General features: G+C 34.9%; 1 protein-coding gene across 1 annotated transcript; it reads right to left on the bottom strand.

The window, feature by feature from the left end:
• Nucleotides 1-20301: 20301 nt before the first annotated feature.
• Nucleotides 20302-52417, bottom strand: LOC129217622 (syntaxin-1A-like). The gene is made up of 9 exons (XM_054851950.1): nt 52394-52417; nt 49026-49125; nt 43451-43525; nt 40727-40794; nt 37401-37509; nt 35759-35829; nt 32047-32184; nt 29814-29924; nt 20302-20436 (listed from the first exon to the last, which is right to left on the bottom strand). Exons 1-9 carry the CDS (start codon nt 52415-52417, stop codon nt 20362-20364), a joined length of 771 nt encoding a protein of 256 aa, XP_054707925.1. The 3' UTR covers nt 20302-20361.
• Between the last annotated feature and the right edge of the window lie 19672 nt (nt 52418-72089).

Raw genomic sequence — 72089 nt, 5'->3', positions numbered from 1 at the left:
AATTTGATGCAGATTATCCTCAGATCCGGAGAACACTGAAAATTCACTTTTTGGAAAATAATCAGTTAGGTACTGTTTAAATCATTTCAGTTTCAGTATGTAAGCTTTTTTTCTGTTTTGGTTGAAAATAGCTATCGTAGAAAGAAAATCTTTTTTAAACGGCTATTAAAGCATTTACAAAAGGGAAAAATCTTTAAAAACAAGGAAAGTTTCTAGAAAATTAATTCAAATTGTGCAATTTGAATTCATACTAGAAACAGTTCGTCAAAATATTATTGTTACGTGACTGTTCACGGCTTATTTCTTTTCTTAGATTTGATTTGATCAAAGATGTCTACTATTATTTATCCGGTCGAAAATCAGGCCATAAAGGCTACGTCTATTTTATATAAGGATTATCTGAAAATATCCTGCAGACACGTGACAAGACCCTTTGATGACATAGCTATTGGCTTTAAACCAGTCATGAATAAAACTAATAGGCCCGAAAAAACTGGAGATGGAATGCCCAGCTTGAACTGTGATGTGCAAAATTTGGACTCTGTGTTTGAAATACTGATTGTCATGGTGAACAACGAATTTGAAATTTACAGCGATGCACTGCTTATGGAGAGGATGGATACAGACATGCTGAACGAAACACCATCAGGTATGAAAAACATGACGTATGCCTTTTAATAAATCTTTATTTTATGTTATAATTGGCCTTCATCGTCCTCACCATTTGCTTCATGAACCTCAATAATGATTCTGGATATCATCATTGGCCTTTATGATTCCGGATGTACAGGGTTACTTCAAATGACATATACATTTTAGAAATGCTATTACAGTCGGACCCCGATTTAACGAACCTCTATTTAACGAATTTCGCGTTTTAGCGAATTTTTCTTTTTCCCCACTAAAATGAAGGCAGAAACCCCTATTTACCGAATAATAAACTTTGAATTAACAAATTATGTTTACTGCTGAAAAAACAATTTTCTTTTCTAAATTTGAGTTAGGGTTTTTTGTTTTCCAAATATTATCCATATTGTCCGAAGCAGAAGTTCCTTAGAGTCTGCAATTTTTAACAGCCGAGGGGGCAACCGATGAATGATGGATTCTGATGCAGAAAAGCGATAATACTCTCATTAAAACTTACTTTTCAAATACTTTACAGGGCAAACATCTAGTGTTATCAGAGTGAATTTTATGAGCCAGTTGGTATTTACAAGGTAGTGGGGGAAGACACCACGAGTTCTACTGGTTTCATGTTCATTTAAATTTAATAAAGTTTTAGATTTAAAAATAACAAATTTTTGCACATTTTGAAAAGAAAAGGGGAATTCTGTTCATTACCCATCCTTTCTGTTATTGGATATCATAAGCAGCCAAACGTTAGATGAGATGTAGTTGCATGTGAGAAAAATAGTTTTAAAAGTCCAAATACATTAAAAGGCACAGAAAATGGAGTTGGCCTGAGAACAATATCTTAAGCATGTCTGTTACTGGTGCCGTTACCCTAGTGTGTAATAAGTCGCGGAATGTTGAATAAAATGTGATCACTTTCTAATTATGGATATGTTTGCGTAGCTGCTCTTTAGGGCTTTTGGATAAGGTAAGTTAGTTTTTCTTTTTTTAATTTTTTTCACACCCCGATATTACGAATAACCTCGATTTAATGTATACAAGTTTCGGTCTCAATGAATTTGTTAAATCGGGGTCCAACTGTATATATTCAAAAGTATTTCACGTGCAACAATGAGGAATATATGAAAATAGCCACATACGTATAAAGATTTGGAATTGTGTCATTCGGGCCATTGCATAGAGGGCCGAATGACACATAGCAGTCCATAGCAGTCCTTGACAGGTATCGTCAAGGAATGCTATGGACTGCTATGTCCAGCAAATATCCCAATAGTTTGGCTTACTGCAGAAATCCGAATACGCCGGAAGTGCTGGGGAAGTTGGAACAACGGAAGCACTGCAAAAAATATGGAACTCTGTCTAAAACCGATGCCCTGCAAAAGCTAAAGACCTCTGGCTGAGACATGCTAAAAAGAAGAAAAGGCTGCTGGGGAGACGAATCCCATTCCATCCTATCCCATGTTTACCAACGTTGCTTTGAATATTTTTCAGCCTTGCGAAGATACCTGACTGCTCGCTAAAATAACCCCCCGGGCTACTTTGTCCAGCAAGTATCCAAGTAGTTTGGTTTATTGAAGAAATTCGAAAAGACCGGAATTGCCGGGGAAGTTGGAACAACATAAGCTCTGCAAAAGATACGGAACTTTGTCCAATGCCCTGCAAAAGATAAAAACACCTGCCTGAGGTATGTCCCCCCCCCCCCCAAAAAAACAAAGAAAAAAAGGCCACTGGGATGGCGAATGTGTCGTTTTTATCTTATCACATGTTGCCCAGCTTTGCTTTGAATGCTTTTCAGCAGTTTGATAATACCTGGCTACTCTCTAAGATAACCCCAGGACCAGGACAACTATGTTCAGAACTATGTTCAAGAATAGTTTGGCTTATTGAAAAAATATGAAAAGACCGTAAGTAATGGGGACGTTGGAACCCCAGAAGCCATGCAAAACATAAAGACATAATGCGTCAGTCAATACATACTTGAGCAAACAGAAATCTCGGAAGTGCCAAGAATGATCCCATCCAGTAATTAAGTCATCTGAGAGTAACTTGCAAAAGTGTAGAAAATATTAATCTTAATTTATTTTGTGCCATGGACCAAATTGTTGACTTTTGATTTTTGTAATATTTGTTGTTAATATTACATACCAAAATAAAACTTCATTTTATACTAAAACTAACAGCGTTGTCCGGCTTTGCCCAGTCTACCTTGGGAAAAAAAGCAAAAAAAAAAAAAAAAAAAAAGCAAAAAAAAAAAACCATTGCGTCAAGTAAAGTATCTTCAATAACGAGAATTAAATGAAATAAAAAAAACCATCATGCAAAATTTTCTCGCCAAACAATGACGATATGTGCTAAAATACGTTTAAGAAATTAAAATAAAATGAGAAAGATGAATTTAGAAGGCATAACCATGGAAACGCAAAATAAAATAAGTTTAAGATTTGAAAATGAGAAAGATGGAAATAAACAATGGATTCAAAAAGCGTTACCGTGGAAGTGCAACACATAATGGTTTAAAACTTGAATAGAGAACAGATTTTTGAACTTCATTTAATTCGCTTGTAACTTTTTTTCTAATGGAGATAGAGGGTTAAACTTTCGACCTTTGGTCGAGTTAGATCTGGAGTAAAAAAAGCAGCTCTTTCCAATGCTGTCGGAAAGAAAACTGTTGGACAATTCCTTCACTTTTTATTGATGGATTTAATGAAGAAAGTAGCGCCTAAATTTAAGCCAAAAAAAAATCGAGCTAGAAACGTAAAAAACTCCCGCCGCAATGAAGTTACAGCATTGGAACGAATTGCGTAGAACGCGGAATACTTTTCCTTTTCCAACGAAATATAATATTATTATTTGCGAGTAATTTTTCACCCCCATATTCGGGAATTTATGTGTAAATTGGGCCTAAATTGGAATAAAAAAAAAGAACTATTCATCGAATTGTTTTCGAACTGATCTGCAAACCTTCTCAGGACTTAAAGGAACAAACTGTGAAAATTTCAGCAAAATCGGCCGAGTAGTTCTCGAGTTTTGTGAATTCAAACACACAAACGCTTTTTGAAGACTTCATTTTATACTATGTAGAGATTATTTCCCTGTTAAATAATGATTTCAATACCTTTGCATACATTTTTTTTCCATATGAAAAAAACCTTAAATATTGTTTTCGAAGTGTACCAACTACACCAGCGGTTCCCAACCTTTTTCTCTTTGCGAACCCCTTGGAACAGGCAAAAAAGTTCGCGAACCCCCTGATGTTGAAATTAGTAACATGTAAGAAACAATAAAAAAACAGCATGTTTGCTTTCCATTTTTTGCAGCATTTGATTGCAATAAACAAAAATGTAATTGTAAAATATCATTAAGTGCAAACATTAATAAAAAGTTAAAACTACATCTACAAGAAAAATTATAAACAAGAAGTTTTATAAAGCAACTATTTTTTTTAAGCATACTTTAAATTGGAGAAAAAATCCTTAATGCGATATTTGTGGCTGTTTGACGGAACAAAGAAACTGAAAGTTTGGTTCAATGTCTGACAGTTTGAGTCTTAAATCAGGCTCTGCATTCAATCTGCTTTGGTATTTATCTTTGAGATAAGTATAGGAGGAAAATCCTTTCTCGCACAGATATGTTGTACAAAATGGTAATAAAATTCGGGTAATAATTTTGGTAATAATTTTTTGGACAAAACGGTATAGTCATTTCTTACACTGAGCCAGAAGTCAATTAACGAGAGCTCTTTAAAGGTAGTTTTCAATGAATTATCACAGGATAACTCGATGAGCATTTCCTTTTCAGGTAATGTCAGGGTATTCTCTAAGCATGGATTTCCTTCAAAAGGATAGCGTTTGAGAGAGGGACGTTACGCCTATTAGGAAAATACTCGTCAAAAGCTAGTTCAAGATGTTGCAGATGTTCACATACATTTCTTTTAACGCTTTCATCAAGTTTCATTGAGTTTTCTGATAAAAAACTACTAAGAGAAGTGAAACAAGAAAACTCACCCATTTCCAGGCATTGGATCCAGAAATTCAATTTTTTTTACCATAGCTTCAATTTTATCATATACAACGAAAATATTAACAACTGCACCTTGCAAGGATAGATTTAATTCATTTAATTTTGAAAAGATGTCAGCTAAATATGCAAGCCTTTGCATCCAAAGAGGATCGAATATGCAAGTGGACAAGTGAAATGGATGATCAACAAAAAATGCTTGGACTTCTGACTTCAATTCAAATAAGCGTGTTAAAATTTTGCCACGGGAAAGCCATCTAACTTCTGTGTGAAGAAGTAAAGTAACATGAAGGCTTCCCAATTCCTCACAAAGCGCGTGAAATAGACGGCAGTTTGTGGCACGTGATTTTATGCAATTTACAATTTTTACCGCATCATTCAAAGTAGCGGATAATTCTGCGGGAATACGCTTACATGCTAATGCTTGTCTATGAATGCAGCAATGAGTCCATTCAATTTTCTCGTTGATTTGGGGGCACGGCAGTGCCCCCGCCAAGTCGAGCGCGAAGCAAACACTGCCGTACCATCTTTACTGGAACCATTTCGTCGCATTTTCAGGCCCCTATTTGAAAACCTTCTGATGAGACCAGAACGCAGAAATTTTCGTCATCCAGTAAGCTATAATCACATACTTAAAATCCGAAATTTCAAGTCTGTAGGTCATTTAGTTCCGAAGTTAAGCGAAAGCAAAGTTTCGCATTTATGACACTCACTCACTCATGATCATCAAAATAGAACTAGTACTTCCCATAAACTTAGAGAGGTGAAATTTGGTACAGAGTTAGGGTTTAATGGGCACATAAAGGAAAAACTATAAAAACTAGGATAATCGAAGATCTGTCTATTAGACCAAACTATTAGAGATCGACATACCGCCTTTACAAAAAATATTCAACTTGGTTGGCCGCTTCATTTGATGTCAAAAATCGAAAGTCTGAAGTATCTAATGAAGAACCCTTAGCTGGTCTCAGCTGTATTAGAGATATGGTAATGCCCCCTTCTACTATTGGTGCATAAAAAATCGACTGTCATTGCAAAAGTCCAGCGTAGTGGGACACATCTTCTAATTTAATTTAGCCTAACTTTAGTCTACTCGAATATTACACAAATTAAATGTTTCTACAAAAAGAAGTGAAATCCCACCAAAAACATTCTGTAAAACACTAGCCAAGTCTCGATGGAGCTGTTTGTTTATCTCTAAAAAGTAATGAAATCTAGACAAAGTTATGACAAGTCGAAGGTTCCTTACTGCGATTTCTTTATTGTCATAGTTAATGTAGTGTGACTTGGCCGTTAAACATTCTTTATACGTTAGTGGGTACAGGTCGATTTTGTTTACACGTTTTCCAAGTGGCAATTTTTCATCGTCAATGGGTAGCGGTTCTGGCGACAGATTGGTGTAATCGTGTCATGGAGCACCTGGTTTTGTACCCTTGTGTACCCTTTAACGGCCAAGTCACACAACATTAACTATGACAATAAAGAAATCGCAGTAAGGAACCTTCGACTTGTCATAACTTTGTCTAGATTTCATTACTTTTTAGAGATAAACAAACAGCTCCATCGAGACTTGGCTAGTGTTTTACAGAATGTTTTTGGTGGGATCTTCTTTACTCGCACCACAAAGCCAACAAATTTTCCTGTCATTGATTTTGCACCATCCGTGCACACACCCACACACAAAGACCAATCTATTCCATTTTCTTCAAAGTAACTGTTGACCAGTTCGAAAATTGCTTCTCCAGTTGTGTTGGTTTTCAAAGGTTTGCAAATAGTACATCTTCTTTAATTGTATCATTAAAAATATACCTAACATAGACAAGTAATATTGCAGCGTTTGCTACATCAGTCGACTCATCAAGCTGGATCGCAAAATTATTCTCTTTTATTCTATTCACAAGTTCTTTCTCCACATTACTTGCCAAATCAATAATTCTGTGTGATGCTTTGTTGTTTGATAGCGGAACCAGGTCAATTTTTTTTGCTGACTTTTCTCCCAGCATACACTTAGCAATATCTTTAGCACACGGTCCAATTAAATTTTCTGCAATTGTATGTGGCTGTCCAGATCTTGCAATTCTATAACTGACTCGATATGAAGCTTCAAGGGCCATTTTACTATCTTCGTTGGATTCTAACAGGAACATAGAGACGCTACACTTTTTATTATATTCCAATTTTCTTTTAAAATATTCGATAGGTTTGTCCTTGTGTGTCGGATTCTTTGTTTCGAGGTGTCTTCTCAGAAGTGACGGTTTCAAACTGCTGTTCGCTAGAACTTCGTTGCAGAGAAGATAAAGCGGTCTAGGTTCAGACTCTTCTCCAAGAAAATAAAAGCCCATTTGTAAATAGTCACTGTCATATTTTCGCCTTTTTCCTTTTTTCTCCCCTAGTTCACTTTTCTGTTTAGTCGGGGGAGGCGGCAGTTCATTACAGCTATCTATTTCAATATCCTGTGTTGATTCGAAAGTTACTGCGCTGATGTTGAGGGTTGATCGATTGACTGCTTGTCCATTTGTCGCTCAACCAAACTACCAGTTTTCAACCATCGATCCATAACAGCAGAAAGTTATTAAATCATAAAAATTACCAACACGATTATAACTTCACAAACAGAGTAGCAAGTTCACGTAGCAAAACCAATTGCAAACAAAATCACTTGTTTTCAAGCATCTCTAAAGTATCTCTAAATACGTCTGTTAACAACTATTTCCCCAGAACTATGAGCATGCTGATGTTATATATTTTTGAAAACGAACAGATGGGTAAAATCCAGTAATAAATTTTAAGTTTGGAGCCTTTTGCTGTCATGTCTACTATTCGATGACTGAATTCGACGGAAATTCCCGAGTTATATTTCAACCAGATTAGAAATAATACCCCTATGATGCATTGTTTGAGAATTCTTTATTTTTTTCGACATATGTATATTATGTATATTGTTTGATTGACTCCACGCGATGGCGCCTTTTTAAGGTCATCGTGATCCCCGCCACAGCTTAATACAACGTTTCTGCATGGCGCCTCGCAATAAAGAAGGAAGGATATCTCTTTTTGTTGTCTATCGAAAAAAAAAATGAGAAAATTTCTTTTTAACCAAGATTATAAAACCGCTGAAAGATTTTTTTTTTGAGTTTAATACAAGAGTCTGGCGCGTTTTCAAATTAAAAAAAAAAATTTAGTAACTATGTGTGCAAATTGAATATTTTATAATTTTTTACCAAACTGGGAAAAATCCGCCATTGCACCGAAATTTTCGCGAACCCCCTCTTGCACCTCGCGAACCCCTGGGGGTTCGCGAACCACCGGTTGGGAACCTCTGCAATAAACCTTTCTCCTGCATCACGTAAGGGTTTTGGTGAAAGCTGTTGCAATAATTTCCAACACTTACTCTAAGAGACTACTAACAAGAGACGCGACAGATGTTAGGAAAGCAAATATTGTGCGAAAATTTCAAATTCCAAAGAAAACGCTATTGCAGTTCCGGGGCCAAACCAGCCAAGTTAGACCCTTCTTACTAAGGGTCTAACTTTGAACCCTTTTTCGAACTAAAGCCTATGTACTCAAACTTATACCTGGGCTCATATCTAGCACGAATCGATCTAAATCCAGAAATTTACCCAAATTCATGACTCTCGTTTTTGTCGTCTGAACTACACTGATTTGCAGAACTCCAGAATTGCAATTGCGTCTTTATTGGAATTTGAAACTTTGGGACAATATCTACCCTCTGAAGACATTCGACGTCTCATGTCAGTGCAACGAGGGGGAGGGGGGGGAGTATTGTGAATGCATTTAATTGACACATACGGCAACGCAAATCAAGAAAAAAGATAAAGAAAAATTATAAAAACCATTGCTTTTCTGGACTCAAACAGCAACTTTGGACCCCCGTTGCTGCCGAAATAGGGCTTATGCAGTCAAACCGCTTCACCTGGGTTCATATCTAATGCGAACTGCGAATTGACCTAAATCCAGAATTTCATCCAGATCTGTGACTATCGAGGTTCAGCCGTTTGGTATTAGGCTTTGATTATGAAAAATTCCATAATGTAAGAAACCATTATATGGATCATATAGTATGAAGTATCGACTTTCTAATGTTTCGATCTATTTAAAGCTCAATTCATTTTCACAAATGAAGCATTTTACGCGTATATTTTCACTTTATTTCTGAAACTTTTAACTTTTTTTTTTTCAATTATGATATACAGTAACCCCGATTTAACGATTGTCAAGGGACTGGAATAATTTATTGTTAAATGAAGGATATCGTTAAATCGAGGTGCATAGACATTCAATGCAGTCGAATCCGGACCAGTGAAATGCGGTATTAAATTGAGGAACTCGTTAAATCGGGTATCGTTAATTCGAAGTTATACTGCATTCGAATGTAAGAAACCATTAGGGGAAACTAGGGAGACTTGACAATTTTTTTTTTTTTTTTCATTTTCCTTTTTTTTTTTGTAGAATAGGTAGAATGAAATAAAAAGTATACATAAATAGTTTGCCATTTTGCGCATTATTATGTGGCTAAAAATAATAGCATAATTCTAAGTAGAAATGGTACAAAAAAGTTATATTCATCACGTCTGCAAATGGGTCAAGTGTCCCTACATCTAGGGAGACTCTTGACCCAAGACTTAGGGTGACATGACCCCCCTCATGAATGTAAGAAGACTCATAGATATTGAAACCAAAAACGCAAGTTTTATAGTGTCTTTTGCTTTAATAAGTGATACTTGAAGTGAGTGAACAAATGTTCACTCTTTAGGTGAAGTGTTACAATTTTTTTTTTAAATTAAACTTATTGCACATCAGCAGAAAAGCGAAGTCTAATTCAAAACTGTATCAGCTAAGACCTAACAATATTTCAGTTATTTTATTAAAAAACAAATCATTGAGCTTAAAGATCATTGGTATTTTAGTTATTAGTCAAATAAAAACAATTTTTTAGACCAAAATATTTCAGTTATTCTTAAAAAAAAAAACCCTTCATATTCACAATATTAAAGTTATTGCTTAAATAAAAGCAAATCATTAAGGTCAAAATCACAATATTTTAGCTATTCATAAACAAAAATTCATTTAAAAAAGATCAAATTATTCTTTGGGTCAAGGTCTCCTTAGTTGGCTTGGGTCAAAGCTACCTAATAGTTTGCCGTTGTTTACCTTAAATTTTTAGCACCTGAGATCAATAAAATCAAATCATTAGGCCTAAATCACAATATGTTATCTATTCAAAAAAAAAAAAAAAAAAAACATTGAAAAAACATCAAATTAAAGAAAAACATCAAACTAGTCTTTGGGTTAAAGCTCCCTAGTTAGCTTTCTTTTGTTTACCTTAAATTTTTAGCAACTTAGATTAAAGTTACATAAAGATATTGTACATCAATAGGTTGCTAAAAAGTTACTAAAACAAGTATACTTTTAAAATAAATTTCCCTCAAAACTGAAGGATAAAATCTAAAAAACTCCAAAATTTTCAAAATTTACTTGTTAGGTGCAGTATCATTTAACACCGATTTTTTTTGAAAACCACTGATAATTCTGAAATGGCTTATCCCTGCAAAATACCGTTGTGTGACTGGTCAACCAATAATATGACTAAAATTTTCCGTAAATATTCTTTTCATGGAAAAAATCCTCATGGGTCAAACCTTCCTAGTTTCCGCTATACCTCATAATATGAAGTATCGACCTTCAAAAAAGTTTAAATCCATTTCAAGTTCAATCCTTTTGCACAAATCAGATATTTTTACACATAATTATATTTGCAACTTATTCCGAATAAACTCTGGTTTTTAATTTTGATGCATTCGATTGCAAAAAACCATTATGTATCACACTATAAAGTATCAACTTTCTAAAAAGTTTCAATCCATTTGCACAAATGAGATATTTTTACCAGGGGTGCCCACCTTAGCGGGGGGGGGGGGGATTGTCATTGCTCTTAGGGGGTGGGGCACATCTGTTTTAACTTTACTCTGGAATTTTAAACTTGAGTTTTTAATTATGACACATTCGAATGTAAAAAACCAATAAATATCATAGTACAAAAGTGATTTTCTAAAAAGTTTCAATCCACTTGAAGCTCAATCCATTTGCACAAAATGAGATATTTTTACCAGGGGGGGGGGAGTCATGACGCAGACTGCGCTATTAAAATTTTTAGGGGAGGGGTATTTTTCACTATTCTGAGGGGGGCCTCTTGCTTTTGGGGAGAGGGTCTTTGGGATATTTAGGGGGTGCGCCATAGCTCTTAGGGGGGCGCCCTGTTTTTACGCATATATTTGCACTTCCCTCTGGAACTTTAAAACTTTAGTTTTTAATTATGATATATTCGAATGTAAAAAAGCAATAAGTATCATAGTATAAAGTGATTTTCTAAAAAGTTTTCGAATATTTAGAAAATAATAATTTGTACGTGTTACACGAGCAAACCATTATTTTTTTTAACACAAGAAAACCTTTTAAAAAGTTGACTACTACTTCATACTGTGACACTTAATGGATCTTTACATGCGAATATATCACAATTCTAATCCTAAGTTTGAAATTTTGGGAATCAAGTGTAAATATCTGCATGAAAATGTCACACCGTGCAAATGGTTTGAGCACTACATACATAACTAAATGCAACGGAATCGGATGTATTTCAAACACACAAATTGACACATTCGTGCTGTACGATCATAGAATGTCATGTTATAGGAATATGCAATAAATATCTCAGTCGGGAATTAATAATATCGCATAAGCATACTACAATTGTTAAGTGCTTTTAAAGAGTATTATCATCTTTGCAATTTCGACGCATTCCTTTTCAAAATATGCTCGATTATATGAGGAAAACGGATTGCTTATGAACTTGGGAAATTTAGGCAATGTTTGGCATTCTTTAAAGACTCGTGTCTATCTGTGTTTATTAAATTTTCGCATATTTCCTTGCGCTTTGGTTCGAAATTGACTTTAGCTTACTGCGAAGCAATCTCGCGCAAGTGAGCTGCAGAAGCGTTGTTTGTTTGAATTTAATATCATTCAACATGGCGGCTCTGTTCAAGTTTTCTTCTCAGCAAACTAATGAGGTAACTTTACATTTAGTAATTTGTTGTTAAATGATATCCAACTTATGTCTGATGGCTAGAATTGTCTTTGTTGACGTTATAGGTCTAATGATTATATTTTTTAATGTTGTACCCTCTTAAAAGAAAACAAAATATTTTAAAATAAAATAAATCATTCAACATGGCGCCCGTTAAAGCTTTTTCCTCAGTAAACAAAAGAGGTATAGCATAGTGTAACTTGACCACGAAAAGAAGGCGGATGACCTTGAAGCAAAAACATCATTTGTATCATTTCTAATAGGTTTTTTGGTATTATTTTGGAATAGATAGGATTAGCGAGACCGCGTACCTCTTACCATTCGGTACTTTCTGGCAGTACAAATGATGTTTTGCTTCAAGGTCAACCGCTATCTATACATGGTCAAGCTTTAATTTGTTGTTGTATGATTTTCAACTTATGTCTGATGCCTAGAAGTGTCTTTGTTGACGTAGATGTTCAATAGTTATACAAAGTTGTACTTTCTTGAAAGAAAACAAAATAGTGCAAAATATCCTAAAATAAAAATTTGCAATCATTTGAGTTTAATGTCATTCAACATGACGTCTGCTGAAGTTGGCTTCTCGACGAGCAAAAGAGGTATCGTACGTTTGGTAATTTATTGTTAAATGATTTTCATCTTATACTTGTTTAATGGATAGAATTATCTTTGTTACTGCAGATGGGGTTCAATGGTGGTAGGTTTTACTGCTGTACTTTCTCGAATGAAAACAAAAAGGTGCAGTTTTCTAAAATAAGAATTTCATTATCTACTGTTGAAAAGTCAAAAGGTGATTCATTATGATAGGAACATAATAATTAAACTCATATAGATATTCTAATTGCCGATCTTTTTGCTGTTAAAGTTCTCTTCTCAGAGAGCAAATGGGGTAACGTACGTTTGGAAGTTGGTTGTTTAATGATTTTCAACTTATGTTTGATGGATCGAATTATCATTGTTACTGCAGATGGGGTTCAATGGTGGTAGGTTTTACTGCTGTACTTTCTTGAAAGAAAACAAAAAGGTGCATATTTTTCTAAATTAAGAATTTCGCTAAGGATATGAAAACTTAAACATACGAACAAAATAAACTTATGCTTGATGGATCGAATTATTATTGCTACTGCAGATGGTGTTCCATGGTGGTGGATTTTACTGTCGCACTTTCCTGAATGAAAACAAAAAGGTGCAAATTTTCCTGAAATAAGAATTCGCAATCTACTGTTGAAGAGCCAAAAGGTATTTCATTATAATAGAATAATAATAATTAAACCCATACAGAGTTTTTATTATTGCCAATCTTTTTGCTGTTTAAGTTTTCATCTCGGAGAGGAAATGGGGTAACGTACATTTGGGGAGTTTGTTGCTTAATGATTTTCAACTTGATGGATCGAATTATCTTTATTGCTATAGAGGTTCAACGGTGATGGTTTTTACTGTTGTACTTTTCTGAAGGGGGAAAAAATGCAGCAGAATGTTCTGAAATAAAATTTTGCAAATAAGAAATCAAAAGGTGCTTTATTATGATGAAATTATATTAGTGTTACTATTGCTATTTTTTTCATTTAATATCACTAGTTCTTAACTGGTGTGGTGGGGTACCTTATCACCCTGAAAAAAAAGGGGGGGGGGGCTTTTGCATTTAAACGTTTTGTAATGTTTACCCCATACATGGCTTTTCAGGCATATAATATGTCGCTAATGGTACTGTTTCAGTTGTATTTAAAAATAAATAATGCAAAGATCGTTGGAAAATTTTCTACCTTAATTTGCAATTGTTTCAGGAGTAAACAAAAAATATAATGTGGAGGTAGCATACACTCCACCTCGTATTTTACGTTACAAGAAAACCAGTCGTTTAGTTAAATGTCAACGGGGTGCCTACCTATGGAAGGAGGGGGGGGGGGAATTTTAAGGGTGGGGGTGTTTTGAGGGGTAATTTTCTCATAGGGGGCTGACTCTTGCTTTTGGGGGGTCTTTGCGATCATTGGGGGACGGGTGCGCCCTTGCTCATAGTGGGGTGGGCAAAACCCTGTATTTAACATTAGCATTATAATTTCTTTATTGAACAATGTAATCTGTACCAAATGTTCTAAAGCTAAACATTGCTCAATCGATAATGAAATTTACGAAAGTACTTTTCTTTGAGTGATGAAAATAAACTAGCCTCTGCTACGCTCTTTCCTATGCTTACCTTGTTACTGTTCATTATCGTATCATTTTTAATATGGAAATGAAGTTAAAGTTGATTTATTTAGAAAAATTTCTGAGACTGTCTTTAACAGTGATTATAAGTCGAAACGTGATTTTATCTTGATGAACATAGTTGTTGAAACTGTCACCATTGACATATTTCTGCTAATAATTGACAATTGATAGAATAAGATTACATAGGCTTAATCAATGGTTAGCAATGTTTTGCAAATAGAAAAAAGTTAGATTGTGACAACCTTGAAAAACCTCGTTTGAGTAAATTTCGGTGAGATGCATTTTTGAGCCTGTTTCTGTTTTAATATCAAAAATGAGTTCAATCTTTATCTTTACTAATAATAAAGCTGAAAGTCTGTCCGGAGGATGTCTGGATGTTTGTGATGCGCATAGCGCCTAGACCGTTCGGTCGATTTTCATGAAATTTGGCACAAAGTTAGTTTGTAGCATAGGGGTGTGCAACTCGAAGCAATTTTTCAAAAATTCGATGTGGTTCTTTTTCTATTCCAATTTTAAGAACAAAACTATCATAAGATGGACGAGTAAGTTACGAAATTATCATAACGTGGAACCGTAACATGGGCACAAGCCAATTGGCGAGATACGAAATTATCATAACGTGGAACCGTAACATGGGTACAAGCCAATGGCGAGAAAATTCACCATACATTATTTGTAAATATACAGGCGAACCAAAAGACCTTTTAATTTTTCTATTACGGGCAATGCCGTGCTGGTACCACTGGTTTAATGTAAAAGCAAAGTGAAATTTTATAATAAGCAACCAAGTTTCATTAAATTTTTTTTTTATTTTTTTAAACTTTGCCAGTCAGTGACATTTTATTTTAAAAAATATAATTCGTTTTGAATAAAGTGAAAAGCCAACGTAAATAAAGCACAAAATCTTAAGAAAGTACAGCAAACTTGTTTCATTTTTTTGAGATATTGTACTTTTTTAACCATGGTAATCACCAAGTTACATTGGTTTTTCACTTTATTAATTTTGTAGCACAAAGCTATTTGATTATTTTTCATTTATTAAGTCGCTTTATTTTTTCCGATAATTTTTTTTATGTGTAACTATAAAATAGATTTCCCCTTAACACCTTTTGAGAGGGTCATCTAATATAGAAATTTGAAGTTTGTGAAATTTTCAGAATGAAAAAAAAGAAAAAAAATATTTTAAATATTCACTTTTGTTTGTACTAAAATTCCGATTATGAAATACATGAAAAAGATAAGTTTTAAAAATTAATATTCGACAATAATTCTTCACTTGAACTTACAGTGGCTCCCAAAAGTCTTCGTACACCTACGACTTTCAACGAAATAGGCCCCAATCCATTGGTTAGAATTAATATTTCGGAATAGGTATTTAATTATAAAACCTATGATCAATTTTTAACAAAACTATATGAAAAGTTTTTAAAAAATATTAAAACTTAATTTTTTTAAAATCAAAAACCAAAAAGTGCCGGAAATTTTATCTCACAAAAGTCTTCGTACACTTTATAAAATGTCTATATATTATTGAATAATCTAACTTTTGATTAAGTTATTAATTAGTAGAATATCATGCAGAATTCATAACACCTTTTAAACGTCTGGAAATAAATTTCATTCTTTTTCTTTCTCTTTTTTTGCGTAATTTCTGAGTAAGTGTTCAACCACACTTCGAGTCTCACTGTTTCTAACTCTATTTTTGTCGTAAAGCCCTATTTTCGTAATCTAGCCTCCAGATATCTCTAAATATGTTACATTAAGTTAAAATCTGGAGATTAAGAGAGTATTTTCTAAACTTAAGGACAATTTTCGAGGCACTAGACGCAAACGTTGAAAACCGTGTGCTTCTTATCGTTATCTTGATAAAAAAACGAAGTTGTTTCCAATAACCAAATTTTTGGCTAAGAGTTCAAAATTGGTTTTTAAAATATTTAAAGGAACAGCATGATTCATTATTTCATCAAAAAATTACAAACTACCAAGTCCTGATGCTGATATGCACCCTCACGCTAGAACACCTCCACCGTCCTGATAAACTGATCCAAATAAGTTCTTGAGATTAAGTTCCAAATTTTTTCTTCTACTTACAATTATACAACAATTTAACCAAAAATGTTAAATTAATGTTTATCTGTAAGTAAGACATGATTCTAAAATGATTTTAGCTTATTTATCATTGATTTTGCGACGAAAGCCGTAAGCTTTCTGTTTTACGCACGACCAAGAAAATTTCTGCGGGAAGAGGTCCCATTTATTCCAGCTAATCAGAGAACTTGGCGAACAATTTTAGGTGAAAATTAAATGTAAAATGTTTCATTTAGCTCTGCAGAAACTTTTACAACACTCAAATGTGTATTTTTCATAATTTTTTTAACTTTAAATCTCCGACCACGTTTTGTCAGCTTTGCCGGTTGACCTTTTCTTACCTTGTTTTCGGTCCGATTCCTTTCTTTAAAGCATTTTATCGAGCACTTTACTATACAACCAAATAAATTAACTAATTTAGAGACATTTCAAACCAATTTACCACTACTATGGGAAAAAAAATTCAAACTTTGAATGGTGTTTGCTGTTTTTTACGAATACCAGCCTTTTTACAGTAGTAAGCACAATATTATGGAATAAATAAACAAAAAATTAAAGCCAAATGACCTATAAGGGTCAACACAATGCAAAAATATTAATAAAACGACATATGATAATTTTAATCATGAATTTATTCGAAAATATTTGAGTGTACGATGACTTTTGTGGCGTGTTATTTCTCTGTCTCTTCGTTTTCTGACCCATTTCGAAAAAAAGATCCGTCAATATTTTGAAAAAACCAATGGGTTGTAATTAGAATGACATAGGAATGATGTGAAAAAATATTGAACTTCATATTCGAATTCAGTTTTGAGTTATTTTGGTTTTACTAAAAAATTTCAAAGTATACGAACACTTTTGGGAGCCACTGTATATGTAAATCGTTCCCGCAGAGAAACAGTAGGATATCTTAACACATTGACTGCGTTGTCGACAGCCCATATATGGACTCTGCGCTAAGCTAATTATTTGAAACAATTTGAAGGAAAACAGTTTTATTGGACTTTTTCATCAATAATACAGCATATAATGAAGGTCTAAAATAGCAGGTTCAGGGTTGGTGAAATTAGTATCTTCGTTGTCGTTCTACCTGTCGCTCAAGTTGCAACTGTCCCTCTCATCATCGTCAACTAGTTCATCAAGCGATAAAGTAACATATTTCTTCGAGCGATATATACTTACGTTTACTCATTTTACGTTTTTATTTACTCAGACTACAGTACAAAAAACTCCCGCGCTAACTCGTTTGATCGCGAGCACGCATGCTTGCATCAGAAAATGCTTTCACAGCAAACGCAGTAGTGGCACCGTCTTGTGTTCTCTTTTTGAATCTTGTCTAAATGTTCGTCTATGCGCGGCAGAACAGCCAGGAAAGCCAATGGAACCCGCTGAAAAAAATATAGCAACGTGTTGGCTGGAGGACGAGTTATCTCGTCCCTAGTAGGCAATGTGTTAATATTGCTTTTGGTCTCAGATACCTTACTGTTGCTCTGAACCGAAGATATACGGACAACTCTCGGTAACTCAAAACCTCGAATATTCTTTTATCCCTAACTTCTCATTGGTTCCCAGACTCTTGAAAAGTTTGTGGGAACTTCCAATAACTCGAACTACCAATAATTCGGAGGTTTAACTGGTCCCTTGAGAATTCGACCTATCGAGAGTCGACTGTATGCTTAATGATGACCCTTTAGTAGGTGAAAAATCGCTTCAACTCCATTATGTTCAGTATTTGTCGTAACCATTTGTATTTAGTTTCATAAAGCAATCTTCGACTTTTAAAACTTATATCATTGTTTAAAACCACTATCCTTGGAACTTAACAGTGGTTTTGTACTTTAACTGGACAAGTCACAGAAACAAATTTGAGGGGGGGGGGATCCAAACTGAAGTTTAGGTAATCCAACGGAGAGTAAATGAAAATACTTCAGTGGATGAATAGTTCATTTATTTTTTAATGAGTTTTAAAAAAATTTTTGTATCAGATGGAGTTATAAACATTGACTTCCTTCTACAATATTCTTAAAAGGAAACGTCTAGGCTTGTTGTATTTGTTCTCTAGTTGGAGTTGTGTTCGTCCGCAGGACAGTTTCATACTTATTTCTTAGAATTTCAAATCAGTTTTGGCTCTGATCCTGTGTTAATCTGTGTCAGATTTATAAACTACTGCTTTTCCTCAGTGTATATGAGTATGGATCTGTGCAGTAGTGTCTCTGGACATATTTTCCGATTCTTTCGTCACGAACAACATTCTCTAGAAGCATCTTTTGATGGTCACCGTTTACAGTGGAATGTTGAAAATCCGTCCTATGAGCTTTGCCACGGTTTTATCAACAACGATTTTGGAGCTACAATCAAGTTCTAAAATAGTTAGGAGGGCGTGTTTTTTTTTTTTTTTTTCTCTCTCTTAGGTGTGACAGAGCTTTGATTCTGTGACATTAGCAAACTCTTAAGCTTTTCAAAAACGGAAAAATTATATTTAAACGAAAGCAAGAAAAGGAAGAAACTAAAAAAAAAAGTGAAAATAAATTAGTTTTTGCGGAAGCAATAAATTTTCTTTTTTTTTTTTTTCAAAATTAAGACGACATCCAATGTGCATGTATTGCACCACAACAAGTTCAAAATGAATTTCACTTACACTTCATTTATTTTCGCCACCAAAGTTTTGCCGATAAAACTACAGAAATGTCAACCCCTGCGGAATTGCGATCGTTCTTCATCCGAAAGGAGAAAAGATCGCAATTCATGCTTGGCGATAGTTTTTCTCTTTTGCCAACCCTCTTTTAGGGTTACTTGGTGCGCACTAGCCCACTATTTCATATAGCGTTTTGTTCACACAGTAATGATTTTGTTGAAACTTTTGCATTACAAACTAATGCAACACTGCTTTAGAAATGCTACTTTGAGCACTAGATTTGCTACTAGTATCCTTTAGCTCTAACAAACTTTGCTACTGACTTTTTAAAGTGAGCCCTGGATCACTGGTAATTGGTGAAATGTAACGCTGGGATTTCTTCAATGGGGGGGGGGGGGAGCGCAAATCGGGCTGCCCCGCAATTCATGCTTGGCGATAACTTTTCTCTTTTACCAATCCTCTTTTAGGGTTACTTGGTGCGCACTTCGAGTTTGCACAACTTGCATTTAAGCATGAACCGTTGTTCAGTAACTATTTCATATTGCATTTTGTCACACAGTAATGATTTTGTTGAAGTTTTTGCATTACAAACTAATGCAACACTGCTTATGAAATGCTGCTTTGAACTCTAGGTTTGCTACTTGTATTCTTTAGTGGTAGCAAACTTTGCTACTGACTTTTTAAAGTGAGCCCTAGGTCACTGGTAATTGGTGAAATGTAACGCTGGAATTTTCCAAGATTCTACTAAGTAAAAAAAAAATAATAATGCGTAAAGAGTAAATGTTCGAAGAGTTTGAAAGAATGAATTTCATATTGTTTTTATATAAACTAACAGTTCCTGGTCGCTGGTAGCAGGTGAAATATAACGCTAAAATTAGCTAAGCTTCTATTAAGTAAAAAAAATGGGATTTCTTTTACTTCCTTTTACAAAAAAGGAAGTATTGTATTCGCAAAAAAATTTTCACTCAAAAAATCGGCCTTAATTTCCATTCTGCTCACCTCCGAATGAATGTTGAGTTTTTTTTTTTTTTTTTTTCAAATCGGCCACACGTGGATAAGTGCCTAAGAAAGTATAGACACGCGAAATATCCATTTTGAATATTCCCGAGTTCATTATAACGAGTTTTCTCGTGACGTCTGTATGTACGTATGTATGTCGCATAACTCAAGAACGGTATGTCCTAGAAAGTTGAAATTAGGCACCTAGGCTCTTTGTGGGATCTAGTTGTGCACCTCACTTTTTGGTTGCATTCGGATGTTCCAAAGGGGGTCTTTTACACCTTTTTTGGGTGAAAATCATTGTTAATTTTAATGCAAACTCAAGTGGTGTTATAGTTTGGCAATATATCGCCAAGCTTTTGGTCGCCAAGTTTTATCGCCAACTTAGCGACAAATTTGGCGTTTTTTTTTTTAAAATCTGGTTTCAATTTTTTCACTATTGGCGATATTTGGAGAGTTAACCATTAAATCACATTAAATTGCCAATGTTGGGAAAATTAATCTGAATGAACCCCCCCCCCCCCTTTTTTTTTGCTTCGGTTCGCAATAAACTTGGGGTGAAAATATGTAAAGTGTTTCTTTGCTTACTCCAAGTCCAAGGCACATTATAGTGATTTAATATTTATTTTCCAATACAAAAATATGAATTTTTACATAGGTAATACTATTACAACAGTTAGCTGACAAGTATGATGATTCCTGTTAACAAACACACTAGGAAGATAACAGCAACGATGACTAGGATTCTCACCTAAAAAGAAAATAAAACATGGTTTATCAATTTTAGAAAACATAAATTATTTTAGTGGACTTTAAAATAATATTGAGCAGAAAAGTTCAAAATCAAATCATAACATTGGAAAAACATAAGTATGAATATTTGTTTGATTTGTGCCTATCTTGTCGTACGATTATTATTTCATACTTTTTTTGTTCGAACTGATTTGTGTTTTTTAGAAATGGTTTTAAAAGATGCTTGTTAGTTTTAATTTCAAACTGATTTTTACCCTACTTTGGTGTGCAACGTTTAGCCACTAAAAATCTCCATAAGAGTAAGAACAAGTCTAAAAGTCCACGTTGAAACAAAGATAAAATTTTCTAAACAACATAAACTGCAATAAGGTCTGAAAACCCGCATTAGAATAAGAACAGAAGTCCCTAACATTTGGAATAATGCTAAGGATAACAGTATTAATCCCTATATCAATCAAGACTTTTCCCGAAAAACCGCGTTATAATAAATACAACAATCCCTAAAAATCCTCATGAGAAGGAAAACAGCATTCCCTAAATATGTCCTCAGAATACGAAAAAGTCCCTAGAAACTAACATTAGAAAAAGGTCAATAGTTTTTAAAAATCTAAGATTTAGCAGTAAGGTTGCATTATGCGTTACAATTAAGACATCTACTTTAGGGTAACGGCACCAGTAACAGACAAGGGTCAGTAACAAACAGTCGTAAGTTTGAATTTAAATAATAAGAATAATAAGGTAGGAAAAAGTGATGTTTCTGCGATCCATGAATATAGTGCAACCATCTAGTGTTTTCAGAGTGAATTTTATGTGCCCGTTGGTATTTACAAGGCAGTAGTGGAAGGTTATGAACAGCTATCACAAGGTGTGTCGGTGTTTCATGTTCATTTGAATTTAATAATGTTTTAGATCTAAAAATAATGAACTTTTGCACATTTTGAAGAGAAAGGGGGAATTCTGTCCATCACTTATCCTTTCCTCATCCTATCTGTTACAAGGCATCGTCATAATTGTTGGTGTTTGTTACTGGGGGTCGGACTTTTTTTCGAAATTGAGCATATAAAAATAGAACTAACTAATCCAGAGGATGCAGAAGCAGCCAAACGTTAGATGATATGTAGTTGCATGAGAGAAAAATAGTGTTATTAAAACCTTTAGAAAAAAATAAAAAAATAGAACCGACTTCAAAAGTGCTCTAAAAAGTGAAAAATAATTTTAATCTTTAAACACCATCGATAATACTTTTAAACACAATTTTTGAAGTTGGCGCTAAAACAAGAAGTAAAATCCAGTGTAACCATGCTCCGTTCTTATTTTTTTTTAAATCAAAAGTTAGAATCGAAACATTTATATCGTTACTCAAATATGTTGTCATCAATGCATAATGTATGTGGTAGTGAAGAAACTGGGTCTGGTTAATTTTATAGTTGTAGTTGTGTTATGGCTGTGAATGATTTTATCTATCGTTTTTGCGCCAACTTCAAAAAATATTTTAAAAAGTATTATCGATGGTGTTTATAGAATAAAATTATTTTTTCACTTTTTAGAGCACTTTTGAAGTAGGTTCTATTTTTTTTTTTTTTTCAAAATGTTTTTATTTTATTCTTCTTAGTGTAAATGTATTTTAGAAATAGTAAGAAGTTACCATCACGAAACTTCACCTTATTTTTTTCATAAAATGTTCCATAAAAAAAATAATAAATAAATAAAAAAAAACCACACGCCTTCAACTTTAAGCGATTGGCATTAAAAACTTTTCTTTGTTCCTCCCTGGAATTTATTTGTGTGTTCATTTAATTATAAGCATTTAAATATTACGTTTTCCCAAACTAATTTACATTTCACAGCATACAAGATGCTTGTGATGCAATTCTGTATCTCCTTACTTAGCCCCGATCATCTGTTATTGGCATAGATGATAACGATAAAAATACTACGACACACACATAAGATAAATAAATACCTTTGAGCTGAACAGTAATGTAAGACAAACAACTCTAACGTTGTTTGTCTTACATTACACATACACATAGTTGAAGCAAACGTAACCTGATAGCATTGTGAAGGTTAAGCAGATCCTCATCATTGCATTACTGTTTGACCACGGATTGTATGTAATTTGGCAATCTGCCAAGTAAAGACGATTCCATGTGAATGAATCTAGCAGGGGAGAAGGGAAAATAACGATGGGATTAGGATGCTCGCGTTTTATAATGTCGCTAGTGCCTTATTCATTTATTGCATTTTCAAAAATAAAATAAGGGGAAACAAAAATCGCTACCATGAAAACAATAAAAAGAAAATAAAATGTTTTCATTTCGTTCAACGACGTAAAAGCAAAATTGTAAGCTCAAAACTGTGTTGTGAATAAATAAATAAATAAATTTTTGCCGTGAGAATATAGATCGAATGCACTTTAGATTTAAAAAATGTTGCTGTGAGCAAATTTTCATTTCTACGAAACTAAGGCTAAATAATAGAGAGGCAAAAGTGCACATCTGAAACAAATCAACTAACATCCCTATAAACTAATATATACGACCATTTCCGCCAATAAACCGAATATTAACCTTTCCATGTAATCGATGGTCAGACAGTACCTCGCTTCCCGGTTAGGTTTACCCCCACTACAGATCAATGACACTGAAAAAACATGATGCTTGCTTCAGAGAAGCCTTCATTCAAAATTATCATTACAATTACTATTAATATCACTGTTGTATGGCACCAAACTTTTGTAACAATTGGCTTTATATTTAATCACTAGTCGACCCGTGCGGAACTCCGCACTGTACTTCGAACCGTTTCATAAGGCATTTCGCTCTTTAAAAATTTCAAAGAAAGAATATTATGAAGAAAAACCGAAAAAAGTAAACGGAAAAAAGTAAGCGCACAAAAGAAGGCATGTAATTTGAAGAGCCTTCTTTGTATTTAACGAGGTTTTTCAGTAACAAAACCTCGTTAAATACAACGTTGTGATAATTTGATCATCGCTCCCCTTTTGGTTGTACGTATTTTCAATGCAAATATAAATATCATTAAAAGTGTGGCTGAGTGACACGTGAAAAATCAGTAATTTTGCATGTGAAAAAAGAGGTTGTGGCAAATACAGTCATTCTCATGTGAGCATCTGAAGGAAAAAAAAAGAAACATTAAAGAGATGTTTAGTGGCACGGATTTGAACTGGTGCCATTCTGATTAACAGTACGACGCTCCAACAAACCTAGCAACTAAGCCTTCCTTTTCGAATGCTATTCATTGAAGGAATGCGTAATAAAACACAGTAAAAAAGTTTTCGCCCAAAAAAATATACAGTGGCTCCCAAAAGTGTTCGTACACTTTGAAATTTTGTAGTAAAACCAAAATAACGCAAAACTGAATTCGAATATGAAGTCCAATTTTTTTTCACACCATTCCTATGCCATTCTGAATAAAACCCAGTAGTTTTTTTTTAAAATATTGCCAGATTTTATTTTTGAAATTTGTCAAAAACGATGAGACATAGAAAAAATACGCCACAAAAGTCATCGTACACTGAAATATTTTCGAATAAATTCATGATTAAAGTTATCACATGTCGTTTTTTTATTATTTTTGCATTGTGTTGACTCTTAAAGGTCATTTGGCTTTAATTTTTTGTGTATTTATTCCTTAATATTTTGCTTATTACTTTAAAATGGCTGGTATTCGAAAAAAAACCACAAACACCATTCGAAAGTTGAATTTTTTCGCCACAATAGCGGTAAATTGGTTTGAAATGTCTCTAAATTAGTTAATTTATTCCATTCTATAGTAAAGTGCTTGATAAAATGCTTTAAAGAAAGGAATCGGATCGAAAACAAGGTAAGAAAAGGTCAACTGGCAAAGTTAACAATGCGTCATCGGAGGTTTACAGTTAAAAAAATTAAGAAAAATTCACATTTGAGTGCTGAAAAAGTTTCTGCAGAATTGAATGAAACATTTTACGTTTAATTTTCACCTAAAATTGTTCGCCAAGTTCTCTGATTAGCTGGATTAAATAGGACCTCATCGCACAGAAATTTTCTTGTTCGTACGAAAAACAGTAAGCTTACGCTTTTCGTCGTAATATCAATGATAAATAAGCTCAAAACGTTTTGGAACAACGTCTTACTTATAGATGAAAATAAATTCAACACTTTGGGTTAAATTGTTGTATAATTGTAAATAGAAGAAAAAATGAGGAATTTAAACTTAGGAACTTAGTTGGATCAGTTAATCAGGACGGTGAAGGTGTTCTAGTGTAAGGGTGCATTACAGCATTCGGACTTGGAAATTTGGAATTTTTTGATGAAATAATGAATCATTCTGTTTATTTAAATATTTTAAAAACAATTTTAAACTATTAGCCCAAAATTTGGTAATCGGAAACAACTTTGTTTTTTATCAAGATAACGACAAGAAGCACGCGTTTGCGTTTGGTGCCTCAAAAATTGTCCTAAACTTCGAAATATCTCCTCGATCGCCAAATTTGAACTTAACGGAACATATTTGGAGATATCTGGTAGCTGGATTACGAAAATACACCATTGAAACGAAAAGCGAACTAGAAACAGTAAGACTCGAAGTACGTCTGAACACTTACTCAGAAATTACACAAAAAAAGAAAGAAAAAAACAATGAAATCTATTCCCATACGTTTAAAAGCTGTTTTTGATACTGTATGATATTCTACTAAATAATAACTTTGTAAAAAGTTAGATTATTTACTAATTTTTTAACATTTTTCCAAAGTGTACGAAGACTTTTGTGAGATAAAATTTCCGGCAATTTTTGGTTTTTGATTTTTTAAAAATTATGTTTTAATGTTTTATTGAAAATTTTCATGTAGTTTTGTTAAGAATAGATCATAGATCTTATAATAAAATACCTATTCCGAAATATTAATTCTAACCAATGGATAATGGCCTATTTCATTGAAAGTCGTAGGTGTACGAACACTTTTGGGAGCCACTGTAATAATATCATGCGTCTATGTTTTGTCATTAGCCAGCATGATACGATTTAGAATTATTCGTAAAACATGGAATTTGATTAAAGAATGAGGAAGATCTCACGTAGCGATTGAAACAAACATTCTAGAGAAGTAATAAATTCGGTTGAAAAAATAAGTGTTTTTATTTTTGAATATTCGACGATTTCCCATAGCAGGCTTCTTTAACCTGTACGGCTTAAAAGCCCACACTTGTTTTTCTTTTAATCGAACACTTAAAATTCAAAACCAAAACCAGTTGAACTGAGTCCGTTTTTTAAGTGTAATTTTTCGAACGTAAACAAAATGTTTTTGTTTTTTTTCAGCCGAAAGCAGAGGAGAAGAAAATGATTTCTTACAAATGAATTTGATAATAATTTTAATGTTTTATATCGTATTCGAATAAATAAAGATTTACTGGATGAAACTCGTAGTTTTAATTTGGCGTAGTATTTTTTCATTTGTACAAAAGTTCGAACACTGCTATTAGAAGAATCTACATTTCAGCATACAATGAAAATGTTTTTCTGCACAAAAAGGATTCCATTGAGGTATATCTAATACTTTTTTTTATGCTTACGTTATGCTCAGTGGTCTGGACGGAGTCAAAGCTTAAAAAAAAAAAAAAGGGAAGAACACCTTTCGATTAGCAGTCAACTTATCTGAATGATAACTGCAGCCTGCATAAAGGAGTCGAAACACTAAATAGCACTCCCACTGCATTTATTTTATTACGTGTGTTATATGTTGTATGTTATGAGTACATGTAATAGGTAATATTACTGCAAATTTGCTATTATGTCGGACAGCCCGAACTGGCCCGAAGTTCAAACAGTTTATAGCCGAACGCTCTACCGATAAAAAAAAACACACACACACACACATACACACACACACACACACACACACACAGGTAATTTTAAACTTTTTTTCTTGCCGAGAAGTGTTTCTATTTTTGAAAATTTTTACAATTTGTTATCGTAGGCTGTTTGAACCGTTATGACTTAGATGGCAGCACGTGTTAATCATTTAACAGCACGGTTAAAATACAAAATAATTTGAACTAAGTTCTTTTTTAAGCGTAGCTTTTCAAATGTAGTAAAAATGTGATACGCTATTTGTTTTTTTTTTTGCAAAAAGAAGAAAAATATATATATTACCCTTTAAATTGAGGTAGTTTTTTTTTATTTGTACAAAGAGTAAAAAACTCAGAAGAATCTATGTTTCAACATACGATTTATTATATTTTACTGAACAAAAAACAATTCCAATGTAGTCTGAAATCTTAAACATGATACTTATATTTTCGCTTACATTATGCTTTAATTTTCTTCCTGGAGCCAAAGCTTAAAAAAAAAAAAAAAACCTTACAATTGAGTATCAATTTAGCTCCGTGTTGCATCAAGTTTTCATAACAGCTAGGAGCGTTTCTACCTCATGTATTCTCTCATATTTGTTATTCATTGTTCATGTAATGCGCGATATTTTTCTAATTTTTTGATGCAGATTGTCCGGACGTGGGTCCGAACACGCATTCTCCTGGTTACCAGTCAAACGCTCTGCCGATCAAGCTATTCAGCTCTGTCGGTAACAGTGCAAGTTAAAGTTATAAATTTAACCGAACACCTCATTCTGATTTTTTAAAACAGGTTTTTTTGCTCGAAAAAACAATTTTTCGACCGTGGGTCTATTTTTCGTCAGTAGCCTGCACGATAAGCTTTAAAATAAGGTGTAAATCAAAGAAATTGATCAAGAATTGAGGAAAATCTCGCGTAGAAACCAAAAACAGGCTACAGAAGTAATATATAAGGATTTAATAGGGAAATTGGGTGAAGGTTTACTTTTTTTTTCCCCATAAGTTTTTTTCTTAAGAACAAATATGGTCAAACAAAATAATGGGACCTAAGTTGAGCCATCCCCTATCCATTAAAAAAAGAATAATCAAAATCGGTTCACTAGGTGAGACACTGTGAGTGTACAAAAAAAAAAAAAAAAAAAAAAAACCATACATACGGTATGAACTGATAACCGCCTCCTTTTTGAAGTCGGTTAAAAAGTCTAAATACATTAAAAGGCTCAGAAAATTGAGTTAATTTGAGAACGATTTCTTCAGCATGTCTGTTACCGGTGCTGTTACCCTATGTGTCACATGTTTCTGTTTTTAAATGGTAACAATTTGAACGATCGTAACCGATGCCGTCGCAACACATCGTAACCGATACCGTCTGTTGCGACGGTAACGTCGTAACGCGAGTGGCTTAAGGTAAGACTCAACTTTAAGGCGCTCGAAGAAAAAAAGAGGCTGATTTTCAAGATTTTTTTAACGAGATTTTGAGTAAAGATAATGATGTAGGAATTAGACTTAATAAATACTCGATTGAAATACTGCACTGAAACATTTTTTAATGTTTATTTTATGCACTTTTAGCCGTTTTTGTATACAATGACATGATTTGGATACCATGCTTCGATGAATAGTTGGGACTGCTCTGGTGTTGAGATTTGAAAAATGGGAGATTTAAAATTGGAAATTTTTGAATTTTAATGTTCGACGTATCAATAGTAACTGAGCTAAAAAGCAGACACGAAGTAACGAAATGGCGGAGGGGAAAAAAAGAAGTGGAAAAATTTGCAAATTTTTCAGTGCTTTTCTCCAACAAAAACAGAAAAAAAGTAAAAATCAACATTTAAAAACAGTTCTACCCACTAATCGAGCCATTGTATTTACATGAGTTTTCGGTAAATTAAAAGTGCATAAAATATGCCATAAAACTTCGAGCATTCAAAGTGCTTTTAAATAAACGTTTCGAAAACGTCATCGATCGACTGTTTACATTATTGAAATAACACGTAGTTTTTCAACGGTCAAAATTTCCCGGGAAAAGTCTGGTAATTATTAGGGTTTAAATGTAAAGAGTACGAAACGTCACCTTCCTCAGAGCATTGATAATTAATATAGCCCAAAAGTCGATATGCAATTTACATACTTTTTTTTTTTTTTTTGACGTTAGTACATATAAACGGCAAAGTTTCAAATCTAAATGCATATTGCTGAGTTTTCTATTGCTTTATTTATTTAGATAGTTACTTTTCTTTAAAGAGACTCTGTAGAAGTTGAAAAGATACTTTCATTTTCATACAGGATGTTCCGTTTTAACCTGCAAGACCTCTATTTTCGCAACCGTTAGTCCTAGATGTGTACTTCCAGCTGCAAAAATGTTCAAAACCAGATGCTGAGTTAACATATTGAAAGTTTGAAGTAAAAATAAAAAAGAGTCAAAAAATACAAAATTTAACTTTTTACACGGGCCCCAGATCTTCTAACTTATGTTTAGGGAAATAATCTCCATTGGAATACAATTCCAATACAAAAAGTTTCAAATTAGTACGACCGATATTCACCAAGATATGAAACGCAGCGTTTAGTGACTTACACCACTTCACACTCACCGTCATAAATCCCTTTTGGGGTAAAATATAGCAGTTAACAAGTGTTTAAAATCATATGTGTGCATAGAGTGTGGTTTTCAAATTGTTCGAGGTTTTGCAGTGAGTTTTTTCGCATCACGGCATAACATTTGCATGAATTTTTGAATAGCAATGAAAAATATAAATACCTTGTTTTTTTTATTATTTTTTATTTATTTATTTTTTATTTTGACAACCTGTCATTTTTCTGAAAGAGCGATAAGTTCCAATCTTATCTTCTGTATGGTCCCTTAAAACTTTGAACTGGAATATCTCCTTGCGTTTTGGTGGCACTGATGTCAACTTCTTTGTGTCTTTAATCGTTTTCAATGGAGATTATTTCTCTAAATATAAGTTAGCGGACCTAGGGCCCGTATAAAAAGTTAAATTTTGTATTTTTGACTCATTTTTATTTTCGCTTCAAACTTTCAATATCTTACTCCGCATCTGATTTTGAACATTTTTGTAACTGGAAGTATGCATCTAGGACTAACGGTTGCGAAAATAGAGGTCTTGCAGGTTAAAACGGAACACCCTGTATATGAAATGATGAGACGTTCTCTAACAAAAGCGAACCTATAAGATCATATTGCAATAAAAGTGATTAATGAGCATATCACTTTCTGTGTATATAATTGCTTTAAAATGTATTCATCGCCTTAGTAACAAAATGAAAAAATGAAGCTTTTTTTCTCTTTTAATAATGTCAACTTTCTTAGCCTGTTTGAAAAATATTAAAGTGCAATTTTTAGTTTTTAGTGTAGTATTTTAATGCATATGTGTATGCATATTTTCGTGGTTTTTTAGTGCATATAGTCCGTACGCGAAATCAATAACAATATCACTGATCAATTAAATTTCTGTTGTTTCCTGTAGAGGTTAAGATATGACTTGTAAGATTAATCCTAATCGCTTACTTTCCGAAGTTTTCTCTTGCTCTTGACAGCCTTTGCAATTTCTTCAGTCCCTTCTCGAACATCCTCAGACGCCCTTGCTATATGGTGTTCGACTGAATCGATGATCTCACCCTAGAAAAGAGTTTTCACAAAAAATAATCGAAATCGTATATCGAACAAATACAGTTGAACTCTCTTTTTCTGACCATGCTCAATACAAAATCACGTTCAGAGCCCGATTTACAAGTTTCGGGAGGGTATGCCTGGCTCATCTGTAGGGATCCCCTTGAATTGTGCAATCGAATATCCCCCTCAAGTGCAATGTAGTATCCCCCCTCCCCCCCAAAAGAAATAAACCTCCTGAAATTTCAATGATGAAATCTGCAACATGATCCCTCGTCCCCCCCCCCTTTTTTTTGATAATATCGCTAAGTCAATTATTTGAAACTAGCAAAAATATCCGGCATTGCCCGGGTAGTAATAATTGTGAGAAACAATCGTTACTTTCTTTCATTTCCTGTTTTAACTGAAAGAACTCCAAACACCACTCTTTGTCGCGATTAAAACTCGAGTTCCTTCCTTACCCATAAAAGTAAAATAGCAATAAGTATAAAGGACGAACGAGCATTCATTTAGAAACGAAAGCACGAATTGAAGTATATAAAAATTTGAAGAATTTCTAAAATATGAACAAACAAAACAAAGACCACTAAAAAAACCGTGCGCTTGATTTAATTAAATAGTATACACACACAAAAAGAAAAGAAAGCCCTTTACTATGTTTCCCTAATTGTGCAAAAAGTAGAGTTTCCAAATGTTTAAATGACTTTAAACTCATGTTTGACTTCGGAGAAGTCTTGATTCAGTATTTTCATTATTATTACTTTTAATATTGCTGTTAGGCAACCAATTTTTGTAACAATGGGTTTTATATATAATCATTTAATGGGGAAATTACATGACATTTACTGTTTTCCATCATAACGTTTTTAAACTAAGTTTTTTAGGAATAAATTACAGCCTAAGTTTCTCCCTGATAACGTAGCTATCTGTGGTGAAAAAATTGTTAAAATCGGTACAGTAGTTTTGAAGATTACCCCGGACATACATACACACAGAAGTAGCCATTTAAGTATAAAGATTAAAAAAAATAAAAATAAAAAAAGCAAAATATTCAACTATCATGATATATTGCAAATTAATATAAGCAAAATAAGTGCCACGTGGAGTGATAACCCATGATGTGAATTTTGTTCAATACTTAACCGGCGCACAGTTGAGCGGTATTAATTCTATGCTAGATGTCACTCTTAATGATTGTCTTATTCTGTGGTAAAGAGTTGGTTTTCTACTGTCAGGTGCTGTTAGTTTCTAACCAAATACAGTATAACCTCGATTTAACGATTGCCAAGGGACTGGGAAAAGTTAGCGTTAAATCAAGGATATCGTTAAATCGAGGAGCACAGACATTTAATACAGTCAAATCCGGACCGTAGAATATATCATCAACTGAGGAAATCGTAAAATCAGGTACAATGAAACCTGTGTATAACAATACTGTCCAACCACGGATTGCATGGAATTTTCAAACGCCCAGATAAAACGGATTGCATGGAATTTTCAAACGCCCAGATAAGACGAATCTATGTGAATAAGGGGAAAAAGTAAAAATTTGATGCGCGTATTCCACTCACTTGAATGAGACTCTGCTTCTGTAAAAGCTGACATCGGTAAAAAAATCATAGATTCGTCCATTTGCGGCTGTAAAATGGATGTTTGTCTTTCCATACAATCCGTGGTCAGAGTAAACCCGTCTAAAACGATATTTTCATTGGTCCCAGCAAAATGTCGGCATAAATAATCTAACTGTCTATAACGATAACCTGTCTATAACAATATTTTTTTAGGTCCCAACAGTATCGTTGTATGAACGTTTCACTGTATTGTTAAATCAAAGTTATACTGTAATTCATAAACCTTCTCAAGAAGGAAGACAGACACAGCAATAACAAAGGGGGTAACAACAGCTGAACGGGTAACATTTAAAATTGACAACATATTCGACGTTGACGGAAAGTTGTCGGTAATTTTTCAATTTAGCAAAGTTTTACCTCAGGTATTGACAACTTCCTCGTTCAAATTGGACCCCTCCCCTCCCCCCCCCCCCCCCCCAAAAAAAATAATCTGCTGAAAAACCACTTGATTCTCTGTCGCCCCTTAAATAATACAGAGAAAAATACTGAACTTTTCATACTTGGCTGCTTATAAGAATTGAAAGACTTAGAAGCATGTCGTCAAGCTCTCGAAGGCTGTTTTCTATTCTCAATATCTCTGTGTATCTCTCCTTGACGTCGGTTAAATCTTCTCTTGCTCGCTCCACTTCGACGATGTACTAGAACGAAAGAACCAGTTTTAGCAACGTAAAACACAGTGCTGGTAAAAAAAATTACATCACCCTCGCATTTTCACAACAATGGGATTATGTGAAAAGATTTGGTCGACCGATTAACGATGAATGTATGTGAAATTCTGCAAAACTTATGAAATAAACATTTAACAGCAGGAATCCGATAATTGTTTACGTAGATCGGGGCTGTTTCCGGACCAAGGCAAGCTGCTGACCCCATGCTCATTTTTACATTTCTGAACCTGCGTGTGAGTTTAGAGAAAAAAAATTATTTAACCCCATGTCAATTTAAGTCTAATGGCAGGATAAAGGTTTTAAATTGTTACTTGCCAGTTTTTCCATATGGCACGGAGCATAATCATCTGGAAAATGACGTCAGCAACTGTAGTAAAATGATGCCGGGTAGTAGGAAGCAGTTTCTCCTCCAAAATGCCAATATACACCTGAGCGTTTACTGTTCCTTGCACAAAGTGAAGCCCACCAACTCCTTGATCAGAAATACATCCCCAAATCATCTGGGATACGGAATGCTTGACTGTGTGTTGAATGCAGTCGAGATGATATTCATCTCCTTTGCGGTGCGGGTGATTCAATTTTTTTTACCACCATTGTAAATTCACTAAACAGTGAGATAGTATTGAACCCCCGTAGATTTTGGTTAAATCTAAATAAAATAAGCGAAAGTTAAATTTATTATTTTGCCTGGTAGGTATAGTGGGGCCCTGATAACTTGAGTCAAGATTTTGACATTTTTTGCCTTATTTTGGGATACTAGGGAAGGGTAATTGGTTCTGAGTTGAATAGGATTACTTCCGTTGTAGTTTTGAAAAAGTATTTCAACTCGAATCCGTGCCATTAATCTATCCTTTTTTTATCGAATTCAAAAAAAAAAAAAAAGAGAGAGAAGGGGGGATGTAAACATTGTCGAGGTCACGCAACTTATCAGAGCAATACCATAAAGGGCATTACGTTACAAAAATAAAAGTTTCTATGAGTTGCGTTTAAAGTCCTGTTACCGCTAAACCAGCAAGTGCTTTTTTCCATTGTCTATCTTGTTTACTGTTAGTAATATTGGATTTCCTGTTTTATCCGAATCGAGTGCAGAAAGTTAAATAATATAGTGCTTACTTAGATCCCGATTAAAAAAAAAAAAAAAAAAGCAGAGTGCTTTTTATTACCCGACTGCGCGTGCGCGACGCAAAGGAGGGTAATGTGTTTATCAGTCTATGTATGTATGTATGTCCGTTTCTATGTGGCGTTCTACAGACTGAACGCCTTGGCCAATTTTGGTAATTCTTACGTCAATCGATTTGTCTTAACCTTGGGAGTGTCACTAAACACATGACAGAAATCAAAAGTACCATTTCAAAAACCAGTTGCCATTTTTGTCAGTTTGGGATCGGCGCACGCTAGGTGTCGCATACTGTGTCGCACGCTACTTGCGTACAACAAATGCAGGTAGTTTTCACTGCCTGAATTTTTTGTTTACTAGGTCTACTAATTGGGGTGTCAGTGGCGAGTGGTCTAAGCAATTGCTTCTCCCACTAGAGGTGGTGGGTCAAGACACCCTCGCTCCGGATGTACTTTTCCCTCTTTCTGATGTAAATTCTTTCATGTGTTCTTTATATGTATTCTGTACTATAATAAAAAATATATCATGCGTTACGAAGGCAAGACACTCATATTGTAATCCTCATCAAAATAAACCCGTGCAATAAGCACCAAAAGAAAGAAAGTCTACTAATTCAATTTTCATCTCTAACATGCTGCGTTTGTTTTTTGCCTTGATTCAAGGGACTGAGTTTCGCGACGTATATTTTCTTGAGAGGCTTTTTTAGTTTTGCGAGAAAAATATGACTGACGTCGATTCCAATTTCGCGTTATCATGAGTTATACAGGCTGTTTATATAGCTGGGCTGTGGTTTACTTAAGTTCGCGCATTTTTGTCGAAGGTCAAGCACATGCAGTTTTAAGCCGAGTTAGGTCCCTAGAGGGACTAATTATCAGTAGTTTAGACCATCGCAAGTTACTTAATAAACTTCACGATACAAACAAACTCTCTCAATGAAATGACAAGGTTGCGAAATTTACCGTTTTATAATCATAATAACTAAGTCAATGAAAATTAACTAAAAAGTGTAAAATAAAAAATTATTAAATAAAAACAAAAAGCCCGACTGTTTAAAAACCAAAAAAACTAAAAAGAAAAATGTATAAGCCCAGTAATTTAGAATGTATTAAGTACTACTAAATAACTACACCGTTGAAATAGTTTTATATAACCGTACACACATAAGACAAAGCAAAAATTCAAAAGCAAAATAGAAGGATCAACAGTCGGGCCCATTTAAATTTTACGGGGTTCTTGCATCAGAAAGGAATGGGCCCCGACTGTTGATCCTTCTATTCTGCTTTTGAATTTTTGCTTTGTCTTATGGTGTGTACGGTTACATAAAACTATTTCAACGGTGTAGTTATTTAGTAGTACTTAATACATTCTAAACTGCTGGGCTTATACATTTTTCTTTTTAGTTTTTTTGGTTTTTACGCAGTCGGGTTTTTTGTTTTTATTTAATAATTTTTTTTATTCCTTTACCTCCCAGGTTCATGTTTGAATTTTAATACAATTTGAAGAGTGTAAAGGAACTCGAAATATTTTGAATATATCGTCGCTGAGTTAAGTTAATAAAAAGAGTCCTTTTCAAGCCAAACTTATCTGCAATTGCTTTAAAAAAGGAAAAACTTATTTTGGGGTGTACCTACGCAGCAATAAATTTACATGAAGACTCATGCAGTTTTGCGACTGCCTTTTACCAGGCCACTAGTAAAAGCTGGGCAGGAAACAGGTTGAATAAGTTTTGAATGTGATTGCCAGCGTTTGAAATTCTTTAACTAATCATACAGAATAACATAATAATGCCTCGGATTGTTTTTTAAAAAACAATTTTGTAGTCCAAAAGGTCGCCATAGCATAGCTCTTGATTGCAACTGAAATTTTAATGTTCAGAAGGATACCAGAGTTCGGTAAAGTGCAGCAAATTCATCTTCTGAAGCCCAACCAATGTCCCCGATGTTAATGAACAAAATCTTTTAGCAATTAAAGAAGCTACTTTTCATTATTTTTTGAATTAGAGTATAACTTACCAAGAAGTTCAGCAAACACATGCTATTTACAGATGATTTTTAATTGTCATTTTTATCTTTTAGTCAACCCGTGGCCGTTGGTAACTGCTCATTTTGTCATTTAAATTTCCTAGCTTCATACTTGATCGTATTGATATAAAGCTTTCGAATGAAATAATTATAGATGGAAGCCTAAACAAAATCTTTCATAAATCGTGGGACGTTTAATTACTCAATTTCTTTCTTTAGATTAAAATTGGCAGTACGAGAGAGTAAAAAATATAGTAATGAAATTCATGTTCAGTTTTTTTTTTTTTTTTTGTAATGAATATTTTAGAAAACTAATTTAGGTTGAACAAGTGAAAATTGTGTTTAATTACATTCACTTGTCACACTCAAGTTATATAAAACTATTAAATCAGAATGTTTTTCTTACGTCTTGTGTAAACACCGCCGTATTTTCATCCAGCATTTTCTCCAGCTCATTGTCATCCACTTGTTTTCCAGCTGAAGAGATAAAAACATGCTTTAGCAATTTACTACCTTGATGTATTTTTCTTTGTAAACTCAGAAAAGTTCTTCTAAGTACGAAATTAAATTGAGCTTAATGGACTTTAATGGTTAGAATAATCCTTACTGGTCGATTTCTTTGAGCATTGCAGAAAAAAAAGTGCACTTAAAAGCCTTAAAGGATTTTTTTTTTTTTTTACAAAGCATTTTCAATAAAAGATTGAGAGAAAGCTTCTTGTTCAAAGTCTAAAGTCTTGTTACGTTAACAAATTAACGTGGAAAAAAGTGAATCTTAAATGCTGCAAAAATTGCAAGACTTTGAACTGTATTTGGTCCAAATTTTGTAATTGTCATAGTCTTCATTACGTCTAAATGGGTTGTAAAAATTTAGCAAGTGCTACTAGCAAAAAAAAAAAAAAAAAAAATGATTTAGTGAGGTAACTTTTGTGTTCATTGCAGGCATTATTGTTTGGAAATTATTATACGAAGGGAAAAAGAACAAATGTAAGCTTTTGTTTCTTACATTCTTTTCTACACTTTAGCAATATAGATTACAACTGATAAAAAATTTAAAAAAATGTTCTTGTTTGTTATTTTCTAGTAACATACAAACATTTCTTTTCTGGAAGTTAATTTCATGCAACATAAATAAGTCATTGTAGAATTCGGATTTTCTATTTTGGAATGGTCCAAAAAAAATTTCCGTCAAAAATTTTTCGATCAAAGGTTGGTTTTGAACTGAGACTCAAACCAGGCGCCGAAAATTAGGAATTTTTCGGTTTCCTGTTCGAGCCCCATTCGGAAATCTGATCGCCAATTTTTATTTTCGTGTGACTTTAATTAGCGGAGATATTACTAAAAACGTTAATTCTCAGCGATTCCGAAACTTCGGATCTGTTATTGGCCGATTTCTTATCATTCTTTTCTCACTGAATCAGTAGACGTTGTGAAAAAGTCTACCTTGGAATGGTTCGAGTGAAAGTGGATTAGGTTAGACGCGTGCAGTCGTTCTCACTGTATTTGGTAGACACGAAGAAAAAGTAGACCTTGAAGGGTCTTGAGCGAACGCGGATTAAATTAGACACGCGCCGCGGTGAAAATTAATGTACTGTTCTTTAATTACTGTTCCGCTGAAAAGGCTGGAAGCAGCACAAAGAGGCTGAAGCACACTACCGAAAGCAGTGTACACCAACTCGCCAATGGTTGGTTGGAAAGGTAGTTGTCAGTGGCAAGATGGGGAGGAAGCTACCGAAGTACAAAGCCAAAGGCGGCGCACATTAACCTGCCACAGGTGGGTTGAAAGAGACGCCTTGGGTGGCTATTCTAGCCTTTCTGGCGACTAGAGTTTATATTATTTCAAACTCGTTTTTTGCAAAGAAGACTATTTTCTAACATAGATAATTATGAAATCAAGCATCTTTTTTCATAAAAACTGAAGACTTAAACTAAATTAAAAAATATAAGTAAATAAATGAATAAATAAATAAAAATTGTTTCTAAACAAATACGAAGCAGATAGAAGAAACGGTACTTATTGCAAAGATGAAGAGGAAGAAAATATAAATTACTTATTTCTAATTGTCTTTTCAAAAGTTTCTTCTTCTTTTCTCTGTATTCACTTTGTGCAGCCGAATAAGAAGCCAAAACATCCAAAAACTGCTGAGAAAGTGTGCTTATCTGTAAAATAAGGGAAAAATTATGTTGAAGCGAAAACATTCTAGTGACAAAATTTTCAAACATAAAGCTACACTTCTGAAATTAAGCGGTTATAACCATGTTCTCAAATGAACAGCTAAATTTCATCTCTCCTCTCATTTTTAGAAGTACACAATTACTCATAGGCTCTTTTAAGTCGTCGTCTCATTTTTAACCGACTTCAAAAAGGAGGCGGTTATCAGTTCATACCGTATGTATGTTTTTTTTTGTTGTTGTTTGTCCACTCATAGCGTCTCACCTAGTGAACCGATTTTGATGATTCTTTTTTTAATGGATAGGGGATGGCTCAACTTAGGTCCCATTACTTTGTTTGACCATATTTGTTCTTTAAAAAAAAGCTATGGGCAAAAAACAGTACATTTTATACAATTTCCCTATTAAATGATTAAAATGATATTATAGCGAAGTACGCACTTTTCATCCGCGGATAACGGTGGCTCAGTGGTAGAATTCTCGCCTCCCACACGAGCGACCCGGGTTCAAATCCCGACTAGGACAAAGTGAATTTTACTAAAATTTCGTTTCTACTGTTTCCCGTACTGTTTTCTCGAATGTTCTATTAATTTCTGTACCTTTCCAAGTCTGGAAAGTTCCAGCATTTTCTCAAGTTGTATATAAGGAGATGTAACGTTCATTCGTGGTTCTGAATAAAGATCTCGAGTTGAGACTAACGAGTATTCGCTTCATTTGGCTTTCACATTGTCTTCGCTATCTTCATCTACGCGACAATATGAAACTCATTGTTATAAAAGTTTGGTGCCATATTACATTAATAGTAATTGTAATGATAATTTTGAATAAAGGCTTTTCTAAAGCAATACAGTGATATAGAGTCGAACTTCTTACTAGGTAACTTCTTACTTTTACTGAAATATCTACATTTACACTAAAAAGAATGAAATAAAAAAATTTTGAAAAAAAAAAAAAAAAATAGAACCGACTTCAAAATTGCTCTAAAAAGTGAAAAATAATTTTATTCTTTAAACACTATCGATAATGCTTTTAAACATAATTTTTGAAGTTGGCGCAAAAACGATAGATAAAATCATTCACAGTCATAACTCAACTACAACTATAAATTTAACCAGGCCCAGTTTCTTCACTATCACATAAATTATGCATTGATGACAACATATTTGAATAACGATATAAATGTTTCGTTCGTAACTTTGGATGCTTTTCTGAAAAAAATATGAACAAAGCATGGTTACACTGGATTTTACGTTTTGTTTTTGCGCCAACTTCAAAAATTATGTTTAAAAGCATTATCGATGGTGTTTAAAGAATAAAATTATTTTTCACTTTTTAGAGCAATTTTGAAGTCGGTTCTATTTTTTTTTCAAAAATTTTTTTTAACAATAATATTTGTTTCATTCTGGTCACGACGGCTAAAAATACGTTGCCGTAGACATCGTTACAAGCAAGTTCGACTGTAATTATCTGATTTTTAATCTTTACTAATATTAAAGCTCGAAATTTGTCTGGATCTCTGTTGGGATGTCTCTCTGTGACTCGCATAGAGCTTAAACCGTTCAGCCAATTTTCATGAAATTTGGCACAGAATTAGTTTGTAGCATGGGGGTGTGCATCTAGAAGCGATTTTTCGAAAATTCGATTTTGTTCTTTTTCTATTCCAATTTTAAGAGCATTTTGCCGAGCAAATTATCATAAGTGGACAAGTAAGTTACCAAATTATCATGACGTGAAACCGTAACATGAGCCAGCAAATGAACATAGCAAATTGGCGAGAAATTCATCATCCATTATTTGTAAATGTGCAGGCGAACCAAATGACCTTTTTAATTTTCTATTTCGGGCAAAGCCGTGCGGGTACCGCTAGTTAAATTATAAAGCTACAGAGTTTAACTGTAATCCCTATTCTTGTCCCCTCCCCCCTCTGGGTACGAGCTGGCCGAGCCAGTCGATGAATATGAAATTACATTTCCTTAAAATGAATCATATCGACCATCCTTGAACATGAGATTACATTTATGCATGAGGAATCGTATTTTTCCGTATCTAATTCATGCGGACGAAGTGTTACATATTCATTTCGTGTACAAGTCTTATTTCCTGTTTGCCGTTTTCTTCTTTTCGTTGCTTTGTCATACATGTTACATTACCTGAGAAACGATTAGTTAAAAACTTGCTGAAATATTGTAAATTTAAGCAGTTTCATAATGTGTTGGACACTCAGATGAGGGGGGGGGGGGAGCCACAGATTATTTTCGAAAGATTTAACCTCAAAATAAGCAGGACAAAAAAAAAAAAAAAAACAATTCAAGAGTCTTGGAAATAAACTGAAAAAAGTGCAATTTTTACATTCTGTGAAGATTATGGTTTATCTCAAGGATTCCCAAAGTGGTGCTGTGGCACCCAGAGGTGCTGTTATAGGAAGTGGCGAGGGTTGTCACAAGTGCCCACGGCATCAAATTTTTGGAGCCATTAAACAAGAAAGTGTTATGTTAACTCGTAAAAATTTTACTAAGTGTCAGAAATTTTACTCAATGAAAAAATAACAAATGGTAGTAGTGCCGTTTGTCTGTCAAGTATCTTTAAAACGCCTTTTTTCACTAGGCAAATAATGAATGGGAAACCTGTACCTATAGCTTCTGATTTTTCTCACAACCTCATTCAAATGCGTAAACATGATGATTATTTATCTCTTATGACATACCTATCTATCTACATACATATCTGTTTTTCTGTCTATCCATATATCATAGATAAATTGCTAGAGTGCCGTGAGAAAATTCTAGTTCTTCAAAGGGTGCGACGGCTGGAAAAACTTTAGAAACCCCTTGGTTTATCTTAAATATTTAGTGTTTTTTTGAATCAGATCTCTGTCATCATGCAAAATTTTTTTTTTTAAAAAAGCAACAATCTTTGTCACCAAGACTTTTATTTGTCAGTAATAAAAAGTAAAATATTCTAAACGTGGCTTCATGTGCTCAATTACTTCGTGAATCATTGATATTCAAAACAAGTTCTAGTTTTCATCTACGTAGTTCTTGGTAAATTACAAAACAAATTGCAAGGCTTTAAAAAGTTTCATCGGATTCTTATTCCAAGCACTAAAAAAAAAAAAAAAAGGTTTTTATCTTGTTCTTCGATAGTATGTAAAGGGTTGAGGCATAAAAGAATCATCAATTCATTTTAATAATTGTACGAAATTTACCTGAACGTCTTCCATTCGAATGCTACATCGTTTCGAAAAATCTTCTTTTCGCCGGTTTTCTTTGGCAGCTGAAAAATGACAACAGTGAAAAATTTAGATGCATACCATAAGTTTAAAGAATTCGTAGTATTAACTATTAGGCAACAGCGCAGCCACATTGTATGACTCTTTGCCTATAATTAAACGGCAAAACTAAGTTCTAATAGATCTCAGATTTTATTCTCTTTATTAGGGCATTTTTCACTGACATCCCAGCGTTAGGAAGACCCTTTTCTTTTAATTCATTTTCATTTCAAAGATAGCAGGGGAACATGGGGCAAAGTGATATAGCGGGGCAAAGTGAAATGGTGAAATATTTACTCTCTTTTAGCTTAACCAATCTGGTATTATTTTAAATATATAGTACCAAAAATATATTTGCGCCAAAACCTTTATTGTTCGCAAACTATTGGATGTTATTAATAGTTTTTACCTTATTCGAAGTGTAAACTGGTATGAAATGCATTAAAACCTAATATAATTGTCATTCAGTGGTCGATTGATCGTAAGACACATCACAAAGTATTCGTGTCTTTAGAAATAGCTGGGTGATTTCTTCTATGAAACTATGAAAGGATCAAAACTTTGTGACCTAAGTGAACTTAGAGCAATGGAATCAGCGTCCTGATAGTCCGAAAACCGAGAAAAGCGTCTTGAAATAGCTGTAGAGATTAAAAGGACTGACTAAACAGTTGTCTTTAGAAACAGCTTGGTAATTGCTTCAATGAAACGATGATTTGGCACCAAACCTTCGGAAGTCTTCTTGAAAGTATTATGAACATTCAAATTGCTAAGATAGTTCTACAAAGAAGGAGTTGAAATAAGGTTTCTGTACGAGTCTGCGAAAGAATGCACTTATGCTTGAAGTCGTACCTTCAAGAAAATACAAAACGTATTTTAAGAAGTTAGAAGATCTTCGAAAAGTGAACTTAGAGGAATGGAATAAACATTCTGATAGTAAGAGAATCTAGAGAAGTGTCTAAAAATAGCTATAGAGATCTATAGGATTTAATAGTTGTCCTTAGGTGCAGCTTGGTTATTGCTTCTATAAAAAGGTGATTTGGCATAAAACTTCGGTTAAATAACGGAAAGTCTTCCATAAACGGAAGTCTTCTTGAAAATACTGCAACATTCAAATTGCTACGGCACGGCAGCTCTACCAATGAAGAGTTAAAATAAGATTTGTGTACGAAAAGAATGCATCATGCTTGGAAGTAAAAATACCTTCAAAAAAGTGTGAAATATTTATAGCGATTCAAACTATTGGAAAGTTGTACTAAGAAGCACGTTTTCAGTGCTAGCTTTTAGAAAAAGAGAAAATGCCTTCAGTGAAGCATATTGAAGATTTGTAAGAAATCCGTGCTGTTTCACCAGTTGTACCCGAATGATACTCTGGTGAAACTTTCTGTTGTTAATTTCTTGAAAAGATGATTCTGTGCTAAACTCTTTCCTATAGCATCCCGAATTTATTACGGTAACCTCAACTGGCATGCAAGTGTCTTTGAGAAGAACTGTGAATGAAATTTTCTTTGTTCAACAAAAAATAGAATGCCAAAATACATTACTGAAATAGACTATTCCGTAGCCTATACTCATGTGAACAATTTTCAAAAAAGTCACGTGGTGCAAACTAAAGTGATTTGGCTTCTGTGAAAAAATAGATGAAGAAATATTTTTATAGGAATATACCCTAAAGATCTACCACAATCCAAAGTATTTCGACAGTTTTTGTGAAAATCACATCGGGTGAAGCGTTTTGTTGCATATTTAATTGAAGCAAGATTCGCTAAAATGCTATCAAAGACGTCACCTTGAAACTTTGACGATGTTGTGTTCTGAAGCACTGCGGATAAAGTTTAAAGCTTCTTCAAATTAATAGTGTGTCGAAATATGTTAAGGGTAGCATCTTAAACCTTTTATGGAAGTCTAAATTATTGTGAAAATTGCATTATAAAGAAAACCGGATGATGCTTTTCTGGTTGCTTCGAATAGAAGATAGTTTGATATCAATATCTTGAAATGAAACGTCCTGAAAATATTGCAGCAACCCAAATGACTGTGGCAACTGTGATGAGAAATATTACGGATGAAACTTCATGCTGCAGTAAAATAATAAACTGTTGAAATAATTTCAAGAAAGTGTTTTTAGACGCACAGTGATCTGGGTTATTGACACAGTTCTACTGATAAATATGCTGAAATGAAAAAATCAATTATTGAAAAAAATTCAAGGAAGCATGGACTACTATGAAAGTTTTACTTCAAATCACTACAGATTTTGCTTTGGTTCCTTGAAATAATGGGTTATTGAAACATATTTAGAGAAATATCCCTAGATTTTGTATGAATCAATCTGCTGTGACAGTCGTGTTTTAGATTTTAGATGACTTCAGTGAAATCATGGATTGTTTTTACTGAGGCCCATATTGCAGTAGAACAAACTATTGTTTTGTGGAGAAAAACTATCGAAAAACATTGTTGCAATTTTTGCGATTTCTAAAAGGGACTTACTGACAATTCCCCAACTACAATTTTCTAGTATTTGTGTAAGAATGAAATACCATTCGTTACGAATTTGAATGAATTGCATTTAAAAATTCAGAATGCTAAAGCTACAAAAAAGAAGCAAGTAAAAACAAAACAAAAATTTTAAATTTATGTCTGAAATCTTGCATTCTTACTTACTTTTTAAAAGACCCCAAGTTTGTGCTGATAATCTCTGGACCCTGTTCATCAACTTGTCTAATTCTCGATAAATGTCTGTAAAGAAAATTATTCTTTGTTTCAGTGTGCGCATTTGAGATAATTCAGTAGAGTATATGATCAAAAGAAAAGAAATTTCCCCCCTAACTTCAACTAACTTCATTTCACTTTGCTCTGCTCTCACATAGTTGAACAATTTAGTTAATTGCGAGGAGTAATAATAATAATAATGACCTACTTTTCGGGCCGCACTGTGACAATGTAGACTATATTCTGATGTATGTTACACTTTTGTGTGTATGTTACAAATTTAGCATGTAATTTAATATTTTGTAATTTTTTTCTTTAATTGATTTCAGGTTGCATTTGCAGATTGCGCACTGCCTGTGAGCAGCAGGACAAATATCGTTTTTCTAGAGCTTCCTCAGCTTCTAACGAAATGTCACCAATTTCTACTTACATCAACCTCCATAGACAAGGTAATTACTGTTTCCATGTATGATCTAATCTGCTCTGATTATGTAAGCGCCCACACATATCAATATGAAATGTTCAGATATAGAGAGACATACAGTAGAATCTCTTTAATCCGGCCCTCGTTTATCTGGATCTCCGGATTATCCGGATCACATTTTCAGCTTTAAAAGATACAGAAAAGTTATGGATCACATAGATTATTTTAAATTATGACAGTAAGAGCGTAACTATAAGTACGCCAAACATTCGCTTTTTATTTTGATTAAATGTACGTACAACTCCCCCCTGCATAGTTTGTACAATTAATTATTGTAATCTAACAAACACCAGTGCAGTTGAACTAGAATGATAAAGCGGTTAGATAGACCGTGGTTTAATCAAACCACACACGTGTTTGAACTAGAAGACCAATTCTTTGTCAAGAAATGATTCCGAGCTTTGCTGACACACAGGGGCGTGCACAAAGTTTTGGGACCCATCACAAATGACTTTTACGCCCCCCCCGTATTGTTTACCCCTATATTTTAGCCCTCATTTTAAAAATAATGGGCCCCCTTCAGGCTCGGGCAAGGGGCCAACAGGTGTCCTCCCCCCCCCCGCCCTCTGACCCCAGATTTTTATATAACAATTTTCTTTCCCATTTATTTCGTACTTTGTATCTATGCACATCATTACATCATACATTTTACAACGTGCTCCTTAAATTATTGATTCAACAAAACAGTAATCATTATTGAGTATCATTTGGTCAAAAAATATATAAATATATACATACTTTACTATTATTATTATTTTACAAACTGATGACTGAAGTAAGGTCATTTTTTAATTTATTTTTTCTATTTCGACTAAATGTACACATGTATGCAATGTTGCAATATTTTTCACGCGTCGGTACTTTCCCCATTAGCATAAAACTTCTAGATAACCTTATAGTTTAAAATTCTTGGATTGAATGGCTACTAATAATTAAAGAAATAAATTGAAAGTGCTCCTAAGTTAACCTACTAAACTCAATCTTCCCCCTATTTAAATTTTTTTTTCTTGTTTTGTTAACATAATGTAACTATATTTACAATAATATGGAAATTGGATCAAAGAAATTGGATGAAATTTCGAAATTATTTTTGGAAAAATATATAAAACGGAGAAAAATAAATCTTCTCTCTTTGAAATAAACTATGAACTATTTCTAAAGTCGAAACTGTAAAAGAGAAAAATCATGGAAAAAGTGATAATATTAAAAATTATCATCATTATCATTAAGGCCGATTATCAATAGCCGATAAATCGGTAATCGGCCAATTTGCTTATTGGCACATCCCTAACCCATACTACCCGGATTATCCGGGTTTTCGATGATCCGGATTGTCTTTGATCCCAATTATTACGGATAAACGAGATTGTACTGTACTTAAAAATATTCTGCATTTTTTAAAATAATGTTTATCAACACTAACCGCTTTCTAGCATTGATCATAATATGCATACATTAAAAAGGTGAGTACAAATGCTGCACCTGAATTCAAACGAGCTGATGTGTGCATCACATGACTTCCTTTTACTCCAATTTAATGTCATTTCCCCATTATTCGCTATTTTAATGTGATTCAATATTTATTCTCTAAATATCACCAACAATGGCCAAATTGAAACCAAAAAAAAAAAAAAAACTCCGCCAAATTTGTCGCCAAGTTGGCGACAAAACTTGGCGACCAAAAGACTGGCGATATATCGCCAAGTGTCCGACAAATTATAACGCCACTTGAGTTTACATCGAAATTAACAATGATTTCCCCCCAAAAAGGTGCAAAAGACCCCCTTAGGAACATCCGAAAGCAACCAAAAGGGGAGGTGCACAACTAGACCCCACTACAAGTCTATGTACCAAATTTCAACTTTCTAGGACATACAATTTTTGAGTTATGCGAGATACATACGCACATACGCACATACACACATACGCACATACATACAGACGTCACGAGAAAAGTCGTTGTAATTACCTCGGTGATGGTCAAAATGGATATTTCGCGTGTCTATACATTCTTAGGCACTTTTCCGCATGTGGTCGAATCGAAAAAAAAACTCAACATTCATTTGGGGGTGAGCAAAATGGAAATTAAGGGCGATTTTTGAGTGAAATTTTTTTTCGCGAATACAATACTTCCTTTTTTGTAAAAGGAAGTAAACGAGCTGATGTGTGCATCACATGACTTCCTTTTACTCCAATTTAATGTCATTTCCCCATTATTCGCTATTTTAATGTGATTCAATATTTATTCTCTAAATATCACCAACAATGGCCAAACTGAAACCAAAAAAAAAAAAAAAAAAAACTCCGCCAAATTTGTCGCCAAGTTGGCGACAAAACTTGGCGACCAAAAGACTGGCGATATATCGCCAAGTGTCCGACAAATTATAACGCCACTTGAGTTTACATCGAAATTAACAATGATTTCCCCCCAAAAAGGTGCAAAAGACCCCCTTAGGAACATCCGAAAGCAACCAAAAGGGGAGGTGCACAACTAGACCCCACTACGAGTCTATGTACCAAATTTCAACTTTCTAGGACATACCATTTTTGAGTTATGCGAGATACATACGCACATACGCACATACGCACATACACACATACGCACATACATACAGACGTCACGAGAAAAGTCGTTGTAATTACCTCGGTGATGGTCAAAATGAATATTTCGCGTGTCTATACATTCTTAGGCACTTTTCCGCATGTGGTCGAATCGAAAAAAAAAACTCAACATTCATTTGGGGGTGAGCAAAATGGAAATTAAGGGCGATTTTTGAGTGAAAATTTTTTCGCGAATACAATACTTCCTTTTTTGTAAAAGGAAGCAAAAAGGAAGTATTGTATTCGCGAAAAAACTTTCACTCAAAAATCGGCCTTAATTTCCATTTTTCTCACCCCCGAATGAATGCTGAGTTTTTTTTTTTTTTTGACCCGACCACACGTGGATATATGCCTAGGAACCTACAGACACCCGAAGTATCCATTTTGACGACCCCCTAGTTAATTACAACGAATTTTCTCGTGACGTCTGTATGTACGTATGTATGTGTGTATGTATCTCGCATAACTCAAAATCGGTATGTCCTAGAAAGTTGAAATTTGGTACGAAGACTCCTAGTGGAGCCTAGTTGTGCACCTTCCGTTTTGGTTGCATTCGGATGTTCCTAAGGGGGTCATTTGCACCTTTTTTGGGGGAAATCATTGTTAATTTCGATTTAAACTGAAGTTATGTTATAATTTGTCGGACACTTGGCAAAATATCGCCAGTCTTTTGGTCGCCAAGTTTTGTCGCCAACTTGGCGAGGTTTTTTTTTAAATTCTAAACTTGGTTTCAATTTGGCCACTGTTGGTGATATTTAGAGAGTAAACAATTGAATTACATTGAAATTGCCAATAATGAAGAAATGACATTAAATTGGAGTAAAAGGAAGTCATGTGATGCACACATCAGCTCGTTTTGTAAAAGGAAGTAAAAATCATCAAATTTTGAAACTACTGCACACATTACAGCAATGATACATGCATTTAAAGAAAAATATCCAAATTTTATTTTTCCTAACTAAGTTCAATTCAACAAATGTGAAATAAGTCAATTGTGTAAAATATTCAATTGTGGTTAAGATTAAGATAAGTAAGTATTGTAATAATTATACCGAAGTAATAAACATTGCTGAAAAAAGATAGAAAAGTACGAAAACTTATCGCAACATTAACGTAAAAGATGTTGTAAAAGATATTATTTTTATTATTATGGGATTTTCTGTTTTTGGAGTAACGAAAATTTAACGTGGACGAGCAAAAACTTCTGAGGACCAGTCAAATTTTTTCGCGAACCGGTGCCGGACCGCAAGACCACCGGTTGAGACTCGCTGTATTTGATGATGTAGTGTAACAAAAGGCGCCTGTGTGAGCCTTCTGTTACACGAGATCATCTATTGTTTTACACGCTTTTATTAGCTTCACTTGTATGTTTATTAGTAACTCTCCTTTAGACTAAGAGCTACTGGCTAATTACTGTTAGTACATTCCACCACTTTATGAGCTTTCAGGGCCGAGCGGTCGAAGGCACGGGTCTTCGCTGACGTCCACCTCCGGGAATCATTGAGCGTGCGTTCTAATCCCGTCTACACCGAAATTAAATTTATAATCTTGCAACTCAATTTTCGCCCTTTTTTGTGATCGGGTTCTTTTAAAATTTGGAATGCAACCTCAGACCCAATGACAATGCAATATTCTATAATCAAATTAATTTATTAACGATAAGTTATTAGTTTATTCTAATTAACACGCTTTTATTAGCTTAACTTGTACGTTTGTGGGTATGTTTGTGGGTCCAACTTTCCTTTGGACAAATAGCCAGTGGCTTATTAGAATTACTTACAACGTACAAATCAGAGCTGCGGAGTGTAACAACGTTTGCACAGGAATTTACCAGAAAGCATTCAAAATTTCTGATGCAAATAATGCAATAGAATACTAAGATACATTCCATTATAATAGTAGTTTAAAGAACTAAAAAAAAAAAACGCCTTTGTAGCAAAATGAACTGAAAAATAAAAAATAAAATAATAGTTTAAAAAACTAAAAAAACACGTTTTAGTTGCAAAATGAACTAAAAAGTTAAAAAATAATCTTTGGATGACAAGTATATAAAGTAATTGACCAAACACTTAATTTTACTGTAGTAAGAAAAAAGCGTAGGGGGCTGCCTATTTACGTTTTTGCATGGATAACAAGTGGAAGAAATTTAAGACAACTGATAAGAATCACGCTTTTTTTTACATTACAGTAAAATTGTTTGGTCAATTACTTTATATACTTGTCATCCAAAGATTATTTTTAACGTTTTAGTTCATTTTGCTACAAAAGCGTGTTTTTTTTTTTTTAGTTTTTAACTATTATTTTTTACACTCGAGAATCCAGAATAATACTTCAAAATCTATTACGCTATTGCGACACTGTCACTGGGCTAAGAACAAGTGAGTTAAGTGCTCCACCAATTATAGTAATGATAACTATGACCATAAACTGCAAGAGACTGACCTTCTTCGTAGAAAGGAGAAGAGAGAATTCGTGAATACTTCTTCCTTATTTGTAGGATGCAGTTGTCCATGTCTTCAATGTTTTCTTGGATCCTGTTGAACTGCGAAATAACAATAAATAAGCTGGAAATAAACTTTGACTTTTATTTATTTATTGGAGGGGCAGGGGGGGGGTTAAGGTAAAGGCTGGGAAATTTTAATCCTCGTCAGTGGCAAGTAGAACCAAATTTATTAATCTCCCAATTCTTTTTTCTCTAGTTACCCCCGCCTCCCCCCCTCTTTTTTTGGAATCCGAAAACGGAAGTTAAGCAACAAATTATCTTTTAAATTGCTACCAAAACATGAAAATCAAGGTTCATTTAGCTAATTGGTGCCGTTATCGTCAACTGTTTAATCAAGCGTAAATTATGCAAACAAGGAATCATTTCATTTTTGAGAGGAATGTTTTCTGACAACTTAAACGGTTAGTGTCTAAAGTGGAGGGGGGGGGGGGAGGCTCGATCCTGGCCGATCGAAGATCCACCGTCTTCGTTAATGGTGAATGGGGGACGTTAAATATGCTCGTGATCACAAAGTCCTCCAAGTACCTCGGACCAGGGATTGCTCAGTTTCTGGTCTGGATCAAAAAATCAGAGCTGTCCTCAGGGTCCCATCCAACTGGTTAAACCACAAATAGTGGTAGGTACGGTTGACCCGGGAGTGAAAAGTGGGGGTAGAGAGAGCGACGACCGAACGGCATTTGATACTAATATTTTTAGCCGCCACTTTTTCTATTTACTCGCACATAGCGGGCGGCCTTCGATAACCTTGATTTGTAAGTGGCATCAGGGGCGGATCCAAAAATATTTGTAAGGGGGGTCAAATTTCAATGGCCGGCGTTATAACTCCTACGTAAAAAAGCTTCTCTTAAGCAGGAGCGCCGATCACCCCCCCCCCCCCAATCAGATTAAAACCCATTCAAATACCACCTCCTTACAATTTTTCAATGGTTAAGCTCATTAGAGATGATTGTGCTTTTGAAAATGAACAAAAAAAACTGAAAATAGCAATAGCCCATTCAAACGAATCCAGTCAATCTTTTGAACAGTGACGTGAAAATACCTTACAGAACAAGGCAAAAAAAAAAAAAAAAAAAAAAAAAAAAAACCACACACACAGGTCAACAGTGATTTCCGATTCCGAGTCACAACTGACTACAACTGTATTTATGACGAGGACTGCGTACTAAGTGCCTTGCCTCCATTATTTTTTATACCGATAGATGGCAGCAGCATCACCGGATCGAACAGTTAATGAGAATTTAGAACTAGATCAGGAGCTAATAGCTACCTGGTGCTAGCTCCTAGGTATCGTTTCACTTGGAGGACATTGAGACCACGAGCATATTTAACGTCGCCCAGTCCCCTTTAATGACGACGGTGGATCTTCGACCATCGAGGTTCGAACTCAGGACCCTCCAACCCCGAATCCGTCACTCTACCGATCGGGCTACCACGGCCCTGAACAGTGATTTTATTTACTATTTTTTTGTATCTAGAAATTTGAAGATTAGTAATAATAATAATAAAATTCTTGTCATAGGGGGGTCAGCTGACCCCTTTGACCGTCCCCTGAATACGCTAGTTTACTTATTTTTAATAATAATTATGTATGTGCATGAGAAAAATCAGGTTATAAGATGTATCGTGTTATATCAAAACCGTGTTCCGTGTTATAACGAAGCCGTGTTATATACGAGTCTTAGAAATAATGTAAATCAAGGGATGTTTACCGTGTTATATCGAAACCAAGTTTCATTAAAACGAAGTGAAAACTTATTGGAGTTATCCACCATTAACAAAATGTATTAAACAAAAATGAAATTCCATCTTTTATAAATATAACATTCATGTAGTATCAAAACCAAGAAGTATAATTATAAAGTTTCGTACCGTGTAATATCGAAACCGTGTTTATAATAATCTCAAATTTGGTACCGTGTAATATCAAAACGATATTGTAGAAGTACCGTATTATACGAGGGACACCTGTATAAACATGTCAAGTATTACTTGGTAATACCGCTTTCCTAGTTAATAAAATACAACTATGTTTCGTGTGTGTTTTTTTTATATCATCAAACTTTTAATCTTCTCATTGAAAAATGGATGATGGATCACTCTGTCATAAGACCTACCATTTGACGATTGTTCGAGTTTCTAAACTAATTGCCTGATTTTGAAAGTGAACATTTCTCCTTTGGAAATTTATTGAAAAGGACACTTATTGTATTGGTGTTAAGTTGGGCAGAACTCTCCGTGCGTCAGGGGATATGTGATGAGGGGAGAGGTAGATTTGGGTGGTATCCCTTAAGTGACTTTTTCTGGAAAAGTGGGCTGTGTTATTTGAATTTAAAGTCTTTTCGATTTCATGACCTTCTCTAATAAATTTCAGAAACAGTCTCAAAAATCAGAACAGATGTTCACACTAGTCTCCTCTTTTCTAATTTCAAAGTTCCGTTTTAAATTTTATGAAACTACATGAGAAAAATGTAAAACATACACTCAAATCAATTCTTCTTTCACAAAACACGTGAATTGAAGCCAATAGTATCATTTTTTGATGGGTCGCTAATTTTGAATTCAGAAAAGTTCATGTGCCTTTGCTATTAAAAGTAAAAGGGCAGTCGCCCCAGGGCCTGATTACCCCACAGGTCAACTAGGCCGGTGCCTGGGACCCCATTTCCTAAGGGGCCCCAAATTACTTAAGAAATTGTGCATAGCGTTGAAAATATATGAAAAACACATGTATTTTAAAAATAATAATAAAAAATTATGACTTATTAACTGGAAAAAAAAACTTCCTTAAAGGGGGGGGGGGATTTTTATTCATTTCTGCCAGTAAAGATTTCACTTTGTCACAATTATAAGGGGCCTCAAAGAGGATTCATAAATGCACATGACAAATGATTTATGCATAGTTCTGTGACAGACAAAGAGGCCCCCAAAAGTGGATTCCGATGGGTCCTAAACCTGTAAATCAACCACTGTATAGTTTTCAGAGGGGCTCCGAATTAACGTGGGCCTAGGGTTTCACTTTTAGTTAGTCGGATCTTGAGTCGCTCTCTTTTATACCCCCCCCTCCCCCAGTCACCGATGTTTGTGTTCGAGTAGCGGAACTGCTAACGCCCCTACGTGAATTTCAAAAGATTTGCTTTTTTTTTGAAAAAAAAATAAAGTAAAATAAATTTCTATAAAGCTTAGAATAGTTTCAATAAATTCAGAAAAATATACATTAAATGTTGCCACTTTAGTCATAAATTTAAAATGTCTTTCTGTTAAGTTTTATCACGGAAAAAAAACTTACCCGAATAAACAAAAATATTCTTACCAGAGCAACTCTTTCTTTCTCCATTGTTGAAATACGTATGAATGGTACTGAAAACTGTTCTTTGAAAAGAGCTCGTGTAAATGACATGAGTAATGATACGTTAATAAGTTGGAATCATGCAAGAAAGAACCAGTTAGAAAGGAATTGGCAAAGCCGAAATAGTGTGTTTGGAAATTCTTTGAATTGATTGTATTAAAAAGTGATACTCTTGCTTTTGTTCAAAGTCACAGTAATTAATTTTTTTTTCTGTGTGGGTGTTATAGTTTGAAAAACAGATTTTCAGTTTTTGTTTCGATCAATTTTACAGCGCTTTATATTCAATTCCGTTTAATTAAGGCAAACAGTGGCATTGAAAAGTGCTGCCATCTAGCCGTTGTATCTGTAAGCGTTTATTTGTTTAGTGCTTGCGAACTTAACAGCATTACATGTTCATGTTGAAACGTTTTGATGTTTTTTAGATTTTAGAATCCCAGTTTTTGTTTAAACCAGTAAATTAATTTAAAGATATGTATTGATCATTCAAGGGACCTAAATACAAGGAAAATCTCACAATCACGCAGTGGCAGATCCACTGGGAGGAGATTGGGGCGATCGCCCCGCCCCCCCAAAAGGTTTACAAATTTGAAACATTTTCGGGAAAAGGTCACAAAACTACCTCCCCCCCTCCACAGATCACAAAAAACCGACCACAATTGTTTTTTACGACTTTAATTCCAAAAAATTTCCAGGGGAGAGTCTCTCAACTCCCCTCTCTCCAATGTCATCGAAGGTTGTCAAAAATTTTGAATTTAAGATGAGATAGGATTTATTAACAAAAACACTCACACACATAACATACAGTAAGCAAAATAAAATAAATTCAAAACATACAACGTGAATTACAAACAAAAATTACAAAACATTAAGAAATTCTACATTATAGTTCAATATGAGTCAATAGTAAGAAACTAGTTTTAGGAACTTCAATTTCAAAAAAATTCCCGGAATCGAAAACTTTTTCGAAAATGTTGTTAATGAGGCCCTTCAATTACGTTTTTAGAACTTCAATTCCGAAAATATTCCGGGGGAGAGCCCCCGATCCCAAGCCCTTGCCCTATCATCAATGAAGATCCACTAACTTTAATTTTTGAAGCTTCAATATTCAAAAGTTGAGGGATAGCTCCTGAACCCATCCCTTCCCTTAACGCTACCAAAGATAGCCATCCATCGCATTTCAAGGCACCAATTTCGAATAATTTCCGATGGAAAATTCGAACCCCGTTCCATCCCCCAACGTCATAAAAGATGTCTTACAACTGCGTTTTCAGCACTTCAAATTCTAAAAATTTCCGGAGAGGAGCTCCCATGTCCTTCTTTCTTTATCTTTCAACATTATTCAAAGATCGTCTAAAACAGCGATTTTGGAACTCTTATATCGAAAAATATTCTGGGGAAAAGTTCTGAACCCCATGTCTTCAGCTACGTCATCAAAGGTGGCCTACAATTGCGTTCTTAGGACTTCAATTCCGATTTTTTTTCAGGGGAAAAGCCCCCAAACCCCTTGATTTTAGCATCACTAAAGATATCTAAAATTGCGTTTTTGAAGCTTTAATATCAAAAAACGACTGGATAGAATTCCTGAATCTCATCCGTTCCCTTCAAGAATCCAAAGATAACAAACAATTGTGTTTTCAAAAATATACCCTTACATTTCAAAAAAAATTCGGAGTGGGACCTCCTAGCCGCCCCTTCTTATTAACCACCAAATAGTCTAGAAATGCGTTCATAACAAAAATTTTCTGGGGAGAGCCTGCAAACACTCCTACTTATGCGCGAATAATAAACAGCTCAATCAACAAACGAATCCATAACTGTCTTCAAGTTTTATTAACAAATGCAATTTTAGTATTTCATTATGTTCGGTACGAAAACTGGTAAAAAGAGATGCCATCCTGATACATTAACCTTTCTTGCATAGGGAAAAAATACAATTGAGGACCTAAATGACTACTAAAAATACTTCACGAGTCCTCAAACGAATCAAAAATTGATGGGTTTAATAATTTTAGGCAGTAAATCCGGAATACCAATAGATTTTTTTTTTTCAATTTTTACTTCCTTTTAAAAAAAGGAAGTATTGTATTCGCGAAAAAATTTTCAATCAAAAATCGGCCTTAATTCCCATTTTTCTCGACCCCGAATGAATGTTGGATTTTTGTTTCGACCCGACCACACGTGGATATATGCCTACGAACGTACAGACACCCGAAATATTCATTTTGACGATCCCTGCATTAATTACAACGAGTTTTCTCGTGACCTCTGTATGTACGTATGTATGTGCGTATGTGTGTATGTGCGTATGTATCTCGCATAACTCAAAAATGGTATGTCCAACTAAGTTGAAATTTGGTACGTAGACTCCTGGTGGGGTCTAGTTGTGCACCTCTCTTTTTGGTTACATTTGGGGGGGGGGGAATCATTGTTAATTTCGATGCAAACTCAAGTGGTGTTATAATTTGGCAAACACTTGGCAATGTATCGCCAAGCTTTTGGTCGCCAAGTTTTTTCGTCAACTTGGGGACAAACTTGGCGTTTTTTTTTTTAAAATCTGGCTTTATTTTGGCCACTAGTGGCGATATTTGGAGAGTTAACCATTGAATCACATTAAAATGTCCAATATTGGGAAAATTAATCTGTATAAAACTTTTTTTGCTACAGTTCGCAACAAACTTGGGGTAAAAATACTTAAAGTTTCTTTCCTTAGTCCAAGGCACTATTATCATTAAATTGGCGTAAAAGGAAGTCATGTGATGCACACATCAGCTCGTTTTTTTTTTTAATCTGTTTTTTTTTTCTCTCACTCTCTTCTCACGAAAATGAAATATTTTCTAAAATTTGTAATTTATTAGGAACACATATTTGATTAAATGAATATATTATAGATTTATTACTTTTATATTCAATGAACAAATTATCTGTTTAGTTATGTAAGTATTTCATGTACTAATTGACCTGTATGAGATGTATGAGTAATTTATTAAATTTGATGAATAGATTATGCATGTATAAGTTAAAAGTAGCCAGCATATTTACAGTATTGCTAGCTACTTTTAAAACTATATTTAAAAAAATTGATAAAGAAACATTTATTTCAGACATTATTTTTATTCAACTGATCGCTAACGATATTGAATTTTTTGCAGCTTGGTAAAAAAAGAGAAAGCTTAAGGTTTTTGCGACCACCAAGTTCCATGGATACGGCTCTGACAGTAACTACGAAAAATCAGAAAATCTACAAGTAAGTGGAATTTAATTTGTAGTTTACTTTTACTTTGCCATGCCACGTGCATATCCGTCTGATAGTGAAATTCAATGTGTAGTTAGCTTCTATTTTGCCATTTCGCGTATATATCATTCTACGATAGTCTCTGAATTAAGTTTTGTTGCCGACACTCTAATCAGAACTTGGAAAATAATGTTCAATTAAATATTGTTACAAATTCTGTAAATAGTAATTATTGTAGGAACGTAACCTGTAAATAGTTTCCCGTAATGAATATACAACCACTTTTTCATTCGGCTAAATTATACGACCCCTATTTTCTTTCTTTTCATTGATAACGGTCTACTACTTTACAGAAGCGTGTGGAATATTTGAGAAATTTCTTTTCGGTGTATTTAAGCCGTTAGCGATGGATAGACAGTTAGTTTCGATTCAGATTTCGAACGGAGAGCATTTTGCTCTGTTTATAGCGAGGCATTTCGCTGTGTTGTTTTCGTATTTGGAAGTAAATACGTGTGTAAACGTTGAGTTTACGGTGTTGTGTGATAATTGCTTAATTGCTGATGAATAATTTAGCAGTTGTTGAAGATCTTTCCTGTACATAGTGTAAATAAATTTCCTGTGTTTTTATCAAGAACTGTGTCTTCATTTCAAGAAAGTGGAAGTCGCACCGAATCTGTTACAATTTGGCGCCCAACGTGGGGCTACTTCAGGACTTTCTTGCAGTAAGTGTGACTTTGGACATTTTTTCATAAAGACTTTTTAAATTTGGACTTTATTTTTATGGTGATTACTCGCGCAATGGATGAACAATTAAAACAACTGCTTAATGCAATCAACTCTGTGAAGAGTGATATGGCGGCTAATCAAGAACAATTAAAAAGTGACTTGACTGCAAGTTTTACAGCTAATCAAGAACAATTAAAAAATGATATGGCAGCTAATCAAGAACAATTAAAAAATGAATTGGCGGCTAATCAAGACCAATTAAAAAGTGATTTGACTGCAAGTTTTACTGCAAATCAAGAACAATTAAAAAATGATATGGCGGCTAATCAAGAACAATTAAAAAGTGATCTGACTGCAAGTATGTTGGCAAATCAAGACCAGTTAAAAAGCGATTTAACGGTGCTGAAAAAGGACTTAACGGTGCTGAAAAAGGACTTAACGTCTAACCAAGAAGAAATTAAAAACGACCTTATTTCGGTAAAGACTGTGATGGAAAATAAATTTAATGACATAGAGCATCGAGTTGATGCAATTGAAGAAAAATTTGATACCGTTGAAAGCAGATTCAATGCTGTAGAAAATAAATTTGAAGATGAAGATAGAAGATTTCATCTACTTAAAGAAGAGATCTTTAAGGACGTGGAAAGGAGATTGGCGACCGCGGAAAGCAGCTCTGTACAGTTTGGCGCTCCCACATCGGTTGCTCGACCGTCCATTAAACTTGCCACATTTGATGGGAAAACTTCGTGGCAGGTTTACAAAACTCAATTCATGATAGTGGCGGAAGCGAACGGATGGGACTCTGCTACCAAGGCCTGTCATCTTGCAGCATCCCTGAGAGGTGACGCAGCGGACATTCTCCAGACCCTTCCGGACAGCCAGCGCCTGGATTTCGCCGCCCTCACATCTGCGTTGGAGCTTCGCTTCGGTGAGAAGTGCCAGAAAGATTTCAGCCGACTCCAGTTGAAATCCCGTTTCCAGAAAACCGGGGAAACCCTGCAAGAGCTAGCGGCTGACGTCGAGAGATTGTCTCATCTTGCTTTTTGTGACTGTCCTGCGGATGTTCGAGACAACCTGGCACTCAACTACTACATCGACGGGGTTCGAGATCCGGAAATCCAGAAAGCTCTACGGATGGCGGATGTCAAAGACCTGAGTTCTGCTGTTGTGTATGCAATGAAGTTGGAGGCCGCCCAGCAAGCAACCCGCAAGGATCGCCATTCAATCCGCGGCGTGAAAACTGATGAGCCTGATCCGGTTTCGTCACGTTTTGCTGATCTGGAAAAGCAAATAAAAGAAATTGCAGGAATCCTCAAAAGGAATTCGGCTCCCAAGGACCATAATGGACAATCACTTAAGTGCTGGAAATGTGGTGGCGAGGGTCACTTACGAAGAAACTGTGAAGCTCGTCAAGAAACCAGAGGGAAGAGCACCTCTCCCTCGCAGGTCCAGGAAAACTAAGCCATGGCAATCTCGCGGGGCGGAGGTCGCCAAATTGGAATGAGCCCCATCTTAAAGTTTTCCAGATTTCATCGACGAGTGGCGGCAGTAATGGACTGTTTGTTTACGCATATGTAAACGGGTTTCCCTACGAACTGATTATTGACACTGGAGCCAATGTTACGATCATTAGAACAGATGTGGCTCGTCAATTTGGACTCAACATTCTGTGGACGCCGCCCTGCGTTACCCTCCAAACTGTGACAGGTGACAAGATCGAGATTGAAGGTAAAGTGAACTTAGAAATTGTGTTTGGAAATGCCATTTACCATCATACCACATTCGTTGCTGCTATCATAGACCCCTTCATTCTCGGATTGGACTTTTTAAAGAAGTATGACTTCAACCTCGACTTCAAGACTAACGAGCTGCACTCGACGAGAGAAGACATAGCAGTCTTTCCCGCAGAAAGTGATGTAAAATCCGCTCATCAAATAATTGCCCAAACAGATTTATCAATTCCCTCAAGGTCAGAATCATTAATACCCGGCTCCATTGAAGAAAGCAATAGTTTTAGATTTGGACTCATTGAATACCCCAACTTAAGCAATAACCCAAAAGGAGTGCTGGTGGCATCTACGCTTGTGGACCTTTCCAAGGATGTAATTCCTGTGAGAGTCGCCAACATGAGTGAAAGGCCAAGGAATATCCGGAAAGGCGAAGTGTTAGCAACTTGTACTCCCGTAAACTGCATCATTAGAAGAATCAATTCCCCCGAGACTGTGTCTTCTGAGTCCTTGACATCGAAGTTAATTGGGAGTGCACCCTTATCGAAGGATCAAAGAACTGCTGCGGAACAATTGGTGGACGACTTCAAGCATCTGTTTTCATCTACATCGGAGGATGTGGGCCGGACGAATTTAACGCAGCATAGGATCTACACTGGAGAACACCCCCCTATTAAACAGCATCCAAGACGACTACCGTTCGCCAAGAAGGAAGAGGTTGAGACCCTCCTGAAAGAGATGAAGGAGAATGATGTAATCGAACCGTCATCCAGTCCTTGGGCCTCTCCCATCGTCTTGGTCCGAAAGAAAGATGGCTCCACCAGATTTTGTGTCAATTACCGACGACTGAATGAAATCACCAAGAAAGACAGTTACCCTCTTCCACGGATAGACGACACCTTAGACACTCTTTCCGGACACAAGTGGTTTTCGACCCTGGACTTGAAGAGCGGCTACTGGCAGGTTGAGATACACCCTGATGACCGAGAGAAGACAGCGTTTACAACTGGACAAGGCTTATGGCAGTTTAAAGTGATGCCCTTCGGCCTCTGCAATGCACCAGCTACGTTCGAACGTCTTATGGAGACAGTGTTAAGAGGACTTTCCTACGAATCCTGTCTGGTCTACTTAGACGATATCATCATCGTGGGACGCAGTTTCGAAGAACATCTGGCAAATCTTAGGAAGGTGCTGCAAAAGCTTAAGGAAGCCAATCTGAAGTTAAGCCCGTCCAAATGTAATTTGTTCCGCCGGGAAGTGAACTATCTTGGTCACATCATCTCTTCTGAGGGTGTACAAACCGATCCAGAAAAGGTATCCGCGGTCAAGAGTTGGAGTCGTCCCGAAAACATCCATCAGTTGCGAAGTTTCCTGGGGCTCTGCACGTACTACAGGAAGTTTGTGAAGGGTTTTTCCAACATTGCACGACCTTTGCATAAGCTGACGGAGAGCAAGCAAAAGTTTGAATGGTCCAAAGAATGCGAAGATGCATTTCTACGACTGAAGGAGGCTTTAACATCAACGCCTATCCTCGCCTATCCTCAGCCTGAAAAATCCTTCATCCTGGACACTGATGCGAGCAACGAGGGAATTGGAGCTGTTTTATCCCAAGAAATTGACGGAAATGAACATGTCATCGCTTACTGGAGCAAATGCTTATCAAAGTCGGAGCGAAATTACTGCGTCACCAGAAAGGAGTTACTGGCCATAGTGAAAGCTGTAGAACACTTCCATCATTACCTCTACGGCCGAAAATTTCTGCTTCGGACAGATCATGCCTCGTTAACTTGGCTTTTGAACTTCAAGAATCCAGAAGGCCAGATAGCCAGATGGATACAGCGGCTCCAGGAATATGACATGGAGATCAAGCATCGAAAAGGGTTATCTCACGGTAATGCTGACGCTTTATCAAGGAGACCCTGTCCTGAGAACTGCCACTATTGTTCCCGAATCGAGAAACAGTATGGAACGACTAGCCCTACCGCCTATCAGGTGACAGTGACTCCAATATCATCAGAACCTGATCCATGGAGTGACGACCAAGTTCGAAAAGATCAACTTGAAGACCCCGACATAAAACCAATTTTGGAGTTCATGGAAAGTGACAGTCGGCGACCTAGCTGGCAGGACGTTTCCATCTTTAGTCCTGCAACAAAAAGATACTGGGCTTTATGGAACTCACTCCATTTACGGAACGGCGTGCTACACCGGAAATGGGAATCTGACGACGGCAAGACATCTAGGTGGCAGTTACTACTTCCTCGATCAAGGATTTCAGATGTTCTGAAAGAAATACATAGTAGTGCGACTGGAGGACATTTTGGTGTCTTGAAAACCCTCAATAAAGTTCGGGAGCGCTTCTTCTGGAGCAAGGCGAAGGATGACGTGGAGAAGTGGTGCCATTCTTGTGACGCCTGTGCTGCTCGTAAAGGACCGAAGAAAAGAAGCAGAGGGAAGCTACATCTGTACAACGTTGGAGCTCCTTTCGAACGAATTGGGATCGACATCTTGGGTCCTCTACCAAGAACTGCTGATGGGAACAAATACATTCTTGTTTCCATCGACTACTTCACCAAATGGCCGGAAGCATATCCCATTCCAGATCAAGAGGCTACCACCGTAGCAGAGACTCTAGTCCAACATTGGATCTCGAGATACGGAACACCTTTGCAGATTCATTCCGATCAAGGGAGGAATTTCATCTCTGCTGTGTTTAAGGGCCTATGTCAAATTTTCGGAATTGAGAAAACTAGGACAACACCACTACACCCACAATCGGACGGCATGGTGGAGAGATTTAACCGCACAATCCTGAATAATCTCTCGCTTATGGTATCCAGAAATCAACAGGATTGGGACAAGAAGCTACCTTTGTTCCTGCTGGCCTACCGCAGTGCTGTCCACGAGACTACCGGATATGCCCCATCTCAGATGCTCTTCGGACGAGAGCTTCGGCTACCTTGTGATCTCGTCTTCGGTCGTCCTCCGGATGCGCCTTCATCGCCTGAGGAGTACATCCAGGATCTCCAGGCCCGGTTGGAAGACGTTCATAACTTCGCACGAGAGCGAATCAACATCGCGGCGGAGAAGATGAAGACCCGATACGACACAAGGTCTACTGGACATGAATTCAACGAAGGCGACAAGGTTTGGTTATGGAATCCCATCCGACGGAAAGGTCTTTCACCCAAATTGCAGTCGCATTGGGATGGACCCTACAAAGTCGTTAACCGACTAAATGACGTCGTAGTGAGGATCCAAAAATCACCTAATGCAAAACCTAGGGTTGTACATTATGATCGGTTAGCCCCATACTATGGCCATAGTTCATGAGTATTACGTAAACAACCATGGTTGATAACATAAAAGTTGTAGATAATTTTTGCTTTTAATGTTTAGTAATATTTCTTGTTATTATTGTGTTTTCTGTATCTGTTAGTTATTAATTAATGTGTATATTTGTGAACTTGTGATAGAAGTTTGGCACCCTTTCTGGGGATTGTAATGCCCGGGACGTGCAGTCCTTAGGAAGGGGGCAATGTTACAAATTCTGTAAATAGTAATTATTGTAGGAACGTAACCTGTAAATAGTTTCCCGTAATGAATATACAACCCCTTTTTCATTCGGCTAAATTATACGACCCCTATTTTCTTTCTTTTCATTGATAACGGTCTACTACTTTACAGAAGCGTGTGGAATATTTGAGAAATTTCTTTTCGGTGTATTTAAGCCGTTAGCGATGGATAGACAGTTAGTTTCGATTCAGATTTCGAACGGAGAGCATTTTGCTCTGTTTATAGCGAGGCATTTCGCTGTGTTGTTTTCGTATTTGGAAGTAAATACGTGTGTAAACGTTGAGTTTACGGTGTTGTGTGATAATTGCTTAATTGCTGATGAATAATTTAGCAGTTGTTGAAGATCTTTCCTGTACATAGTGTAAATAAATTTCCTGTGTTTTTATCAAGAACTGTGTCTTCATTTCAAGAAAGTGGAAGTCGCACCGAATCCGTTACAATATGAATGCGATCCCTTATCAAAACTTGATAAGGGATCGCATCAAAACTTGATAACTTGATAGAAGACTGATATCAAAACTTGATAAGGGATCGCATCAAAACTTGATAACTTGATAGAAGACTGATATCAAAACTTGATAGAAGACTTAAATCGATGTCGGTTCGCATTTACTTGGATGTTTTTCCGTTATTGATACTACAGTTGGCACATTTTACATCTTGGTGATCAGTTCCCATTTTAATTATTGCAACCATGTTTGGTCAAAGTAGCATAGAAACAAATTGTTATACCACTCTTTTTAATGAAGTTTCAAACAAAAAAAGATTACATTTTCTAATATATTTAAAAAAATCCACAAAATTTAAAAAAAAACAAAAAAAAAACAAAAAAAAAAAAAACAAGCCATTAAGTAGCGTAAAAAGTTTTATGGATGTAACCCGCTATCTAAATAAAACAACATTTAGAACTTCGTTCAAATGTAAAATAAGCCGCCCGGTAATCATTTCAAGCCATTAAAAATAAAATTCCCATTTAGAGGACTGATCATCATTTTTGGTGAAAAAAAGCTTTCCAAAACGATTTTAAATCTGTAAAGTGAATATAGAAAAGCCTCGCCATTCTGAATTTTTTTATAACTTTCAAAAGCCCAAAATCCTCTAATCTACGCTTTCTTATCCACTTGATGCATTTGCCAGTATTTGACCCAAGCTCCCGTAGTATTAAATGCCTATTACTTTCTCCTTTTTAGCCTACTTTCTCAGTAAAAATCAGAGAAAGAAGAAAAAAGCATGAAAGAAGGCTTAATACATCTTAAAAATATCCCGAAAAACAAAAAAAAAGTCAAAAATAAGTAAAATAGTTAGATAAATATTGAAAAATTAAAAAATGGAAAGTAGGGTATTGAGATGGGGAAAAATGTCTGTCGGTCTGTCTGTCTGTCTGTCGGTCTGTCTGTCTGTCCCCCCCCCCCTAATAACTTTTGAATGAATAGTCCGATTCGAACAAATTTTTTTTTGTTAGAAAGATCTCGGCGAGGACATCTCATTCCCATAATTCATTTTTTGATTTAAACAATTTTTCGTTCAATTTTGAACAGTTCAAAAAAACTTAACATTAGCGCCTACGGGGAAATTCAAATCAAAAATAAATCTTGAACTTAGAAGCGAAGTGGCTTCAAACAAACTTTGTAGGGAAAAAATTTTGATAAAAAACATGTATCGAAAATATCTTTTTGATTTGAACAAGTTTTCGTTCAATTTTGTATAGTTCAAATCTCTTAACATTAGCGCCTAAGGGGAAACTGAAAGTCAATATAGATTCCGAACTTAAAGGCGGATTTACTTCAAACAAACTTTGTTGGAAGTAGCTCTTGACGACCTACTCCCGACTCCGACTCCGAGAATTTAGGGGCACCTGACACCGACTCTGACTCCTGTTCCCGACAATTAATCGGACTCCGACTCCCCGACTTCGACTCTGACTTCGTAGCTTTGGCAAACATTTATACACGTAGGACAAATGACTGACTCCGATTCTTATATATTCGACTCCGACTCTTTTATCCCAAAATGAGATTGACTCCGACTCCGACTCCGCTGCTGTGGTTTTAACTGTGAAATAATTATTGTTGATATGATTTGTTTTTATTTTCACGCTAAAGTTTTAATTTAGGTATTTAGTTTTCGGTGAATAAACTCGAAAAATATGCACAGACGATTTTTTTTTTTTTTGGACAATGAAAATTATTTCTTTAAGTTGACATTTTATTGTTTTTTTTTTTTTTTTTTTGATAAGTGCATTAATTCGTTTAAAAAATTATTTTTGGCAACAGGGGAAAAAGAAACGATTTTTTTATATGATGTATTTATTTTAATGAACTTATTATTATTTTTTCGTTTTGAAAGCTGTTAAAAAAAATTTTTAATGGAAAGAAGTGTATTAGCTGCTTTGTTTAAAAGGTGCTGCTATTTTATTTGTTCGTTTTTTTGAAGAAAAGTAAGGAATATTTTATTCCTAGAAATCAGCTTAAAATATTTAAAAAAAATATGTTTGAAAAAATTTGCGATTTTAAGCTATTTTTGAGAATATTGATCAGGTACTAGAAATTAGTATGGGTATACGGGAAAGTAGGCTCGTCTAGTTCTAGACGGAACTTCTTGTTAATATAGATCAAAAACGAAATCAACAAAGGGAGGATAACACTGCCACCTATAGAAAATATTAAAAATTAATAGCGGAGAAATTAACAATTGGTTAATTTCTAAATTTAAATTTAGAAATTAATCAATTAACAATTTAATTTGAATTGTTTGGACACATCGCCACGGCAACGCTTTCGTCGACGGTCACTGGGTAGCGCTGTTCTCCAAATTATTAATGGGTAGTTCACTTTTTGAGGTAAATGCGATAGGCATTTAGTATTAAGGAGGCATTGGTTTGACTCTGCAGTTACTGGCAAATTTGCAAATGCCCGTGTCTCACACAGGCCCGTTAGTTTATTTTTTATTCCCGTCTGAGATTCGTTCTAGTAAAAATAGAAAAAGTTGATAATAAAACTTATTTACTACAAATGAAACAATTTACGCAGCAATTTTCTTGGGAAAACCACTTAGAGGATTTTGATGATTAGCCACAAGCTTGTCAGGAATTCTCATTTATACAGCAGTTGCTGTGTAAAAATTACTCTGGAAAAATTTTTTTTTGCAATTTAATCGTTTTAGTCATTCTTACACTGATAAGTATGACCCTCTTATTTAATTTGATTTTTATAGTTTGAAGTTCAAAATAAATTTGTAATCAAATCGTTCACAACTAACCCTCCGCCTCCAAGTCACCCTCTTCCTGTCACAACTAAAATCGCAAAATAACCTATATTACTCTTTTATATATACACTTGTGGTACCCGCACGGCTTTGCCCGTAATAGAAAAATTAAAAGGTCTTTTGGTTCGCCTGTATATTTACAAATAATGTATGATGAATTTTCTCGCCAATTGGCTTGTACTCATGTTACGGTTCCACGTTATGATAATTTCGTATCTCGCCAATTGGCTTGTGCCCATGTTACGGTTCCACGTTATGATAATGTCGTAATTTACTCGTCCATCTTGTGATAATTTTGTTCTTAAAATTGGAATAGAAAAGGAACCACATCGAATTTTCGAAAAACCGCTTCGAGGTGCACATCCCCATGCTGCAAACTAACTTTGTGCCAAATTTCATGAAAATCGGCCGAACAGTCTAGACGCTATGCGCGTCACAGATATCCACAGACAGACAGAGAAAGATCCGGACAGAGAGACTTTCAGGTTTCTTATTAGTAACTAACAAAAATACCCGGTGTTGCCTGGGTCAGTAATAATTGTGAGAAACAATCGTTACTTTTTTTCGTTTTCTGTTTTAACTGAAAGAACTCAAAACACACCGCTTTGACGTGATTAAAAATCGAGCTTCGTCCTTACCCGCAAAAGTAAAACAGCAATAAGTATAAAGTATTCATTTAGAAACGAAAGCGCGAATTGAAGCATATAAAAATTTGAAGAATTTCCAAAATATGAACCAACAAAAACAAAGATAACTAAAAAAAAACCGTGCGCTTTATTTAATTAAACTAACAATAAAAAAATTTTGAAAAAAAAAAAATAGAACCGACTTCAAAATTGCTCTATAAAAAAATTTTGAAAAAAAAAATAGAACCGACTTCAAAATTGCTCTAAAAAGTGAAAAATAATTTTATTCTTTCAACACCATCGATAATGCTTTTAAACATAATTTTTGAAGTTGGCGCAAAAACAAAACGTAAAATCCAGTGTAACCATGCTTCGTTCATATTTTTTTTTCAGAAAAGCATCCAAAGTTACGAACGAAACATTTATATCGCTATTCAAATATGCCGTCATCAATGCATAATGTATGTGATAGTGAAGAAACTGGTCCTGGTTAAATTTATAGTTGTATTTGAGTTATGGCTGTGAATGATTTTATCTATCGTTTTTGCGCCAACTTCAAAAATTATGTTTAAAAGCATTATCGATGGTGTTGAAAGAATAAAATTATTTTTCACTTTTTAGAGCAATTTTGAAGTCGGTTCTATTTTTTTTTTTTTCATACTGTTTTTTCAAAATTTTTTTATTTCATTCTTTTTAGTGTAAATGTAGGTATTTCAGAAATAATAAGAAGTTACCATCACGAAACTTCACATTTTTTTCTTAAAAATGCTCCATACTAAAAAAAACTATTGACACGCGTTAAACTTTAAGCGATCGGCACTAAAAACTTATCTTTGTGCCTCTCTGGAAATCATGCGTAGTTAATTTAATTATAACCATTTAAGTATTACGTTTTTCCTAACTAATTTACATTCCACAACATCTAAGTTGCTCATGATGCAATCCTGTATTTTCTTACTTAGTCCCGATCATCTGTTATCGGCATAGATGATAATGATAAAAATACTACAGAGTAGTTGAGTCAAATCTAATGGTAGCATTGTGAAGGCTAAGCAGATCCTAATCACTGCATCACCTCGCTTCCAGGTTAGGTTTACCCCTACTATGGAGCAATAGCACTGAAGAAAGGAAGATTTTGATAATTCACACAGGGTTACTATAAATCAGCAGGGTTACTAAAATAAAATTATTTACGCCAAAAATGAGACGACAGCACCAGATTCCCCATTATCGAAATATCCCTTGAAGACATTTGATGCTTGCTTCAGAGAAGCCTTCATTCAAAATTATCATTACAATTACTATTAATGTTACTGTTGTATGGCACCAAACTTTTATAACACTGAGTTTCCTATTGTCGCGTAGATGAAGATAGCGAAGACAATGTGAAAGCCAAATGAAGCGAATACTCGTTAGTCTCAACTCGAGATCTTTATTCAGAACCACGAATGAACGTTACATCTCCTTACATACAACTTGAGAAAGTGCTGGAACTTTCCAGACTTGGAAAGATACAGAAATTAATAGAAAATTCGAGAAAATATGGGAAACAGTAGAAACGAAATTTTAGTAAAATTCACTTTTTCCTAGTCAGGATTTGAACTCGGGTCGCTCGTGTGGGAGGCGAGAATTCTACCACTGAGCCACCGTTATCCACGGATGAAAAGTGCGAACTTCGCTACAAAATCATTTAATAGGGAAATTGCATAAAATTTACTGTTTTTTGCCCATAACTTTTTTTCTAAAGAACAAATATGGTCAAACAAAGTAATGGGACCTAAGTTGAGCCATCCCCTATCCATTAAAAAAAGAATCATCAAAATCGGTTCACTAGGTGAGACGCTATGAGTGGACAAACAAAAAAAAAACATACATACGGTATGAATTGATAACCGCCTCCTTTTTGAAGTCGGTTAAAAAAAAATTTTGGAAAAAAAATAGAACCGACTTCAAATTTGCTCTAAAAAGTGAAAAATAATTTTATTCTTTAAACACCATCGATAATGCTTTTAAACATAATTTTTGAAGTTGGCGCAAAAACTAAACATAAAATCCAGTGTAACCATGCTTCGTTAATATTTTTTTCAGAAAAGCATCCAAAGTTACGAACGAAACATTTATATCGTTATTCAAATATGTTGTCATCAATGAATATTTTATGTGATAGTGAAGAAACTGGGCCTGGTTAAATTTATAGTTGTAGTTGAGTTATGGCTGTGCATGATTTTATCTATCGTTTTTGCGCCAACTTCAAAAATTATGTTTAAAAGCATTATCGATGGTGTTTAAAGAATAAAATTATTTTTCACTTTTTAGAGCAAATTTGAAGTCGGTTCTATTTTTTTTCCAAAATTTTTTTATTTCTTTCTTTTTAGTGTAAATGTAGGTATTTCAGAAATAGTAAGAAGTTACCACCACGATACTTCACCTTTTTTTTTCATAAAAATGCTCCATACTAAAAAAAAAACTATAAACACGCGTTAAACGTGAAACGATTGGCACTAAAAACTTATTTTTGTTCCTCTTTGGAATTAATGTGTAGTTAATTTAATTATAACCATTTAAGTATTACGTTTTTCCTAACTAATTTACATTTCACAGCATTTAAGTTGCTCATGATGCAATTCTGTATTTTCTTACTTAGCCCCCATCATTTGTTATTGGCATAGATGATAACGAAAAAAATTACTACTGTAGTTGAGGCAAACCTAATGGCAGCATTGTGAAGGCTAAGCAGATCCTAATCACTGCATCACCTCGCTTAGGTTAGGTTTACCCCTACTATGGAGCAATAGCACTGAAGAAGGGAAGATTACGATAATTCACGTAGGGTTACTATAAATCAGCAAGGTTACCAAAACAAAATTATTTACGCCAAAAATGAGACTACAGCGCCAGATTCCCGATTATTATCGAAATATCCCCCTGAAGAAACTTGATGCTTGCTTCAGAGAAGCCTTCATTCAAAATTATCATTACAATTACTATTAATGTTACTGTCAAATGGCACCAAACTTTCATAACAATGGGTTTTAAATTTAATCATTTAATAGGGAAATTGCATGAAACTTATTGTTTTTTGCCCATAACTTTTTTTCTAAAGGACAAATATGGTCAAACAAAGTAATGGGACCTAAGTTGAGCCATCCCCTATCCATTAAAAAAAGAATCATCAAAATCGGTTCAGTAGGTGAGACGCTGTGAGTGGACAAACAAAAAAAAAACATACATACGGTATGAACTGATAACCGCCTCCTTTTTGAAGTCGGTTAAAAATACCCGGCGTTGCCTGGGTCAGTAATAATTGTGAGAAACACTCTCTACTTTCTTTCGTTTTCTGTTTTAACTGAAAGAACTCAAAACACACCTTTTTGACGTGATTAAAAATCGAGCTTCTTCCTTACCCATAAAAGTAAACTAGCAATAAGTATAAAAAACGAACAAGTATTCATTTAGAAACGAAAGCACGGATTTAAGCATATAAAAATTTGGAGAATTTCCAAAATATGAATTAACAAAAACAAAGATCACTAAAAAAACCGTGCGCTTTATTTAATTAAATAGTATACACACACAAAAAGGAAAAAAAAGCTCTTTATGTTTCCCTTAGTGTGCAAAAAGTAGTTTCCAAATGTTTAAATGTCTTTAAACTCATGTTTGCTCCGGAGAAGCCTTGATGCAAAATTTTCATTATGATTACTTTTAATATTGCTGTTGTAAGGCAATGAATTTTCGTGACAATTAAGTTTTATATTTAACTAGCCTTCCCGTACCCGGTATTGCTCGGGTAATGGAATTAGCAGGGGTTAACAGTGCTTGGTGCACCTAGTTTCGAAAATCCCCTATAATAATTACTTATTACCTATAATTTTTTCTAATTTTGAGAGGATCCCGGGGCCCCTGTACTCCATATATATATGCCCTTGTCCTTAACCGATCTTCAACTGTTATTAACGATTTTTTTAAAGTATCGATTATCTTTGCAAACACAGGCCATGCACATTTTATTGATACCTATGTTTAAGCAAGAACTTCTTTGTATACAACATTTTTAGTTTTTTTTTTTGTTTTTTTTTTTTTTTCCTGGTGCTAAAACTATTAAGCTGCTTGATGAACTGACGTTGGAGTAAGCTAAATAAAATTGGCCGTGTGAAAAAAAGTCTTCTCCAAAATCGATCCCTGCTACTTTTAATGTCTCCTTCTGACTTGTTAACGGTTATTGCAAAGCAAACTTTTACAGGAAACTGCACTCTTCTAAATTCAAAAGAATAGTCCGCCTGTGATGATGTTCTTAAAAACTTCGCTTCAAGTTTTGAAAAAATGAAAGCAAAAGACAGAAACATTATTATTTGACTTGCGAAAAGCCTCGAAGAATCACGTAAGAAACAAAAACAATATCAAATTTAAAATTCGCTTTCGACCAAAAGTTGAGATGAAGTACTGAATAATGATTTGAATGGAGGAAAGCCTCCGAAAATAAGGGATTTAAATTTCAATGACAGGTTTTAATTTCACAGAAATTAAGGTTTTAATTAATTTCTCCTGAACTAATCGATATTTCGAAAAACCTTTCTTAGTGAATACTTTCATAATCATGTGGACATGCCTGCCAAATTTCAATTCTGAGGCTTCAGCAGTATTGGCTGTGCGTTGATATATATATATATATATATATGTTATCTCAGGACATTGATTTTTATATATTAAGACTAGTGGTACCCGCGTGGCTTTGCCCGTAATAGAAAAAATTAAAAGATCTTTTGGTTCGCCTGTATATTTACAAATAATGTATGGTGAATTTTCTCGCCAACTGGCTTGTACCCATATTACGGTTCCACGTTATGATAATTTCGTAATTTACTCGTCCATCTTATGATAGTTTTGTTCTTAAAATTGGAATAGAAAAAGAACCACGTCGAATTTTCGCAAAATTGCTTCGAGATGCACACCCCCATGCTACGAACTGACTTTGTGCCAAATTTCATGAAAATCGGCCGAACGGTCTAGGCGCTATGCGCGTCACAGAGATCCTGACAGACAGAGAGACTCAGCTTTATTATTAGTAAAGATAAAGAAGATTTTATGCCAAAAAAAAAAAAAGCGATCCTTTGTTACCAGTTTCTTTTTGAAAAAAAAAATTCGTGCCTTCAGGCTTTTAAAATTAACCCTTAACTGTGAGGTGGGTCGTGACCTCTGAAATTGAACTGCGCTTTTGCATGCAAATGTTTTGAAATGTGTACATATGACTTTGAGTAAATGTGTATGCACATTCATGGTAGTTTAGTTGTGTTTATACAAACAAATAAAAGAAAAATCAGTGGAAATTTCCCACTTTATGTTGCTAAATTTTGTGTTGTGCACAAGAAATATACCATTGGGTTAAACAGCACATCCCCAATTAAGGGTTAATTGATAAATTACATTAATGATTATCTTCATAATTACTATTGCGTCAAACCTATTTACCTCGACCCTGCCTAGCTCGAAAATCTCTATGTGTCGAAGTTTTCTTCCCCGCATTTATAATTTAAATTCAGGGTTTTCGCCTATGTTCATCGCGTATACATTTTCCCCAAAACCTCCATATCTCGAATTCCCGTTCAATTTCATTTTCAGATTTGAACCCCTGTGAGCTTAATCAGCAGCAAAATTTGAAGACAAAGAGTATTCTTTTTAATATCAAGAGTCTTATAAAGGGTGTTTTTTTAAGAGGTATAGAACTTTAGGTTCAAATAAAACACCGTTAAATGATATAAATCGCCATGAATTTGGCTTTATTCGAAAGATGATTCTTTGCCATTTTTATTTAAATGTGATTTCTGATATATGGCCACTTCGGCTGGCTTGGAGAACGTCTAATCGGGAAGTCCAATTTTCTATCACTTTTTGCAGCAATGGGGGCCGTACGTGAATGATATGTGGCGAATGTTCTTGTCCAAGGCGTCAATCGTCTGTAGCTTATCGGTGAAGACCTGAGATTTCACACAGCCCCCCCCCCCCCAAAGTTAAATCGCATGATCTCGCAGGCCAATTCACGGATCCATTAAGCGAAATTATTCGTTCACCGAAAGTTTCTTTCAATAAATGAATTGTGACACGCGCTGTGTGGCTTGTTGCACCGTCCTGTTGTCTATTCATGATGAAATGGCAAACCAAACTAAACACAAAACAAGTGACAACTATCAAAATGACCCACAGATCAAACAGTGTTCCAGACTTAAAGTTCTATACCTCTAAAAAAACATCCTTTAGTTCAAAGAGTCTTGCGGAACATGTTGTCCAATTAAGTCTATGTACAAGAAGTACACTGTCAAAACTACTGGTGCCTTTGACTAACTATTTGGCTCCCTGGGGTGAAAACACGGAACCTCAGGGTGCAATAGAGGCTAGGAAATGTGATCAAGGTGAATGACGCTAATAAATGTGAAAACGGACCTCCTAAATGCATGGGTGAAACGTTGGCGCATGCGCTCTACGCTCTGACATCATTCAACCGCAATCAATGGCAG

The sequence above is a fragment of the Uloborus diversus genome, chromosome 2 (genome assembly GCF_026930045.1).
Source record: "Uloborus diversus isolate 005 chromosome 2, Udiv.v.3.1, whole genome shotgun sequence".
NCBI classification, from domain to species: domain Eukaryota; kingdom Metazoa; phylum Arthropoda; class Arachnida; order Araneae; family Uloboridae; genus Uloborus; species Uloborus diversus.
This window is presented reverse-complemented; position numbering and strand designations above follow the sequence as displayed.

Excerpts from the sequence above, each read along its gene's own strand:
- LOC129217622 (XM_054851950.1), bottom strand. The coding sequence starts at position 52,417 with ATGGAGAAAGAAAGAGTTGCTCTG. Across the intron at positions 49,126-52,393 it reads AGAAAGAAAGAGTTGCTCTG|TTCAACAGGATCCAAGAAAA; the intron begins GTAAGAATATTT and ends GTTATTTCGCAG. Across the intron at positions 37,510-40,726 it reads TTCGAATGGAAGACGTTCAG|ATAAGCACACTTTCTCAGCA; the intron begins GTAAATTTCGTA and ends CTTATTTTACAG.